Raw genomic sequence first — 72,089 nt, 5'->3', positions numbered from 1 at the left:
TTTCAATCACTTTCCTTCTTTTTCTATGCCTTGTTTCCATTCATCAATCACTTTCCTTCTCATTCTATGCTTCAATTCTATTTATGGATCACTGACTTTCTTTTTCTATGCCTCTCTTACTCTGCTAGGGATCACAAGTATCTATCAATACTCAATCTCATATCATTCTAATCGACACATAGATATCATAAGCTTCTATCTACCATTCGTTTCACCCAAATCCAATTTACGAATTGAAAGTTATGACTAAAACAGTCAAACAATAACCACATAGGCATATAACACATCAATCAGATAGCACGTAGCACATAGCACACAACATATTCGATCAAAATAATTTTTCAAAGAAGATTCGGGGTTAAAATGATTTTCCAGGTATTAAATACGAATTTTTGAACATTTTTCAGAATTAAAACGGGTCTTTGAATCATTTTATAATTAAATAATAGAGTCTCAACACTCGAATCTGTCTTTAAAATAATTTAATATTAATTATCGAGTCTTGAACATAATTTAGAAATATATTTTAAAGCTCAAACCTATTTTTCAGAATTTTTAAATACAAATAAATAATTAAATCTAAATAAATAATCAATTAAAATAAATTAATAACTAATTAAATCAATCAATCAATTAATATTTAAATTTAATTGATCAATTAAAAAATTAATTATTAACTAAAATTAATTAATTAATTAAGATTTATTTTTAAAATAAAAAATAATTTTCCGAATAAAATAATGATTTTTGGAATTTTCAATAATTAAAAACAATTTTCCGAAATTATTATAAAAAGAAAATACCATTTTTGTAAATAACTAATACAACACTCCTGTTTTTATAAAATTTTAAAACATAAATACGATATTTGTATATTTTTAAAACTGGAATACTATCCCTGTAAATTAAGAGAACCACCGGGGGCCAAACTGCAATTTGTCCACCCCCGATCACCTTCCCCGGCAATCCGCCGACCGGACTCCATGGCTTCCGCCATGGAGCTTTTCTGGCAGGCCCAAAACAACCCAGAATTCAACCAAAACACGGGTGTATGATCTATGCAATCCCAGAAACACATCTGCAGTAATGAATCAGCCAAACAATCGATGAATCGAACGAAAAATCCGTTTAAAATTTCCGCCGCTACCCCGATTGTTTTTCCTATCATCACCTTTCCGGTATCGTTTGTTAATCTTGTATATACCAATCAGTTCTTTGTTCGACGATCTACATAATGGTAACATCAATTTTAAACAATAACCCTTAACCCAGAAAAACCCAATTTTCAATTTAGAACATTCATATCAAGAACCCTAATTTTAAAATCTGAGAATCAAACATCAATTTATACATGTTTTTTAACTCCAAATTAGTCATATAATATATCAAAATGACCAGGAAGAATAGATCTACACGATGGAATCATCAAATCATATCAACAACATCAAGAACAAATTTCCATAATTTAATCTTTAAATAATTCAAAATAAAATAATTAAATAAGAAATATACCTTGATTTCTGCACATAAATGGATGGTTGATTCAAAAAGGGCTTTTCGAGAGTTTCGATATGATATATTGCACGCTTGAATCGGAGTTGATAACGCCTTCGTTTGTGCGTTTGATTACGAAGAACACATCGTTTTTATTGTTTTTCTGTGTAATTTCTATATTTCTACTGATCGATTATGATTATACGAATAAAATCAAATAATAAAAGGGCTATATATATTTATGGAATATTGGTTCATTTTGGATCGTATTGGATCGATAAATTAGTTACATAGCCGCTAAGTAACTGCGAAAACGATCCGATTTGATACCTGTATTGGATAATTATCCAAACCTGGCTTCTTATAAAACATTTTATACGAAAATAACGTAATATTATCCCGTCTTTCAAGAATACGGGTTTTGTTGATATATGGAAATAATTATCATTTCAAAAATTGTACACCGGGACACGTATGGGTCACACCGTAATCCAGATTGAAAAAGTCAAAACATGGAAAATGTCCGGAATTACCAGATTAGGTTAGGAAGGAGTTTTCGGAAGAGTTTCGGGTTGTAAAAATGTAAAAATTATTGAGGTTGGACGATTCCCGGCTTTATAAAATAATTTTGTAATTATTCAAAAAATAATTCATAAATTCATAAATTAGTATAAAATCATTTAACATTCCAAAAATTACCAAAAAAATACCACACTTATCTATATTTTATTCTGGACATATTAAAATTAACATACTTATATTTTACCACATATAAGCATCCACATATCTAGACAAATCATCAAATAATTCACCAAAAATCATATAATAATCATTTATCGATAAAAATAATTACATGCTATGTCCCGGATATTACATCTTTCCCCCTTAAAAGGATTCCGTCCTCAGAATCGCACTAAGGATCAGATAATGATATATTCAAGTATCTCACTTCCATTTTCTCAGGTTGATCCCTCAACCTTATAACTTTTTATAAATTTTAACTCGCAACATCAATCATTATTCAACCGCCTCATGCCGACATCTTATTATATTAGTTGCTCATATAACTCAACTCAAGTCTCCATTTTATATATGTACTAGAGCTAGATTACTCTTCCTACATATACATGTATAAACACCCTATGAACCTGCTATACATATGGCGGTGAAGCCAACTCACTTATACTTATTCTTCCTATTTTATTGTTCCAAAAGAACCAGTATAATGCATATTAATTCTCCTTTCTTTCTAATTCTTGTCATCCGTGCTCACGATTGTTTACAATAGTTACTGGTTATTGAACCCCATTTCCACATGTTTATCTATTCAATTAATCTAGTTTGTAATCGCTTCCAATCGCATTCGAGGCTCTTTAATCGTTCTCTTAATCTTCTCGTCCATCTGCGAATGATATACTGAAACCATGGCGTATTCAATTTCCAATGTTCTCGAAATTACTCCAAAATTAAAAATTAGTGAGAAAATTTCGAGTGAATATGATTGATGCACAAACTTATCACCATATATTATTTTCCTTTAATCATAATCAAGTATATTTGCTAAGCAAAAATTTCTTACTGCTTTGAAGAAAATACACTAACCTGGAGGCATACTATGTCTTTGTGCCATACTATCTGAAAGTATTCTTTGACACATATGTCTGTATCATATTCTCGGAGTAGCTTGAATCCCTTGAGTTATCGTAGCCAAATTCCTATATTTTAATTCTGCCTTACTTAATGCCCGTTCATCGAGGAGTGGTATATACTATTATGGTTCGACATAATTCATCGTATGCTGAAACCTTCTGTCAAATCTCAAATCAAACAAGATTGATCGTTTTCAATCAATTTCTGGATCTGATGACGTACCACCACTTCTTCAAACAGCAACTAACCCATTCATAAGACAAACTGTTTATTAATAAAAGAGAATGATTTGGTTTGGATAACCTATCAATAATGATGCAATTAACGGTTTTCTCACCTTTAATTCTCAGGTGATTTCACTACGACGTCTCCTGGAGAAATGTATCCATCTAGCCTTTGATGTCCCGCCCTAATTCTTGGGTAGGTATTATAACGACTCGTGTATTTTTCATTTATTTCTAATATTTGGAAGTGTAATAAAGGTTTAAACAAATAAATAAAATGTGTGTATTGATTTTGGCAGCAGTTATGGATTGTTATTTATTAAGTATAATTGTTGTTATGTGAGATTGAATTGTGTGATTTATTAGTGAGATATATGATTTTATTGTGCTTATAAAAAGTGATTTAATGGTGGTTTTAATTCCAAAAATATTCGGATTATCTTTAAAATTGGTTTTATAATTTTATAATTTCAATAATTATTTTTAGGACTTTATAAAATTGAGAAATCAATATTGTATTAATTAATTATTTTTAAATGATTTTCTGAGTGTGTTTGGTTGTAAAATCCATATTTAACTTTTGAAATCTTCAAAAATTACGAAGCTCATATTTTATTAAGTTGATAATATTCTGAGAATTTTAAAATTATTTTGGGAATTTTCAGGATTCGTTTCATGCGCGCGTCGTTTCGTTATTTATCAAAAAGCGGGTATAAAGCGCACCTCAGAAGTGTTTTAAAATTTCGAAACTTATATTTTTTATAAACTTCGGGATATTTACGAAATTTTGGCATTACTTTCGGAATTTTCTGAAATCATCTTTCGTACACCTTAGTTCGCTTATTTCAGATTTCGGGGTTAATATTTTTGTTTCCCAGTATTAAAGGATACGTGTTAACTTCTTATAAATAGAAATTAACATGTATCCTTGTTAATTGATACGTGGCTGCCTTACACAATTTACAGCATAACTGCTTTTCTTTTTTTTTTTTATTATTACACCTCTTCCTCCTCCTCTCTGTGTTCTCAATCTTTCTATCTCGGCTCTCTCTCCCTTGGTCTCTATTCCTCTCTTTCTTGTACTTTTTCCTCCCTGTTACTCCGGGTTGCCGCCGTTCTTATTTTTCCGGCCGTTTTCGGTGAGCCGCCGCTTGAATTCCTTGCTTGGCTGGTTCGATTTGTGCTGTTAATTTGTGTATATGCATATGATTATATATGTGTGTGCCTGTGTGAGTAAGTGTGTGTGTAGGTGTGTGTGCGTGTGTGTATGGCGTGGAGGCGCGTGTGTGGTGCGGCTGTGCAGTGTTTGTGCGGCTGTGCAGCGTGTTTGTGCAGTGTTGTTTCGTGTTTCTTTGATGGGTTCTCTTCTGTTGGGCTTATTGTTGGGCCTTGCAGTTAGGCCTGGTTGTTTGGGCCTCTTTCTGTTTGAGCTGAAATTGTGCAGTTGGGCTGATTATTACAAATTTGATTAATATTTCTTTTTCTGCAGGAATGAATTGATTACTATTTGTGAAATAACAATTTTTCGTTGCGGGAACAATAATATTAATCATTATGATTTATTTGGAAACCCGTATTATATCGGGCGCCAATAAATTGTGTCGCCGTTGACGATGAAATTCGGTGAGTCAATGGTGGACGGTGATGACGATGTTCTGAGTCCTAAATTTTATAAATAAATAAAATAAAATAATTATGTAAAATACGTTTGGATTTAAATAATAAATTTTGATTGGTGTTGGGATGTACGTTGTATAAAATGGTGGAATAATATTGTGGATTGTTGTGATTTTTGACGTCGGTCGTAATCGACGGGTAGTCTTATAAACAAATAAGATGCTGCCAAAATTTTCGAAAAATATGTTGTAAATGTACATAACTATATTCTACGTGTTACCCTATTTATGTTCGGAATATGTGATTACGTGATTATGTGTATAATAATAATACGAGTCGTGTTATTGGATTGAGTTGTTAGAATTTGAGGATATCAAGCATGTCGGTGTAACTGGTTAGGGTATTCTGTATTTGTAGATTCCGATCGAGTTTTCCCAGGATTAAAGTAGGCGTGAAAGCTACTTAGGGTTTTGTAAAGCGTTGCAAGGCAAGTACCCCTGACCATTCTTTTATGGTTCAGTATATGTGAATAACTAAATGTTTCACTTTCGTAATGGAACAAAAACGTTTTAAGTTACGTATCCCCTGTATTTGAAAATGTGTTTAAAATTATGTTTTGGGGAAAAGTAACTTCTGAAAACACCTATCTCTAAATGTGATTTAAATGAAAAGAGGATTTGAATAGTATGCTGTGATAGAATTGGTTTTGAAAAAGAGATAGGTAAAAGTGATTATTTTTGAAAACTGGATTAAAATGATCAGATATGGGATACGTTGGGGCCAGAGTGGGCCTATTGAGGAGGCGTAAGAGGCTAATTCGGTTGCGCGCACTGTATAACCGATTAGTCTAGCAGGTCAGAGACCTAGCTAGTCTTTGAGTTCCGGAACAGATGAAAGGGGATGGCAGTTGGAGTCGTCTGGTGTTGATAGCCTGATCAGCTGTCTTCACATATCCGCTACGTATCTGATTTAGTTTTGTGATCCCCGTAAGGGCACGAGTAGTTGATACAGCAATTTTATAAATGTGACTAGCATGCTAAAATTGGACTCTGGTATTTTTACAGCACACTGCTATATTGTTTTGATGAAGCATGCTAGTTAGTGATATCCAGTTTTCTCTGATTTTTATTGCATAATGTTGATATCATGATTACAGTTCTGTTCCTATCATTGTTATATTACTTTTTTATTCTGTTATTCATATTCTGGTACTGCTGAGCAATTATGTTCACCCTTGCAAACTATTATGTATATCTCGCAGATGCCTAGAAGATCGGTCAGACCGACTTATGTTCCCGCCCCTACTGGACCCGGCTCCTCTGAGGTAGTTTGTATCAGGCCATGAGGTCTGAGGAGTTGCTGAATAAAGTTAGAGTGTGTTAGATATTGAATAAAAAGTTTGTAGTATTGAGAACCTGAATTATACTTGAACCTGGATCGGAACTTGGTTTGGGGTCAAGTTAGTATATTTTAATAATAATTCCGTTGTTTATATTTTTGGTAATTGTGTTTAGTGACATCAACTCCTGACCTCGGGGTTGAGGCCGTCACAGTTGGTATGAGAGCTACAGGTTCAAGTCCCTGATTCAGGTTAGGGATTGTGTCGAGTAGGTGATAATGTAAGTCTTTAGGTGTGAGTCAGCAACTCGTATAGAGGAGCAAACCATTAGAGTCAGTCGAGGGTTCCAACGACGTTACCCTGGCATCTATTAAATGTTTTGATAGAATTGCCTTGACCTGGTTGTGTCTTGCCTGTATATTTATTATGTTGACAGTGGCCTATTGCGATTTCGAGTTCTCCATCTCGGGAGAATCCTTCTGATTCGGATAGCTCAGATTCTGAGAGACCCCATAATGTTGTTACCGAGGAGACTCATATGCCTCCTCCACCAGTTCCATCATTTGTGCCTAGAGATATCCCTGGATCTGGTCCTCGACCCCGTTGGGTGCGCAGGTCTGTGTCTGCTGTCAGGGATTTCCCTCACGGCTGCGGTCCCAGTTCTTCTATAATGAGACCTCCGGTACCTCCTATGGCCCCTAGTGGTACTTCTTCACCGATCCCTTACCATGTCCATAGGGCGGTGAATACTTCCTTTATTAGAGATCAGAGTCTGAAGTTTGCTGCTCAGTTGGATCAGGTACCTATTGCACCATTTCAGGGTATTCTGCCCCTTCCCCTGAGGTGCGAGCCCGTGTGAGAGAATTGACCCAGATGGCTGTAGAGAGGGCTAGATCTGTTGACCGTTTTATTAGTTCAAAGTTCAGAGCTGTGCAGTATCAGGACCTAGTGAACTGGCTAGTGTTTGAGCTAGGTTCCATTAGTGGCAGTGGTAGTGGCTAGACAGAGTTGCAGCAGAGAGATGGAGAGCTCAGAGTCGACTTCTAGGAGTTCTGTAGTTGTTTACTTTGTATATGTACATTATGTTGTGATAGTTTGTAGTAGGTGAGGCTGCTACGACAACCAATTTTGGTGTGTACTCGGATAGGTTCTTTCCAGTTGGGTTTTCAGTTGTACTAGTTGGATTCTGTTGGTTATTGTATTTCAGCTGCTTTATCTTATTGTTCAGTTTTTATTTATTATGCTTTGCTATTATTGTTCTTATTATTATTGTTGTTCTGTTGCTGGCATTTTTAGATTATAATCATTCACTCAGGACGGATCAAATTAAAATGGGGATGAGAATATTGTCTTAGTGGCAACGCTCTCCTGATGCATAAATATCAACTGTTGGAGCAACCCATTTTCTTATATATGACTGTTATGTTTCAGGAGATGCCACCAAAGAGAAATTCTCAGCCCAATAACGAACCTGCTGGGGATCCTTCCGTGAGTGACATGATGAACTAGTTGCGTCAACAGTCTGTACAGCTGGCCCAACAGCAACAACAATTCCAGCAGCAATAGCAACAATTGCAACAACAACAACAACAACAACAACAGCTCATACAACAACAACAACAACAACAACAACAGCAAATCCAACAGCAGCAACTACAAATCCAGCAGCAGCATGAGGTAAGAGGGGAAAACAAGGGTGTTAGTTTTAAGTCTTTTCAAGCAGTGAAGCCCCCAGAGTTTAAAGGAGAAGTAGATCCTGTTACTGCCAGGATACGGTTAAAGGAGATGGAAAAGGCGTTTGCGCTCATCAAGGTGAGTGAGAACTTAAAGACTGATTATGCTAGTTATTTTCTAAAGAATGATTCGAATTATTAGTGGGAATCTATGCGAGCCCAAGAAGGAGAAGGTCCAGTTCTATGGGCCAGATTTACAGAGTTGTTTTTGGAGAAATACTTTCCAGACTGTCTCCATAGTCAAATGGAGGTGGAATTTTTAGAACTGAAACAAGGAGATAAGAGTGTCACGGAATATGAAGCAAAATTTACGGAGTTGGCCCGTATAGCACCAGAATATGTGAGTTCAGAAGCTCAACGAGCGAAGCGGTATCAGCAAGGTTTAAAGCCAGAAATAAGGAGTGGAGTTGTAGCCTTACAACTTAAGACATATACTTCGGTAGTTCAGGCTGCCCTAGTGATAGAGACTGATCAGAAATTAGCTGCAAAGGAGCAGGGTGAGAAGAAAAGGAATTTAAAAGTGGATCCACTAGATCAGAATCAGGAATAGCAAGTCGAAAGTTCCAGCGTTGGTTTGGAAAGAATAAGAATAAGAAGTTCAAAAGGCAGAATTTTCCCCAGGCTAAACCCGGTACTACTTCAGTTAACTCTGCCCCGACGAGGATGAGTAAGCCAATGGTTGATTGTAAGGCGTGTGGGAAAAAGCACAGTGGACAGTGTCGAGAGAATGTTAATTGTTTTAAATGTGGACAGAAAGGTCACTATTCCATGTAATGTAAGTCTGAGATTCAAGGAGTTACTTGTTTTAGTTGCGGCAAAGTGGGATACATAGCTAGGAATTGCAAGTCAGTGACCCAAGGTAATGCGGGAAGGAGTGTGGCCCAAGGACCAGCAACCAGTACTGTGAGAGCTAGGAATTTTAAGATGACCCAGAAGTCTCCAGTTCATGATTCCGATGTGGTTGCAGGTACGCTTTCTCTTAATTCCGTACCTGTTAATGTTTTGTTTGATTCGGGAGCGTCCAAATCTTTTATATCTGTGAATTGTGTGGATAAAATGCAATTGATGTTAGAAGACCTAAGCGAACCTCTGACCATAGAAGTGGCTAATAAAGATAAAGTACCTGTAAAACAATTTTGTCCTAGTTGTTCCCTAGAGATTATAGGGTATATGTTCCCTGTTGACTTAATACCTTTCGAGTTGGGCGACTTTGATGTTATTTTAGGCATGGATTGGTTATCTTTACATAAGGCGAATATAGACTGTAAGAAAAAGAGAGTTGTTATGTACACCCCAGATAATAAAAGGATCAGTTACCAAGGGTAGAGGCAAGATAGGAAGTTCCTTTCAGTGATGAAAGCAAAAAGATTGTTGCGGAAAGGATGTGAGGCGTACTTGGCTCATGTGGTGGATACGAAGAAAGAGACCCCTATTTTGGATGAGATTCCTATAGTAAGAGAATTCCCCGACATTTTCCCAGAAGAGTTACCAGGATTGCCACCTGGTCGAGAGATAGAGTTTTCCATTGATTTGATACCAGGAGCTGAACTAGTTTCTAAGGCTCCATACAGGATGGCCCCGATGGAAATGAAAGAATTGGCTAAGCAACTTCAGGAATTATTGGACTAGGGAGTTATTCGACCCAGTGTTTCTCTGTGGGGTGCTCCAGTGCTATTTGTGAAGAAAAAGGATGGAAGTATGAGATTGTGCATTGACTACAGAGAGCTGAACAAGTTGCCGATAAAGAATAAGTATCCTTTGCCGCGAATCGATGATTTGTTTGATCATCTTAAGGGAGCATGTTACTTCTCAAAGATTGACTTAAGATCTGGCTACCACCAACTGAGGATAAAGCCTGAAGATATTCCCAAGACTGCATTCAGAACAAGGTATGGCCATTATGAGTTTCTAGTAATGTCATTTGGATTGACGAATGCGCCAACGGATTTCATGGATTTGATGAATAGAGTATACGAGGAGTATCTGGATAAGTTTGTTATTGTATTTATTGATGACATCCTTATATATTTGAAGAACCCAGAAGATCACGCAGTGCATCTATAGATTGCTCTATAGAAGTTAAGAGAAAAACAATTGTATGCGAAGTTTTCTAAGTGTGAGTTTTCGCTGACAAAAGTACAGTTTCTTGGTCATATAATAAGTAAGGAAGGTATCAAAGTAGACCCAGTAAAGATCGAAGCCATATCAAAGTGGGAGCAACCGAAGACACCAACGAAAATAAGGAGTTTTCTTGGATTAGCAGGATATTATCGAAGATTTGTAAAAGATTTTTCGAAGATTGCGTCCCCATTAACCAAACTGACCAGGAAAAATGAGAAGTTCATTTGGACGGATAAGTGTGAAGAAAGTTTCCAGGAATTAAAACAAAGATTAGTGACGGCTCCGGTGTTAGCATTGCCAGATGAGATGGGAAACTTTGTAATCTACAGTGATGCTTATTTGAAAGGATTGGGTTGTGTGTTAATGCAACCTGGCAAAGTGATTGCTTATGCCTCCAGACAATTAAAGCCTCACGAGCAGAAATATCCAGTTCATGACCTTGAATTGGCGGCTATAGTATTTGCTTTAAAGTTATGGCGTCACTACTTGTATGGAGAGAAATGCGATATTTACACAGACCATAAGAGTCTGAAGTACATATTCACGCAGAAGGATTTGAACATGAGGCAGAGAAGGTGGTTGGAGCTGATTAAGGATTACGATTGTTCGATTAACTATCACCCCGGAAAGGCCAATGTGGTGGATGATGCCTTGAGTAGAAAAGAAAGGTTGAATCTGGTCAAGATTGCAGAAGAATTAGCACAAGACTTGGAAAGAATGGAAATTGAAGTTCGAGTACCTAACGAAAGTCAGGAGCAATTATATGAAGTTACTTTCCACCCGGCATTGATGGAAAAGATCAAAAGGTGTCAAGAAGGAGTTATGGAACAAGAGTTGGATACTTTGACAGGAGAAGAGTTATGTACTCAAAAAGATAGTCAAGGTTTGTATAGATTTTCATCCAGAATTTAGATTCCTAATGTAACGGAGTTGAAGAACAAAGTATTGCAGGAAGCGCATAACTCTAGGTTTTCTATCCACCCTAGTAGTACCAAGATGTACCAGGACTTGAAGAGGAATTTTTGGTGGCCAGGAATGAAGAAGGATATTGCCAATTGGGTAAGTAAGTGTCATGTATGTCAAACGGTGAAAGCAGGGCATCAACGACCCAGTGGATTGTTACAACCTTTGGAGATTCCCCAATGGAAATGGGAAGAGATTGCCATGGATTTTGTAGTGCCAAGGACGAGAGCGAATCATGATGTTATTTGAGTAATCATTGATAGGTTGACTAAGTCGGCGCATTTCCTTCTGATTAATGAAAGGTATTCGTTGGAAAGGCTAGTTAAGTTACACTTAGATGAGATAGTTACCAAACATGGAGTTCCTGTTTCTATAGTGTCGGATCGAGACCCGAGATTTAATTTCAGGTTCTGGACTAAATTCTAAGAGTGCATAGGAACGAAATTGAATATGAGCACCGCTTATCATCCTCAGATGGATGGCCAAAGTGAAAGGACGATTTAGACCATAGAGGATATGTTAAGAGTCTGTGTTCTGGATTTTAAGGGTAATTGGGATGAACACCTACCTTTGATTGAGTTCTCGTATAATAACAACTACCATGCCAGTATTAGGATGCCACCTTACCAAGCTTTGTATGGATGAAAGTGTAGGTCACTGTTGTATTGGGATAAGGTAGGAGAAAATAAAGTGTTAGGTCATGAGTTGGTTCAGCAAACCAGAGATGCCATAGTGTTAATTCGGAAAAGGTTGTAAGCAGCCCAAGATAGACAGAGAAAGTATGCAGATTTGTATAGGAAAGATATGGACTTTGAGATAGGAGCTCTGGTATTACTAAAAGTATCACCTTGGAAAGGGTTAGTACGATTTAGTCAGAAGGGTAAACTTAGCCCTAGATTTATAGGACCCTTTGAGGTTTTGAAGAAAGTGGGAAAGGTCGCTTATGAGATAGCGTTACCACCGCAGTGGCAGCACATGCATAATGTTAGTGTATACTAAAAATATTTATTTGAAGTATCTACATTTATTTCTGGCCAGTTTATTTGAGAATCATTTGAATGTTTACATGTTGTCTAATATTATATATTGTGAACAATCTGGTATCAAATGGGATACAGAATATTAGATTGTTAAATACGGTTATATAATATAATAAGGATCACAGCACAAGTGGTGTTGGACAATCCACTAGTATGGCTGTAGTATTATTTAGATTAGTTTATATTGACTAATAAATAATACTAGTATACTTTGTGTATATTGAACAGGATCAAATTTAGAATTGTTCCCTTAATACTGATTAAGAAGGAGAACTAAGATTCTATGTTATTATTAATGCTTAGGTTCTTAATCCGGAAATAGTAATTGACACGTGTATATTATTTACATGCTTTGCTTTATATATGAAATAATTCTTTTGAATTATATCATTATATTTTGGGTGATGGAATTATATACATGGTGGATATTATTTATTGAAGGAATCCATGTCCTGATAATATTCGGGTTAATGATGTCCCCTTGAAAGCTCAAAAAGATTTAATTATGTGAAATCCTGCAGGTGGAATTTATTCTGGCATAATTAAATAAAGGTTGAGTGGATGATCAAGGATAAAAGATATTAATTAAATAAATTATCAGTAATTTATTTAATTAATGGACATATGATATTTTAAACATGGGGAATTTAATAAGCAAATAATATTGGAACCGAATTAATTAAATTACGGTATTAGGAAAGGTAGTGCAAATATTAATTCTTTAGTGGATTGAATTAATATTTAATTACATTGAGCTAGGCTCAAGATGTAATTAGAAGGCCCAACCTAATTATCCATGGTCCCTATTGTAGCCTATATATATTCTTATTCTCTTCTTGCTTGGGATTGTGTGAAAACATATTGTAGCCACCAAGGAGCAAGAAGAGAGGATAACTTGAGAAGACGGAGGCCACACTTCGCTCAAGGGAATTTGGGAATACGATAGAAGAGCGTGGAATCAACCATTAACAAGGTAATCCTCTTTTCGTAATCTTTATCGTAAAACGTAGTAACACCCTAAGTCCGTGGTTCCCAACAATTGGTATCAAGAGCCTGGTAATGGGTTCTATGTTTTATGATATAATGTCCATGTCGTAATTATATATGCGTGTATATAGTGTTTTGCTTGTATTGGTTTTGATGCAGGTTGTTAATCCACTATTATGGCCATGTATATTTTAATTATGTGTTTGGATCCCACATGGTTTAATCGTGGTTAATTTCTGTTTTGGTTTCCACGTGGTTTAATCGTGGTTGTAATTTACACGAGGGTTGATCGTGTTAGAATAGATTTTACAAAATTAGTTTTGTATTAGATCTATTGTTTTGTAATTGTTCCGGGTATTTTGTAATAGTTATGTGCGATCGGAAATCAATGCCGGTAGTTTTTTGTTTTGCTGTGCGATTATAAGGGGCTGCTGTTGGTGTTTGGATCGAACAAAATCAAAACAAAACTCACAGAAAAGCAACAGGCGCGCGCGCGCTGCGGCCGCTGCGGCAGCTGGGGCTGCTGGGGCCGCTGCGGCAGCTGGGGCTGCTGGGGGCGTTGGGGCGCGCTTGGGGCAGATTTTTTTTGAGAGCTGGATTTTTTTTCAAGGGCCATAATAGTGGAAAATTTATTTTAATTTTTTCCATTAAATTTTTAATTATTTCTTTAATTTATTGATTATGTGTGTCGTTAATTATGTGTGTAATTCCTTTAAAATTGCATGTTTAACTTAATTAGGACGACATGGACATAAATTTTATTTATTGCTTTGATTAAATGTTATATGTTGCTAAAATTATGTGTGTATTTTGAATGCATGATTAGACATAATTATAATGACATAGGACCCCATTTAATTTTAAAATTCCTCAATTTTAATAAAAAATTCTAAGTGGGAGAGGAAATTAATATGAAATCCCATGTTCTCCATTATTGGTTGTAGGTAATTTAACATAAAGACGAATATAAATTATATATACGTCACCCATCGTGGCATGTAATTTATGGTGTCTAGAATGTTATAGAAATTACTAGAACAAACTTCTTAAATTAATTTTAAAAGGAATAAAATACAAATTTTCTTTATTTATGATTTGGGGCGATTTTGTCAAAAACGAGTTCATCGAACTTGTAAGGCTGTGGGTTTTAAGCGAGACCGATGTGACTCCTCCACTACCTGGAAATCAAACCATTGATGAATATTGAATTGAAGTATTCTATTCAAGGCAAAATTATGAATATTGGAAGGTATACAAGCCACCCATCGTGGCGTACCAAGTTCCATAGATTTCAAATAATTTAAGATTTGATGATGGTATACACTTAGCTATGAAAAATAATATAGTCCACCCCAACGTGGCATATTGTTTAGTAATAGGACCGAAGTAACATTTAAACAAAATTAGGTGGTATACATGTCACACATCGTGGCGTACCAGAAACTTATGGTGTTTATATGTTAGTGCATTAAATTTTAATAATTGTTAGAGGAATCAATAGATCTTAATAATTAATGCACCCTTATTTATGTGATGTTTTTATGCATGATTCTCAGGATAAAATGGGTTTTAATCCACTATTCACCATACTTAAGGATAACAAACTTACCGGACCTAACTATATTGAATGGAAACGAAATTTGGACATTGTGTTGACTGCTGAGGAGTACAAGTTTTGCACTTATGAACCCAAGCCTGAACAGCCTGCTGTTGATGCTCCTGAAGATGAGAAAGAGTATTATAAACGGTGGATTAAGGCTGATGAAATGTCGCGATGTTACATTCTGGCAGCAATGTCGGGTGTTTTGCAGCATCAACATCAGTCTATGGCCACTGGTTCGGATATGCTCTTTAATCTCAAGGAACTTTTTGGAGATCAGAATAGGGCTGCTAGGCAAGTAGCCATGAAGGCTTTAATGAACACTCAGATGGCTGAAGGCACACCTGTAAGGGATCATGTTGTCAAGATGATGTCTCATCTGAATGAGATAGAGATCCTTGGTGCTGAACTTGACGGGGAAACCCAGATTGACATTATCCTTATGAGCTTGTCCAAGAGTTTTGAGCAGTTCCGCTTGAATTACAACATGAACAAGAGGCAGTATAGTCTCGCGGAACTGCTGACAGAACTTCAGGCAGCTGAAGGATTATTTCGGCAGAGTGTTCAAGTGAATGTGGCTGAGAAAGGTTCTTCCTCTAATCCGAAAGGTATTAAGAAAAAGAAAAAGGCTCAGACACAGAAAGCTGTGAAGGCAGTGGGAGTTCAGGGTGGTGTGAAAAAGCCTAAGGGAAAGTGCTTCAGATGCAAACAGTCAGGTCACTGGAAATAGGATTGTCCTCTTCCTAAGAAGACAAACAATACTGGTATGTCTCTTTCTCTAGTTACAGAAACATGTATAGCGGCTATATCTACGAGCACTTGGTGTGTAGATACAAGAGCCACTGATCATGTTTGTAATTCTATGCAGGGGTTCTAGCTATCCAGAATGCTTAGAGATGGTGAGATATACATGTTCATGGGAGATGCTACGAAAGTAGCATTAGTTGCAGTAGGAGTTATTCATTTATCTTTTGGTTCTGATAGGATTTTGGTTTTGAACAATTGTCTTTATGTACCTTCTTTTAGAAGGAATTTAATTTCGGTTTCTAAACTTGCTTTGGATGGTTATAATGTTTGTTTGGATCGTAATGTTTCTATTATGATGAATAAACGAATTATATGTTCTGGTACATTGCAAGACAATTTGTATATAATTAATCCTAGTCAACCTGCACTGCAACTGCAATTTAGGGAATTGAACAACACATCTTCTAACTCTACTAAAAGAAAGGAACCTTCTAGTTTGAACCAAACATATCTTTGGCACTTGAGATTAGGTCATATTAACTTGAGGAGGATTCAAAGACTTGTAGTAGACGGGCCTTTAAGCTCATTGGCAGTGGAGCCATTTCCAGTTTGTGAATCCTGCTTGGAAGGTAAAATGACTAATAGGCCTTTCAAGGCAAAGGGGAATAGAGCCAAACAAGTATTAGAATTGGTTCACTCTAATTTATGTGGACCCATGAATATCCAAGCAAGAGGTGGTTATGAATATTTCATCACTTTCATTGATGATTATTCTAGATATGGGTACGTTTATTTGTAGCGCCTTAAGTCTGAGTGCTTTGATAAGTTCAAAGAGTACAAAGCTAAAACGGAGAAGCGACTTAATATAAGTATCAAGTCACTACGATCAGATCGTGGTGGTGAATACTTGCTTGGAGAATTTAGGGAATATTTATCAGAAAATGGGATAAAATCCCAGTTAACTGCACCAGGCACACCCCAGCAGAACGGTGTAGCAGAGAGAAGGAATCAGACTCTTTTAGAGAGTGTTAGATCGATGATGAGTTATTCGGATTTACCCAAGTCGTTTTGGGGACATGCCTTAGAGACAGCAGCTTATCTTCTGAACTTAGTACCTTCTAAGTCGGTTCCTAAAACCCCCTTAGAATTATGGACCGGGGATAAACCGAGTCTAAGACATATTCGAATATGGGGTTGTCCAGCACATGTGCTGAACAAGAACGCGACTAAGTTAGAATCTCGTACAGAAGTAAAGTTGTTTGTAGGTTACCCCATGGGAATGAAAGGATATTTATTTTATAGTCCGAAGAATCGGGATGTCATTGTTAGCACCAATGCAAGATTCTTGGAGGAAGACTATATAATAAATCACAAACCCATGAGTAGTGTCATTTTAGAGGAACTAGTGGGAGGGACAAATAATACCCATGAAGCTGTAGTACAAGTAGAACAACCATAACATAATGTATAACCTGTCATTAATACCGCACCAGTGCCTCGTCGTAGTGGGAGGGTTGTTCAACAGCCTGATAGATTCATGTTTTTGGGAGAGTCTTCAGACTTGGTCCCTGGTGAACATGATGATGATCCCCGTACATACGAAGAGGCAGTACAAGACAAAGATGCAGATCTTTGGCAAAAGGCGATGGAATCTGAGATAGAATCAATGTATTCTAATCAGGTCTGGGAGCTCATGGAACCACCCAAAGGTATAAAACCTATTGGATGTAAGTGGATCTACAAGAAAAAGAGGGGATTAGATAAAAAGGTGAAAGCCTGGAAAGCAAGACTTGTTGCGAAAGGGTATACTCAGAAAGAAGGTATCGATTATGAGGAAACCTTTTCACTGGTAGTCATGCTTAAGTCAATCCGTATTTTTTTATCTATAGCAGCTCATCTCGATTATGAGATTTTGCAAATGGATGTCAAGACAGCTTTTCTTAATGGAAGTCTTGAAGAAACCATCTATATGCAGCAACCAAAAGGATTCATTAAGGAAGGCCAAGAGCATCTGGTATGTAAGCTTAAGAGGTCTATTTATGGACTTAAACAAGCTTCTAGAGACTGGAATATTCATTTTGATCAGGCAGTCCAGTCATATGGATTTGATCAAACTCCAAGCGAATCGTGCGTGTATAAGAGAAGTGAAGGTAATGCAGTGGTTTTTCTGGTACTATATGTAGATGATATTTTATTCATTGGAAACAATGTTGAGATGTTGTCATCAGTAAAGGCATGGTTGTTCAAACAATTTGACATGAAGGACTTAAGTGAAGCGGCATACATCCTTGGGATCAAAGTTATAAGGGATCGCAAGAAAAGGATGTTGGCTTTATCTCAAGAGCCCTACATTGATGAAGTATTAGCTCGTTTTAACATGCAGAACTCCAAGAAAGGTTTTTTACCTTTTAAGCATGGAGTTGCTCTATCTAAGAAGCAGTGTCCTTCGACACCTAAGGATATAGAGAGCATGAAAGCAGTTCCTTATGCTTCAGCATGTGGAAGCTTAATGTATGCTATGTTATGTACGAGGCCTGACATCTGCTTTGCTGTAGGCATGGTTAGTAGATATCAGTCGAACCCAGGTCAGGAACATTGGAGTGCAGTAAAAACTATACTCAAGTACCTGAGAAGGACTAAGGAGTATATATTAATTTACAAGGCCTCAGATCTATTTCCTTTGGAATATACTGATTCAGATTTCCAATCAGATAGGGATAAGAGGAAATCAACCTCGGGATATGTTTTTACTTTGGGAGGTGGAGCCGTTATATGGAGGAGTGTAAAGCAGAAATGCATTGCAGACTCCACCATGGAGGCCGAGAACGTGGCGGCCTCTGAGGCTGCCAAGGAGGCTGTATGGTTCAGGAACTTCCTTTTGGACTTAGATGTGGTACCTAATTTGCCTAGGAGCTTGACGGTGTATTGTGATAACACTGGTGTTGTGGCAAATTCAAAGGAACCGCGAGACCACAAAGCAGCTAAACATATTGAACATAAATATCATCTCATACGAGGAATTGTAAAGCGAGGGGATACAGTTGTGGCTCACATATCATCAGAAGACAACTGAGCAGATCCTTTCATAAAGAGCTTGCCAACCAAGGTTTTTGACAAGCATGTGGAAGCAATAGGAGTCAGATGGATGGACACATAGATATTTATGTAATAGTGGATTAAATAAACACTGATGTACACATAGAATATTTTGAGTATAAGTGGGAGATTGTTAGTGTATACTGAAAATATTTATTTGAAGTATGTACATTTATTTCTGGCTAGTTTATTTGAGAATCATTTGAATGTTTACATGTTGTCTAATATTATATATTGTGAACAATCTAGTATCAAATGGGATACAGAATATTAGATTGTTAAATACGGTTATATAATATAATAAGGTTCACAGCACAGGTGGTGTTGGACAATCCACTAGTATGGCTGTAGTATTATTTAGATTAGTTTATATTGACTAATAAATAATACTAGTATACTTTGTGTATATTGAACAGGATCAAATTTAGAATTGTTCCCTTAATACTGATTAAGAAGGAGAACTAAGATTCTATGTTATTATTAATGCTTAGGTTCTTAATCCGGAAATAGTAATTGACACGTGTATATTATTTACATGCTTTGATTTATATATGAAATAATTCTTTTGAATTATATCATTATATTTTGGGTGATGGAATTATATACATGGTGGATATTATTTATTGAAGGAATCCATGTCCTGATAATATTCGGGTTAATGATGTCCCCTTGAAAGCTCAAAAAGATTTAATTATGTGAAACCCTGCAGGTGGAATTTATTCTGGCATAATTAAATAAAGGTTGAGTGGATGATCAAGGATAAAAGATATTAATTAAATAAATTATCAATAATTTATTTAATTAATGGACATATGATATTTTAAACATGGGGAATTTAATAAGCAAATAATATTGGAACCGAATTAATTAAATTACGGTATTAGGAAAGGTAGTGCAAATATTAATTCTTTAGTGGATTGAATTAATATTTAATTACATTGGGCTAGGCTCAAGATGTAATTAGAAGGCCCAACCTAATTATCCATGGTCCTTATTGTAGCCTATATATATTCTTATTCTCTTCTTGCTTGGGATTGTGTGAAAACATATTGTAGCCACCAAGGAGCAAGAAGAGAGGATTACTTGAGAAGACGGAGGCCACACTTCGCTCAAGGGAATTTGGGAATACAATAGAAGAGCGTGGAATCAACCATTAACAAGGTAATCCTCTTTTCATAATCTTTATCGTAAAACGTAGTAACACCCTAAGTCCGTGGTTCCCAACACATAATGTGTTCCACGTGTCTATGTTAAAGCCCTATGTCCCTAATTCAAATCAAGTCATAGAATATGAACCGATTGAGCTTCAACCAGAATTGTCCTATATGGAACAACCGGTCCAAATCATAGACCGTAAAGAACGAGTCCTTAGGAATAAGTCGATTCCTATAGTAAAAGTTTTATGGAGAAATCCTCGAGTAGAAGAGTCTACTTGGGAATTAGAGTCAGACATGCTTGATAAATATCCTCAATTGTTTAGCTAAGTCAGATTCTGGGGACAAAATCTTTTTAAAGGGGAAAGAATATAACGACACGTGTATTTTTCATTTATTTCTAATATTTGGAAGTGTAATAAAGGTTTAAACAAATAAATAAAATGTGTGTATTAATTTTGGCGGCAGTTATGGATTGTCATTTAATTAAGTATAATTGTTGTTATGTGAGATTGAATTGTGTGATTTATTAGTGAGATATATGTTTTATTGTGCTTATAAAAAGTGATTTAATGGTAGTTTTAATTCCAAAAATATTCGGATTATCTTTAAAATTGGTTTTATAATTTTATAATTTCAATAATTATTTTTAGGACTTTATAAAATTGAGAAATCAATATTGTATTGATTAATTATTTTTAAATGATTTTCTGAGTGTGTTTGGTTGTAAAATCCATATTTAATTTTTGAAATCTTCAAAAATTACGAAACTCATATTTTATTCAGTTTATAATATTCTGAGAATTTTAAAATTATTATGGGAATTTTCAGGATTCGTTTCATGCGCGCGTCGTTTCGTTATTTATCAAAAAGCAGGTATAAAGCGCACCTCGGAAGTGTTTTAAAATTTCGAAACTTATATTTTTTATAAACTTCGGGATATTTACAAAATTTTGGCATTACTTTCAGAATTTTCTGAAATTTCGGGATATTTACAGCATAACTGCTTTTTTTTATTATTATTACACCTCCTCCTCCTCCTCTCTGTGTTCTCAATCCCTCTATCTCGGCTCTCTCTCCCTTGGTGTCTATTCCTCTCTTTCTTGCACTCTTTCCTCCCTGTTACTCCGGGTTGCCGCCGTTCTTGTTTTTTCGGACATTTTCGGTGAGCCGCCGCATGAATTCCTTACTTGGCTAGTTCGATTTGTGCTGTTAATTTGTGTATATGCATATGATTATATATGTGTGTGCCTGTGTGAGTAAGTGTGTGTGTAGGTGTGTATGCGTGTGTGTATAGCGTGGAGGCGCGTGTGTTGTGCGGCTATGCAGTGTTTGTGCGGCTGTGCAGCGTGTTTGTGCGGTGTTGTTTCATGTTTCTTTGATGGGTTATCTTCTGTTGGGCCTTGCAGTTGGGCCTGGTTGTTTGGGCCTCTTTATGTTTGAGCCGAAGTTGTGCAGTTGGGCTGATTATTACAAATTTGATTAATATTTCTTTTTCTGCAGGAATGAATTGATTACTATTTATGAAATAACAACTTTTCGTTGCGGAAAAAATAATATTAATCGGTATGATTTATTTGGAAACCCATATTATATCGGGCGCCAATAAATTGTGCTGCCGTTGACGATGAACTTCGGTGAGTCAACGGTGGACGGTGATGACGATGTTCTGAGTCCTAAATTTTATAAATAAATAAAATAAAATAATTATGTAAAATATGTTCGGATTTAAATAATTAATTTTGATTGGTGTTGGGATGTACGTTGTATAAATGGTGGAATAATGTTGTGGATTGTTGTGATTTTTGACGTCGATCGTAATCGACGGTAGTCTTATAAACAAATAAGATGCTGCCAAAATTTTCTAAAAATATGTTGTAACTGTACATAACTATATTCTACGTGTTACCCCTATTTATGTTCAGAATATGTGATTACGTGATTATGTGTATAATAATAATAATACGAGTCGGGTTATCAGATTGAGTTGTTAGAATTTGAGGATATCAAGCATGTCGGTGTAACTGATTAGGGTATTCTGTATTTGTAGATTCCGATCGAGTTTTCCCAGGATTAAAGTCAGCGTGAAAGCTACTTAGGGTTTTGTAAAGCGTTGCAAGGAAAGTACCCCTGACCATTCTTTTATGGTTCAGTATATGTGAATTACTAAATGTTTTACTTTCGTAATGGAACAGAAACATTTTAAGTTACGTATCCCCTGTATTTGAAAATGTGTTTAAAATTATGTTTTGGGGAAAAGTAACTTCTGAAAACACCTATCTCTAAATGTGATTTAAATGAAAAGAGGATTTGAATAGTGTGCTGTGACGGAATTGGTTTTGAAAAAGAGATAGGTAAAAGTGATTTTTTTTGAAAACTGGATTAAAACGATCAGATATGGGATACGTTGGGGCCATAGTGGGCCTATTGAGGAGGCGTAAGAGGCTAATTCGGTTGCGCGCACTGTATAACCGATTAGTCCAGCAGGTCAGAGACCTAGCTAGTCTCTGAGTTCCGGAACAGATGAAAGGGGATGGCAGTTGGAGTCGTCTGGTATTGATAGCCTGGTCAGCTGTCTTCACATATCCGCTACGTATCTGATTTGGTTTTGTGATCACCGTAAGGGCACGAGTAGTTGATACATCGATTTTATAAATGTGACTAGCGTGCTAAAATTGGACTCTGGTATTTTTACAGCACACTGCTATGTTGTTTTGATGAAGCATGCTAGTTAGTGATATCCAGTTTTCTCTGATTTTTGTTGCATAATGTTGATATCATGATTACAGTTCTGTTCCTATCATTGTTACATTACTGTTTTATTCTGTTATTCATATTCTGGTACTGCTGAGCGATTATGCTCAGCCTTGCAAACTGTTATGTATATCTCGCAGATGCCTAGAAGATCGGTCAGACCCACCTATGTTCCCGCCCCTACTGGACCCGGCTCCTCTGAGGTAGTTTGTATCAGGCCATGAGGTCTGAGGAGTTGCTAAATAAAGTTAGAGTGTGTTAGATGTTGAATAAAAAGTTTGTAGTATTGAGAACCTGAATTATACTTGAACCTGGATCGGATCTTGGTTTGGGGTCAAGCTAGTATATTTTAATAATAATTATGTTATTTATATTTTTGGTAATTGTGTTTAGTGACATCAACTCCTAACCCCGGGGTTGAGGCCGTCACAAGTATAACATTTATTTACATGTTTTCCCCCATTTTTTCTTCATGTCTGGTCACTAGATATTTCCCTTTAGCCCTCGGTACTTAATCGTATTCCTGGGATGCATTCCTTATCTCAATTTACAAATTTTTCCTCAAACTCTTCACTTTACTCATTTCCCACATAATACCCATATCTTACCTATATCCTGGAATCTTATAAAGTTTCTTTATCATCCTTTTGATTCCACATCCTTTCCTATTTCCGTTCTTCATTCTCATAGCTCATTCAAAATCGAACTCTTGACATTAATACTCATTTTGATGTCATGTCAAATTAGATATCAATACGAACTTTGATGCTCACATCACATTCTGAAGTAAACATCAATCATCTATATTAATACCACTTTCAATATTTAACAACAACCTAAGTATCAATATCAATCAGAAACTAAATTAAAATTGTATCTCACATTTTATCCAAAACAGAAATACTTGGTAAATCATTTATTGTATGATTATCAGAACAATTAAGAAACACGACGTCCTTTAATAAACTTTATTACAGATGATAAAATTTCTTTGATTGTCTAATAAAATCCGTATTGGTGTAGTTATTAATCTCTTCTTTATTCCATCTCCCTTCCTTCTTTCCTTCCTTCCTTCTCTTTGCTCTATTTTAAATCTTTATTTCTTGAAAACAATTATCTCACTTGTCCATTCAAATAACTTTTATTTTTCTTTTCCATTATAAAGGGCATATTCATTTAAGTAAAGCCTCACACACTTACAGCAATTCCTGAATTCTACTGGTGTCCTTACTTCCTCCAAATTTCTCATTGCATTGATTTCAGATTTGAAAGTCATATCAAAATTTGATTTAATCTAATTGGAATCAATTTCCATCTAACTGACCATTAATTGGTAAAATTAACCAATTAACTCACTTAATTGATCAATTACACCAAGTGATGACTAGCTAAATGAAATCAAAGACCAATTATATATAGTCGGATTGGCTGTAACAACCTTTTTCAAGAGTCGAGATCATAATTATTTGGAGTATCAACATGAATATTAATCACACATGGAAGTATACTTTTTATTTTTAAGAGTAGGGTATTTTCTGAAAATTTGGGCAGCATCCTCTTTATATTATTGACTACCATCCGAACTCAAGCCGACACCAACAACCAATCAAACATCCAACAATAAACTCACAAGTTTACCAATCAACTGTCACCTTCTAAACTCACCATTTTACCACCACATATAATGTTAGCCCGTATAACCCATATCTTTAGTTCAACTTAAGATTATAGCAAACAATTCTTATTATACCATACCTTTTCTCATATCTTCTGATTATAACAGAATATCACTACTGAGTACAATTATAAATTATTCTAGAATTCTTCTAGTTCGTGATTCAAATCAAGCTCTCTACTTAACAATTCATCCATCCTTGATAATATGCACTTGTTCTTATTAATTAACTTGTTCAACTTCTGATAACCAACACTTGGTCTTAACCCACACTCTTATAATCTTGTGAAAGAATTCCTTTGGTTTTAAAGCATCATTTCTTAAAAATTGTTGCAGTTAAACCACCATACCTTCATCTCCACTTATGTCTTTCCATACTAAATCTTCTTTGTTGGCCCCGTTATGAGCATCAAATTTACTATAACTCACTTACTTGAATGGGAAAGCCCAACCATTCCTTATAGAACATACTCAAAGTTTATTCATATCTAGCATTTCTTCGATCTTGAACCTTCATGACAAGTATCTCCTACATGATTGAGGTATACTTTATCTTTACAATGTATTAATCGATTATCTGGTTATTATTAAGAATTTCTTCATTTGTTTCTGTTGTCCAATCAATCATTTGCCTTATCCGATATACGCAACTTTACTTTCTTATTCATCTAGTTAATTTACCTCATACGGTTTTCTAACTACTTCAATTCGCGTCAAAGTCTCAGACTTGAAACGTATCATGTATACAAATTTCCGCTTCTGATTTGATATCATCATGACAACCACGTTATTGTCATAATGATTCTTCTTTGCACGTATATGTCCATCATCTATTGGTTTGCGATTATCCACACTCATCACATAACTCCATCTACTACACGGGCTCATTTCACTTCTATTTTAAAACATTCAAAGAATAGACCTTACACAAGAAGATAATTTATGAATAGGATTCTGATTGGAAACCTTTTGTAAAGAATAACAGTACAAGGAAACAATCGGAAAGATCCACGAAAATCAAGAAATCATAATTGAAGAGGAAAGAATGAATGAAGATTTGGATATGAGTGAGATAACCATATTTATACTCAAGATGGCAAGTCTTTCATACTATATGGCATACAGCCCATGATTCGTCCCACCAGACTCTTTTTCATTTTGACAAAGCGTCACACCATAACACCGTTTGTCTCAATCAGAAAATAAGACCCGAGGGAAAAATGATTTTGAAGGAATACAATAATTTTCTTATCACCTCATAAAGCTGATTTTAAATGAAGTTCATACTTTATTCAAGATTCATAAGAACGAATGGTATTATAGAAAAGAATGATAACATTGGCATCCATCCATATTTCATCTATTTACCGCTTCAACACTGATTTGATCAATAGACCCCATTCTGATTCATATATTAACTTTTGAAAGTTCTCTGAAATGCTTTCTTAAATCAATCACTAGAATGAATTCCTATTTATTAGGTCTTGTATCTTCAGCGTCACGCTTTCATGTTCAATATATCTATAATTCGACCCTATTTGCACTCTTACGAGATTTACAATCATAACTTCAAATTCCGCTTACGCTAATGATCATTCTACATATCAACTCCTTTGCTAATAACAGTCTTCCTTTAGAAAAGTCTGGAATTTTTTTTCCCAATCTTCTTTGCTCATACTCGGCTTATTGTGAATCGACATATTCTTCAAACTCTCATCATCTCAGAAATTGGATAAACAGTTTCTCCGTACATTGGTCCTGTCGTTAAACTTATCAAACAAGATTTGCACTCTTTTGTTAAGAACAATCAAATCTTCTCCATAATAGCGAGTCCACTTGGCCTTCTACATGTACCATACTAACTTCTAGAACAAGTATTATCCTGGATTATCTGAATCTTATAACAAACAAGAAACTCCAGTAATAGTTGGACAACCAAGTTTTTTTTAAAACTTGTGTTGTTCCAAGGACTTTTAGAAAAAAGTTTATTAAGAAAATCTCTTTTGAAAACTGTTTAAAATTCCGAAAATCGTACACCTAGTCGTCATTACTATATGAGTTGGTTATCGTCGTTCTTAACCACTACAAAGCATTAAATTAGGGAAACATTCAGATAAGAGCTCATTCATTTTCATATATCCTCTACCCCTTATTGGGTCCATTTTACCTTTATTGGTCGACAAAACTCCAGTTACCATTGCATATTATCTTATTTGTAACTTCACTTTTAGTCTTCCATACCAGTAACACTATCATTATCATCCCTTACGATTACTAAGTATAATAGGTCTATCCAATAATCATCACATCTATTTTATTAAACAAGTTCGACTAATATCACATCACATTACTACTATATGTATCACGTTTGGTCATAACATCATCATCTACTTCCAAGAAAACTCTCGATTTCCAATCTTTTCAAACTCCTTTAAAATCCATCTAGCACACTCCACAAGATAATCATAGGTGGCATACTTACTAGTAGCTTCATATGACCTGGTGGCGGCTATCCTTCGGAATACATGAATCCTCCCTCTAGGTTCCTTCTCACTTTTATTAATATCTCGTGTACTCACCATATATTGTAGCTCTCAAATCCATCCTCATAGGTGTTATTACTTCCTGTCACGAGTTTTAAACTGATGGTATAGAACAAGGTGGAGGGTAGACAGAAAAGATGTACTTACAGCCGAACATTTGGTAGAACCAGAATCAGCATGTGGGGGATTCTCGAATAGGTAGCTTCGTATCAGGGGATGAATAATAGCTTGAAAAGGTGCCACCGTCACAACATGAGGTGATATAGCTAACAATAGTGAAAGAGCAGGGCGTGAATCGGATGACGGTCCTCGACTGAAGGCTCCGAATGGTAAGACGATCTTGGGATAAAAGAATCTGCCATCTCCGCTATCTGACAATCGCGTCGCTAGATAAGAATCTCGAATCTCATCACGAATCATACCAAAACCTACTATACAGTAGCACTCAACCTCTCGACGTCCTATCTTTCTATTTCTTAATCCTAATCCTAATCCTCTATCCATTCCCGACAATCTAGGCTTGTTTCAGTGACTTATAACATGTGGCTCTGATACCAAACCTGTAACGACCTCCAAACCCGGGTCAGAGGTTTGGGGCTCACAACACACACACAATATATAAACCTGTACATAAAATATTATATGCATTGACCCTTCTTTTCACAACTATGGATCACAACAGGTTCAAGTATGAAAATAAGCCATCACCATAACTTTTATTACATCGTACTAAACCCAACTAGTTCAACTTACAACTGATAATGATATCGATCTTACAGTCTTGCATAATTCGTCTACAGTATAAAGCTCTTGCTAGCTCGTTACCAACAATTTCCTTTTACAACTGTTAAAAAACATAAAAAGGTTTACAAGAGTGAGCTAACTAGCTCAGCAAGTCATAATTGCAACAATTGAGGTTAAACAATGATCAATTTGAACAATTCAGAAGGATCAAGTATTCTGAATAAGAAATGATTAGAATTGGATATTCACTTTTCATTTTAAAAACCTAGGATATGTTGTTGATCAGTCACGCACTAACCTCGAGCAAGGCTCCCGGCTTTTCTCTATATACTGGATCCAAGGCACACATTGGCCTATTATGACCACGAATCTGGTCCGACCATGATTCTGGGCCACATTTATAAAACCATCCAATTCTAAAATAATTCAATACGATAACCAATGTAATTCAATAAGCTGAATCATAAATAACATTTATCTTGAAGCATAGGGTGATTCACATTACCATGAAGGTATAACAAGGAATTCAAAAAGATTGGCTTTCAATCAAGGAAAGAATCAGAAGGTAGAAGACCAAGAGTTCAAGGGTTACAAGGATTGGTCTTCTGTTAAACAAGGCATACAGGTTGGTATATCAAGCAATTCAATATCAGAAATCAGTATGTGGTAAATGTGTATTTGTGGAGTAGTATCGTATATGTCTGGCTCATATTTGAGAATTCAACAATCAATGGGTTATGAAGAATAAGGCTTATGGCTCAAGATCAATAAGAATCAGGGTTCAAGGTTGAATAATTTGAAGCGCTTGCAATATAAAACAGGATTTATTTTGAATACTAACAACATGTTATGATAAATTTCAAAAATATTTGCAATATATCTTATAGAAGGTTCAGAAGTTCTTTCCTTGTCACATATGATTTCCAACTTCACTTGTACTCATCTAACAGTTTTACTTTTCAATCACTTTCCTTCTTTTTCAATGCCTTGTTTCCATTCATCAATCACTTTCCTTCTCATTCTACGCTTCAATTCTATTTATGGATCACTGACTTTCTTTTTCTATGCCTCTCTTACTCTGCTAGGGATCACAAGTATCTATCAATACTCAATCTCATATCATTCTAATCGACACATAGATATCATAAGCTTTTATCTATCCTTCGTTTCACCCAAATCCAATTTACGGATTGAAAGTTATGACTAAAACAGTCAAACAGTAACCCCATAGGCATATAATACATCAATCAGATAGCACGTAGCACATAGCACACAAGATCTTCGATCAAAATAATTTTTTAAAGAAGATTCGGGGTTAAAATGATTTTCGAGGTATTTAATACGAATTTTTGAACATTTTTCAGAATTAAAACGGGTCTCCAAATTATTTTATAATTAAATAATACAGTCTGAGCACCCGAATCTGACTTTAAAATAATTTAATAATAACTATCGAGCCTTGAACATAATTTAGAAAAATATTTTAAAACTCAAAACTAGTTTTCAGAATTTTTAAATCCAAATAAATAATTAATCTAATTAAATAATCAAATAAAATTAATTAATAAATAATTAAATCAATCAATCAATTAATATTTAAATTAATTGATCAACTAAATAATTAATTATTAACTAAAATTAATTAATTAATTAATTAAGATTTATTTTTGAAATAAAAAATAATTTCAGAATTAAAATAATGATTTTTGGAATTTTAAATAATTAAAAACAATTTTTTGAAAATATTATAAAAAGAAAATACCATTTTTGGAAATAACTAAAACAACAATCCTGTTTTTATAAAATTTTAAAACATAAATATGATATTTGTATATTTTTAAAACTCGAATATTATCCTTGTAAATTAGGAGAACCACCGGGGACCAAACTGTAATTTGTCCATCCCCGGTCACCTTCTCTGACAATCCGCCGGTCGGACTCCATTGTTGCCGCCATGGAGCTTTTCCGGCAGTCCCAAAACAACCCAGAATTCAACCAAAACACGGGTGTATGATCTATGCAATCCCAGAAACACATTGCAGTAATGAATCAGCCAAACAATCGATGAATCGAACGGAAAATCTGTTTAAAATTTCCGCCGCCACCCCGATTGTTTTTCCGATCATCACTTTTCCGATATCGTTTGTTAATCTGGTATATACCAATAAGTTCTTTGTTCGACGATCTACAGAATGGTAACATCAATTTTAAACAATAACCCTTAACCAAGAAAAACCCAATTTTCAATTTAGAACATTCATATCAAGAACCCTAATTTTAAAATCCGAAAATCAAACATCAATTTCTACATGTTATTGATTTATAAATTAGTCATATAATATACCAAAATGACCAGGAAGAAAAGATCTACACGATGGAATTATTAAATCATATCAACAACATCAAGAACAAATTTCCATAATTTAATCTTTAAATAATTTGAAATAAAACAATTAATAAAGAAAAATACCTTGATTCCTGCACATAAATGGATGATTGATTCAGAAAGGGTTTTTTGAGAGCTTCGATTTGATATATTGCACGCTTGAATCGGAGTTCGATAACGCCTTCGTTTGTGTGTTTGATTACGAAGAAAGTAGTGTTTTTAAGGTTTTTCTCTGTAATATCTATATTTCTACTGATCGATTATGATTATACGAATAAAATGAAATAATAAAAGGGCTATATACATTTATGGAATATTTGTTCGTGTGGGATCGTATTGGATCGATAAATTAGTTACTTAGCCGCTAGATAACTGCGAAAACGATCCGGTTTGATATCCGTATGGGATAATTATCCAAACCGGGATTCTTATAAAACGCTTTACACGAAAATAACGTAATATTATCCCGTCTTTCGAGAATACGGGTTTTGTTGATATATCGAAATAATTATCGTATCGAAAATTGTACACCGGGACGCGTACGGGTCACACCGTAATCCGGATTGAAAAAGTCAAAACACAGAAAATGTCCGGAATTACCAAATTAGGTTATGAAGGAGTTTTCGGAAGAGTTTCAGGTTGTAAAAATGTAAAAACGGTTGAGGTTGGACGATTCCCGGCTTTATAAAATAATTTTGTAATTATTCAGAAAAAAATTAATAAGTTCATAAATTAATATAAAATTATTTAACATTCCAAAAATTACCAGAAAAATATCACACTTATCTATATTTTATTCTGGACATATTAAAATTAACATACTTATATTTTACCACATATAAGCATCCACATTTCCACACCAATCATCAAATAATTCACCAAAAATTACATAATAATCGTTTATCGATAAAAATAATTACACGCTATGTCCCGGATATTACAACCATGATAAGTTAAAATTTGAAATTGAAGTACCAAATGCTGAACAGTTAAACCTTGATTCACTGACAAATCCTGATACTGAAAATCCTGAAATCACTCCAAGCTTTGATGATCCACATGACAGTGGAAATTCTTCAAATACTGAGGCATATGTTGAGGGAGAGCAACATGATTCAAATCCAGAGTCTTCCACAAGTTATTCAACTCAAGGAACATTAGTAAATAAGCCATCAGACTCTCAGTCCTCAAATTTTGATGAGTCAAATACTGATAGCAATGGGAATACTTATTCAGGGGGAGCATCAGGACATGATTGTGGTACAAGTCATAGAAGTAAAAGAGAGTTCATGGATCAATGAGGAGGTTCTTCTTCTAGGAGTCAACTTTCATCTGCAAGAAAATGGTCTAAGTCACACACACCTGACTTAATCATTGGAAATCCTGATAGTGGTGTAAGAACCAGGAAAGCCACTTAAAATAAATGTCTCTACCATTCTTTTCTATCTCAAACGACCCAAGAAAGTGGAAGAAGCTCTTCAAGATGCTGACTGGATAATAGCAATGCAAGAGGAGCTTAATGAATTTGAAAGGAACAATGTCTGGACTCTTGTGCCAAGACCAAAGAACAGATCAGTTGTTGGTACAAAGTGGGTGTTCAGAAACAAAACTGATAATGAGGGCATTGTTATAAGAAATAAAGTAAGACTGGTTGCAAAGTGCTATTCACAACAAGAAGGCATTGATTATGATGAGACTTTTGCTCCAGTTGCAAGGCTTGAGGCAATCAGAGTTTTTCTAGCTTATGTTGCTTACAAGAAGTTTAAAGTGTTCCAAATGGATGTAAATAGTGCATTTCTAAATAGAGAACTCGAAAAGGAATTTTATGTGGAACAGCCTCCAGGGTTCATTGATCCAAAATATTCTGATCATGTCTACTTACTGGATAAAGCACTCTATGGACTAAAACAAGCTCCAAGGGGCTGGTAAGAAACACTTGCTCCATTTCTGATAGAAAGTGGTTTCATAAGAGGTACAATTGAAAAAACTCTCTTTTATAAATACCATGATAATGACTTGTTATTAATAAAGATATATGCTGATGATATCATTTTTGGTTCTACTAATGATAAAGTTTGTGAGAGATTTGTAAAGCTAATGCAGTCTAGATATGAAATGAGTATGATGGGAGAATTGATTTATTTTATGGGGTTACAAGTAAAACAGACTGATGAAGGAATCTTCATAAATTAATCCAAATACCCCAGGAATTTGATCAAGAGATTTGGAATGCAAGACAGTTCAACTACATCAACTTCCATGGCCACTGCAACCAAGTTAGATTTAAATACTGGTTCATCAGTAGATATAAGTAACTACAGAGGTATGATTAGCTCACTCTTATATTTGACTTCTAGTAGACCCGGTATCATGTATGCTAGCTGTCTCTGTGCAAGGTTCCAAGCTGATCCAAATGAACCTCATCAATTAGCTGTGAATTTTTTTTTAAATATCTCAAAGGCACCATGAATCTTGGATTATGGTATCCTAGAGATTCAGATTTCAAGATAATTGGATATTCAGATGCTGATTTTGCAGGATGCAAAATAGACAGGAAATGCACTTCTGGAAGCTGCCAATTTCTTGGTGGCAGATTGGTTTCTTGGTTTGGAAACAAACAAAAGTCCATTTCCACATCAACTATAGAAGATGAATATATTATTGCAGGAAGCTGTTGTGCTCAAATTCTACGGATGAAGAATTAGTTACTGGATTATGGGTTAGACTATTATGCTATCCTTATATATTGTGATAATTAAAGTGCTATTGCAATGATAGGAAATCCAGTACAACATTCGATGACTAAACACATCAGCATTAGGTACCATTTCATAAGGGAACGTGTGGAAGAAGGTACAGTGAAATTGGTCTTTGTTCCAACAGATCAACAATTTAAAGATATATTTACCAAACCTCTTTGTGAAGCCACCTTTACAATATTGGTAAATGAATTGGGAATGGTAAGGACATTTCTCAAACTCTGATAATTAAGGAATAACTACTAATAGTTAGAGTATGGTATCTTATTATTATGTATCATTACTTGCCAAATATTGATTATGTGTTAAATTCTGATGCCACGAAAGCATGCAATTAACTTCTATTAATCCCAGCCGGTAGCTTCATGTTAAACTTTGATTATGTGTATAAGCTCTAATATTGGTAAAACTTGTTTTGACTCATAATTCCTGACAGTAGTTGTTAAATTCTGATATTGGTCAAAATAGTGTTGAATGATAAATCCTGATAGTTGTTGATTAAATACTGACAATGGTCAAACTCTGATTGACTGTTATATTCTCATGATAATTTTTGAATTTATTCAAATATTATTTTAATCAGTATTTTAATTACAGGTTTGAAGTTGTTTGCAAGTGGGTAAGTAATTATTATTTTCTTACATACAGTAACTAATGACGTACATATTAGTAAAAATGATTGAGTATCTGTTCTTATATTGGGAATAGGAGATTAGAAAAGAGACTTTACTTTTGTATGTCTAGATACGCGTAAGATCGTGCATGCGGTAGTAATAATTTCCCGATTATCAAAGCATCTCTTCTTTTTCTTCTTTTCTCCTATATAAACATGCAAGTCATCTCACAAATCATCCACTCTATTCTAAACACAACTTCTCATCTTCTTCCAACCTAAAAACATGAATCCAGATCAGTTTTTCACTCGCTCTCTTGGAGGGGTTTACTACCTTGCTCACATCATGGTTGAGGGTCGTGTATACTATGACCCGTTTGGACTTCGAGTCTAAATCAACCAATAAATCTATCATCCCCAATACGTTCTGATGTCTGTATATGCTGATCTTTCCTTCAAGGAACAGACGAATCTCCATTTTTCCAACTGGAGACCACATTGGAAGAAGAACGCAGGGCAAGAGAAGCTAAGCAGCATCGTCTTCCAGCTCTGGAATTGCAAGAGAATATAATTTCTCTTGCATTCTCCATTTCACGAATTAATCATCGCCGAGCTATAAGGCAACATGAGGCTGCCAAGAAGTTAAAGACAAAATAGTTTCTAGGAATAGATTCTAGCTCTTAGAAGTTAGGATTATTTTATAGTTCTTCTTTGTATTCATCCTCTTTTATGAATAATGAAAATTTATTTCTGTCTCTTCAAATATGATGCCTGATTAACTGCTATTTTACTCTTAAGCATGTTATAAATTGTGACTGTTCATCTTCTGCTTTTCAAAATATGTAAATTTGAAATTTGTTGATAATTAGCGAAGTCGAAGATCAGGATTTATATCACAATCATGATATGATCAACTGCTTTAATATGATTATCCGTTGAAAGCTTCGATATCATCCGTTGACAATTGGTTAGTCGTCCGTTGATATATATGAACGATTATCCATTGAAGCTAAAACACTTATCTGTTGATCAAAACTATCCATTGAAGAATGACTTGAATGATAAGTCATGACTCCGAGATAAATCAGAAGGTGCTGATTTATAGGATCATAATTAATTTAGATATGTAAAGTATTAGAGTTATATTGTAACATATCTTGTAATTGATAGATAACTGATTTATAGTTGTATAGTATATAAACACAGAATAGGTTATCACAATATACGTGATAGAGCACAACTCGAGTATTCGTGAAACCTAGCAGCTCCTAAGAATATTCTTCTTAAGAGAGTTTTGTAACAGTTTATCAAAGATCAATATAAACTGTTATTTTATTCATCTTTTCTTACTTTACTTTCATAAACATTTATTTGTTAAGTAATTATATCCAACCCCCTTAAACAATTACTTTACTGGGCAACAAGTGGTATCAGAGCGGTCAAATTAATTGTTAATTTTCAAAGGTCAAGATGTCTGGAAGTAAGTATGAACGCATGAAAATTCCCATCCTGAAGAAAGCCGATTAATCTACATGGAGGGTAAAGATGTTGATGTTCCTTGAAGCTATTGATGATGCATATGTTGATATCATCAAAACAAGACCTCCATATCCTATGGAAACTATGGCCATGTCTGCAGATAATCCTGAACACTCTGCCATAAAAGAAAAATCAAAATGGTCAGATGTTGAAAAAGTGGTTATGCTTAAGGATTCTAAAGTTCAGAATATACTGCACAACAATTTGGACAATGTGATGTCAAACGAAGTTATAGCATGCAAGACTGTAAAGGATATGTGGGATGTTTTGGAAACACAATTTCAAGGTACAATGGCAATAAAGAAAAATAGAAGAGTTGTTCTTGTGCAAGAATATGAGCAATTTGATGCCAAAGCTGATGAGTCAATTAATGATATATATGATAGATTTCTGATACTGCTGAATGATCTATCATTGGTTGGAAAAGAATATGAAAGAAAAGACTCAAACACTAAATTTCTAAGAGCTCTTCCAGAAGATTGGGATACACATGCCTCAATAATTAGGCATCAATATGATCTTGATTCTCTGACACTAAATGAAGTATATGGGATGCTGAAGACTCATGACTTGGAGATCCAACAAAGGAAGAATAGAAAAGGTCAGAAGATGTATGTTGTGGCTCTTACTGCTGAGACTCACAAAGGCAATGAAAAGATAAATGAGAGGTCTAGGAGAAGGAACATTGTGGAAGAATCGGATACTGATGATACATCAAATCCTGACACAGATATTGAAATCAGATCTGTGTCAGGATACTGAAATCGATATTTATGATCCTCAAGTGGTTGAGATGGCTGCAATGCTTGTGAAAGGATTAAGAAGGATGAGGTTTGGAAAACCACAGAAGAAAGGTGGTGTTAGTCTCTAAACACGCGCTAATAATACACGCAAGTATACGAGTTCGCAAGTAGTATAGAATCTTTTCTAGTTCGTTCCCATAGAGACTGTATTGGTTAACTAATTAATTCACGCACTTAAGAAACAATGTATGGTTATTATTCAATGCTAAGATGATAAAAAATTGAGGTTGTTTATAACTATGAGTTAAACTAATAATTATAACTACGAGATTAATATTTCCTGAATTAATATATATGATAAACATGGGATTCTAAATTCATTAAATACTTCATTCAATAGCCTTATTGCCGTTAACCTTAGCATGCAATGGGGATGACACTAATCAGACAATACGAAACTGATAAACGCCAACTTTCGTTGCACGAGTACCATACTACCAGATATCCACAAAAGAGATGGAAGCTGAATAGAAACCAATTATATTGAGACCCTATATGTCTATAGAATTTGACAACGTAACAGTTTAAGCACAAGTTATCTATCTTGATTACACAGGGCAAGTAAGATGGTTAAAATTACCTACGAATCATGCATAACAAATACATGAACCTATGCTAGTATGGCAAGTTCTAAATCCTTAAATTCACTTTCGCTTCATTAAGAATTACACACTATCTTATAAGTTCGCAATGCTCATAAGACAAATACGTGCAACCAATACTAGGATATCATACAATCACCACATACTAAGGCATCAAACAATTTAACTAAAGAAATCCATAAATAAATCCGCTAGAACCCCACGACAACGATTAGCCCATAATCGGACTCATCATCAATGTGGGTTCCGATGAAATTATGATCTAACAAATGTAGTCTTTATAATGAATAAATAACAAAGTATAACACAAGAGTATAGGTTCAATAAAACAAGAAAAGAGCATCCAAAATTACAACTCAAAACAAAGATTCACAAGAATAAACTAGATCATCTTCGCCTTTGTTGATTCGTGCTATAGGTCTCTCGCCGTCTTCTTCTTAGCTCTAAAGTGCCTCTCTCTTTTATTAAAAATGACCTAGAGTTGTTTATATAGTAGCCCTGATCAGCATAGAACCCCAGAAAATCAGTCTTCTATTCAAAACAGGAATTCTGCATCCCGACCTGGCGCGGCCGCGCGCTTGATCAGCGCGAGCGCGCTGGGCTTCTGCCAAAAATTATTTCTTTTCTTTTTCCTTTTCTTGCAGCCTCGAGCCGGACTTTGCAAGCTTTTATTTCAACACCACCTAGACACTATATTAGCACTAAAACAATGCTAATTCACCTGATTCACAGATTAATGCCTGAAATGCAAAAACACTATAAAATACGTTAAAACACTTAACAACCTGAGTACAAACGCATCAATTCAAAGCTTTTTAGAGCATTATAAAGTATCATAAATGCCACTCAACAGGTGGTTTCAACAGAAGGTTCTCTAGTCAAGTCAAAGTCAGGTTCAGAAGAAGTGATGGTAAAGACAAGAAGGAAAGGAAATTTGACAAGACCAAGGTGACATGTTACAACTGTAATGAAAGGGGACATCTGGAAAGTGAGTGCCCCAAGACAACTGGAAAAGCTTTGATCACAGCAGACTCCAACAGAGAGTGGATGGATTCATCAGAAACTAACAATGATGATGAATGATATGCACTCATGGCAGCTCATGAAGAGAATGCCTCAGGACTAATAAGGTACCTTCAGTTGTATTTCCTGTTGATATTGATAATGTGTCTGAACTGAAAACTTTATTGTACTCTTTGCATATTACTTTTAAATGAAAGACTATTGAATGTAATAATTTAATTGCTGATAAGAGGCTTCAAGAAAGAAATGAGTTCTTAGAAGCTGAGTTAGTATGCATGAATGAACATGAAAAGGCATGTAAGAAAGCACAGCATAATGAAACTCAGATAAACATCAGGTATGCTAGACTAGAGAAAGTTTTAGAATAGGAAAGGGAAGTGTTTAAGACTTGGATGACCTCAGGAAAGAAAGTTCATGATTTCATCAGTCATAAGAACTGGAAAGAATGTCTAGGTTATAATAAATTTGATGATAGGAATATCAATAAATCCATTAATAACACTACTCCGGTTAAGTTTGTTGGAACTGATGAAAGAGGAGTTGAGTTAGTCTATGAATTTTAACCATATTTGCTGAAGAAAATGCTGAACCTAGAGTCCATGCTAAAATAAAATAAGATCCTAAAAAGAAATAAAAGAAAGGTAAAAACATAGGACGTCTCTCAAAGAGTCAGTTAAACAAGAAGATATGTGAGATAACGTCTAAGGCTCGTAAACCTAGGTCTAAGAGAGGTAGAAATGGAAAAAAGTAATAAACAAGGCAAACAACTATAAATACATTCCTAATGTACCTAGGAAAGCTTGTTTTAACTGTGGTAATACTAATCATATTGCAATTGATTGCAGGAAGCCTAAAAAGAAAATCTCTAAAATTCCTGAATCTTACATTAGTGGTAGATCAATATTATACAAACCACAAAATCCTTGTTTTCATTGTGGTAGCAATTGGCATTCTATTTACACTTGTAAGGATTATCATAGTGTGTATCACAATAATTATGATCATTTGCCTAAATTCAATAAATTTATTGTCCGGAACTGCTAAACTGAATGTGCATACATCTTATAGAGTTAAAAATATCAAGACAAATCCTGATGGAGTACATCCTGATGGACCAAATCCTGACAAAAGGTGTGCAAATGTAAAAATTCATAAAATGTCAAAAAGAACCCAACAAGTGTGGGTTCTCAAAAATTCTGACTGATTTCCATATTTCTGATTACAGGGAAACAAGAAGAATGTGCTTGTCTTGGACAGTGGATGTTCAGCACATATGACTGGAAATAAATCCCTATTGTCAGAATATGAGGAGAAGGCTGGCCCAATGGTTTTCTATGGAGATGGCAATGTAGGGAAAAAAACTAGGATATGGAGATATTATCATTGGAAATGTCATCATCTCAAACGTAACTCTGGTAGATGGACCGAAGCACAATTTATTGAGCATTAGTCAAATCACTAATAGAGGTTTCTATATCGCGTTCTATGATACGCACTGTGAATTATTTCATAAGATCAAAATAAAAATGGGTTTTAAAAGCTTACAGACATGGAAACATTTATGAAGCCAAACTTTATGCAAATACTGATGGTCCATAAACTTGTCTGGTAACCAAGGCATCAGTAGATTGAAGTTGGAATTGGCACAAGAAGCTTTCTCATCTCAATTTCAATAATCTCAATGAACTGGTGAAGAAAGATTTCGAAAAAGGTCTATTTATGGACAAAAGTTTCAAATTAGGAAAGAAGGCAAATCCTGATGATAATGCACATGTTGAGGGGGAGAAACGCAAAACTATCAAGAACTGATAACATGATTACTGGGGAAGTTTTTGCATAAACCTAATTCTGTAATTTTTATTGCTAATGACTTGTCAAATTTTGACAGATTGGTCAGTGAAGATTTGTTGATTTTGCTAATAAATTCAACAATACAAATCTTGAGGGAGAGAAATCATGATTAAATCTCTGATTTTAGATTACAAATTTTATCTCAGCAAGTGATGGACAAGACATGACTTTTCTTCAAAAGGATGATAATATTATTTCTTTCGTGATTTTAAAAGTGTTACAAACTTGTTTTATTCTTTTTTGAATAATCATGTTGAACTTGTCATCATTAGTAAGTTTGTATTGGGAATAGATGCATGTAAAGAGACTATGTGTTATTTACCTAGATACACATAATATTAATCATGCAGTAATTATTATTACACGGTTAATCAAAGTGTCTCTTTAGATTCCCAGTAATTTTTGGTTATAAAATCACGTCTCCTACTTCATATAAACCTCATTCACTTTTCAATCGTCTATTTCTCTCTCACAACATCAAAGCTTCAACTTTAAATTTTCAAAATTTCTCTATCAATGGCTCACTTCTTCACACGAAAATATGGGTATACTTTCTTGCTCTTAATCCAGTAGAAGGAAGACTTTATTTTGACCCTTACGGACTGAGAGTTCTAATTAATGGTCAAACATTTTATCCTGCTGAACTTCCACAAATGATCTTTATTCAATTGTGCTGGGGTGACCAGCTTGAGTTGCATCTATTTAAACTAGTGGTTCGCTTCGAAGAGGTTCGACGAGCTGAAGTGGAAGAGAAATCTTTTGTGGTTTGTCTTGTAATGAATTTTAAATATTACCAATGAAAGTTCTCTTCTTCTTTATTATTTCGCTTATAATTTATGATTGTACATTATCTTAATATTTGCATGTGTCAATGTGTGTAATTTTGAATTATTTTTATATTGTACATTTGCATAACTAACAGTTTTCAAGATATCTTCATATTAATGATATTGGAACAGATCAAGAAAGCAGTTCCTTGAGCAAGAATCATATAATTTTATAAAGTGCATTCTGATAAAGAGAAATGGTATTGCATATATATTGTTTAATTTTCACTTTATCACAAATTATGTTACCTCGAGAATTATGGGTATTTCTGTCTAACAAAATGTCTGACAAATATAGTTTTTCAAATCCTGACACTATGGGACATGACACATCCAATCATGTTCCTGACCCAAGTGTTCATTTTTCTTCACTTAAATCGAAACACAAAATCACCTCTGATTTTTCTCAAAATGAATTAGTTGTAAAATCAAAGACTGCTAAGTCTAATTTGTTTCCAAGAAAATCATGTCTAAAGGTTGTTTTACTCTCACCTATATCTTTGAAGCAACAAGGTGGAGTGAGGAAGAACAGTATTTCATCAGTAACACACAAGAAAAAGCTTACAGAAAACAAAAAAAGTAATGTTAGAACTAGTACTACACTAGTTAATGAATCATCACACTCTGAAAGTGATAGTGATGGTCCAATTATTTTTAAGAAGCCTGCTAGACCAGTGGAGGTTACTGGTGTTAGTACATGAGAAGATAAAAATTTGGTTGTAGTTGCTAAACCTTAGAAAAGAATATTACTGAAGTTAGCAGAAAAGATTCACAAGAAACCAGATGGTCTTCAAGTATTGGCTGATATTGCTCTGGATCAGGAATCTACAAATCCTGACAAATCTTTGACAAATCCTGACAGGTGTCAAGCAATTCCTGACAAGTTTATGACAATTCCTGATCATGCAATTCTACAAAAAAAACAGCCAAGGAAGTTGAAATTTCTAAGGAAGTTGGTCTACAGAAGTCTATCAAGAGGAAAGCAAAAACTTCATCTATTTCTCAATTCAAGAAGATCATACTTCAATCACCGCAGAAGGGGTATAATACATAAGAACCATCTTCTCAAAGTGAAGATTGTAACGACCGAGGAATTACGCTTGTATTATATTATAATAATGATAAATTATGTGTATTATTATGTGATTAAATGTGTTAAGTCGTTGAACCTAACTGCTATGTGTTATGTGTTGATTGTTTCGATCCAAACGTGTTTTGGATATTTATTGAGCGTTTTATCGTCAGTTACATATATATATATATATTATATCAAATCCTGTACAGCTCAAAATTATGTTTTAAAAGCCCGTATTTCAAACAAAAATCATTGGCCCTATTTTGCCAAAAATGTCCTATCCCATATCGCTATTCTGAACCCCTAGACGTTTTACAAATTGACCTTTTTCGCGAAAAACGACTTTTCCGGACCCCTTCGGGTACCAAAAACCCCACAAAAATTACATTTTTATTTTTATATGATCATGAAATTATCATATATCATTTTTCTTTGTATTTTTGTATTTTTCACAATTTTTGGGAATTTTTAGTATTTATTTTGTATTTATTGGATATTTAAAAATTCAATATTAATACCCAAAAATTATAAAAATTGGGGCCAAATATTTTTAATAGGAGTATAATTAGACCCTTAATTTTACTTAGGAGTATTATTTTCATAAATATAAAAACCTGATTTGCTATTAATTTTTCAGTTAATTACAATTAAAAATCAGAAAATAAAAAGAAAAAGAAAAAGGAATTAGGGTTAGGGTTTCTGCGAAGAACAGAGCAGGAGAATCAAGGTCGAATTTCATCGTGATTCCGGAGTCCAAATCGAGCGTGTAAGTAGTCAAATTGAAGCTGGTGATTTGTAGTTTATGATTATGTCAACGTTTTTGTTGATTGATTTCTTGATTTTTGATTTGTTATTTCGGGTTTAATCTTTAAATTCGGGTTTTGATTTTTGTTGATTGTTTGATGATTCTGTTAGCATAGTCGTGTAGATCGTCGTTTTTCCTGTCGTTTGGTACCGGGTTTGTGATTGTTGAAGTCCGTTTTAGCATCGCCGGAAAACGACGCCGCCGCCGCTGTTCTTTGCGGTTCCGGCGTCGTGTTCGACGTAGACGAGGGAGAAAGGTTAGGGGAGACGTCGTGGTGTTGTTATGCTTCGAAAACGCAGGAGAATCGACTGGAATCAAGTGTTTTGGTCGCCGGATTATCGTCGGGAATCGTCGCCGGCGTCGGAGTTGCTGGGCAATTCGGGTTGTTCTTCGTGACCCGATAACCCGAGGTCGACCCGGTTTGCAACCCGGAAACGACCCGGGTTTGATCCTAAAAACCCAACCCCTGTTTCTGTTTTTGTGTTTTTGATTAAATTAATTAATTATTTATATTTTAGTAATTAAAATCAGTTTTTAATAATTCTAAAAATTAATTAAAAATTAGTTTTATATTCTGAAAAATAGTATTTACAATTTCTGAATTATTTTATTTAATTATAAATTCGAATTTATTTATTTAATTAAATATTTAATTATTTATCTAATTATTTATTAATTATCTAATTAATTAATAATTGGGTAATTAATTAATAATTAGGTAATTAATTAGTAAATAAAGATTAGAAATAATTAAGTGAGGTAATTAATAATCTAATAATTAGTTAATAGTGCGAATAATGATTCGATAATTAGAATTATTATTCGAGCGTTAGTTAATCGAATAATATTGTAATAATTATTCGTATCGTATAAATAGTTATCGGTAATTATCTGTTTAGCGAATCGTACGAGTTTCAATAATAATCTAATAGATCGATAATTATGCGGGAGTTGCGAGTGGCTCGTGAATATACGAGTGATTAATCGTTAAGTGATCTATAATTCGAATAATTCGTAGCTATTCGATAAATAGCGTATCAGTTAATTAAGTTGATTGATTATTTGTAAATAATCGATCTAATCGAATAAATATCGATAAGTTATAAATATTATAATAAATTGTGATTAATCCTAATAATTAGGGATTTATTATTTTAAATTATTAAATAAGTAATTATTAATTATTTATTAATTATTTATTTATTAAATATTTAAAAATTGATTAATTATTTCGATGATTAATCACATAATTTTCAATAAATCGTAACTTCTTCGTTTTAACTCCAAAAATTATAAAAAAATTATTTTTGACTTTGATTTTTCTTAAATAATTATTTAAAAATTATTTTAGGATTTAAGAGGTTGCAATAATTATTTATATTGACCAATAAATTGAATTATCAGTGTTTAATTGATAATAATTCAACCGTTAATCCGATTTGAGCGAAACGAAGACCCCTAGACTCAGAAAAATGAGACGAATCTAATAAAAATAGTTGTAAGTTATAATTCTTCCAAAAGAGAGTAGTTTGGTGATAATTGATAGTTCGTAGGTCCTAGTAGGGGTATAATTGAACCGAATAAATCCCGAAAAATTATAATAAAATCAGATAAGACTAATTAACGCAGTTATAAGCCTAGAATTGATTCTAAAAATAATTATAAATCTAGAAATTAATTATGTGCTTTATGTGCTACGTGCTTTATGTGATTCTGTGAATAGACGTGCTGTATAAATGTATATGTATATATACGAGTTAGATAGAAACGCATGGGTAGACTGATAAGGTTACGTGATATCAATTCAAGATACACGTATATAGTAAATTATCTAAACACCTATCTTTCAATGATTTGTTCAGTGTTAGCAAGGCAGAGCAAGCTAGGGTCAGAAGGCAGTGAGTTAAACCAGGTTAAGTACGCGCAAGGCAAGTTTTTCCCCTATTCTAAATTCAGAATAGTGATTTATATTTCTTTTCTATCGTATCAATTCTCTTTGATAATCATTGTTCATATACACTGTTATCCATTTATTATTACTTGTTCCAGTTTCATTTCAATTCTTGATTTACCCAATTTATTGAATTCCCTGTTCATATTTCAATTCTTTTACCCTACATATACTCTGGTATATCCTGGTGTTGGGATATATCAATAGCATACCGATTGTTCCGGATGCTCAGCCTTGGACTGGATGGTTACTATAAAGGCTGGGTTTTTCCCAGACCATTAATTAATAGGCCATAGTTGCCTGAGTACTCCTTATGTTAGTTGGGTCTATGCAGTTGGGTATAGATCCGCACTATATTCTGACTGATCAGCAGATTATAGTGCATATGTTGGTTCTTGTTTCCAGTCTTGTTCATTTGGCACTCGCCATCATTGGCAAATTACTATTCGATACAGATACAGATGGTTGTTACAACCAGCAGCTTATTGTTTCTCTTATTTCTCTTTCTCTATACCATATATATATACTTTTGCAGGCTTGTTGAGCAATTTTGGCTCATCCCTTTTTATTGTTACTCCTATTGTTTTACAGTTAAGGTAGAGAATGAAACCCATCAGGACCCGCATAGTCAAGAAGCGAGTCAAGCAGCGGGACCCTCTTATACCAAGAGTGTTCCTTCCTATTCCCGAAGAGAGCTTTGAATTGCCAGATCAGGTGTAGCAGGATATGTAGTAATATTGGGTTGAATAAAAGTCTTGTGTAGTTTGAATAAAAGTTGTGTAGTGAAACTGTAGATAGAATAAATTTTTATATCAAGATAGTTCTTGAGACAGGTTTTATTTAGTTGGATTTGTAATAAAGTGTAGTGTGTGATTCTTGTTTTCAAACTCAGACCTTAAAAGATCATGAGTAGTGATAGTTCGGGGTAATTATTATATTTATATTCCGCTTGTGCAGATTTAGTGGTAATTGTTGTTAATAACGCCCCAAATATATACCCCGGATTTGGAGGGTGTTACAGTTGGCATCAGAGCTTAGGTTTGACCTTTGAAAACAAGAACGTTAGGGCTAAGATAAGATAAGAAAATGAGATAGGATGAGATTAAGAGTGTTAGGATTGTTTGTCTATGTGATTAGAAGTTATGAGTTTAGGATTGTGATTTGATTGTTTTTATGTTATTATTTTTATGTATATTAGATGGCTTCTTTATCATCGTCTACGGAGAGGACCGAGACAGATCCCGTGGATGCACCGGTAGTAGCCCCAGTGTCAGAGCAGATCTTACCTCCATTGCCACCTGAGCCAGCACCAGAGATACCACTTCCCCCAGAGGTACCAGGTTTTGCAGATTATTTTCCATATTTTGAGCCAGAGATACCAGATTTTCCACCATTAGAGTTCCCGAGGTTCGATATTCCTGATATGGTTGATCTTCCGCAGTGGGAGGATTTAGAGCCTCAGATTCCTATGCCACCAGTCGAGATTCCAGAGCTGCCACATATGGAGCCAGAGGCAGAGCCGCCAGTGTATGCGCCTATGGAGCAGCCTGTCTTATTTCCTGCCCCATTAGCCATTTATGCACCTGTTCCAGGAGTTTATCAGTTTCCTCAGCCAGAGTTTATGGATGAGATCGTGGTGGATGGACCATTACCTTCTCGAGGTTCCAGCACTGATCTTCGGGAGCATCATACCGTGAGTTACCAGCACTTTCAGGCAGAGAGGGAGGAGAGGATTATATGGCAGAACCAGTGTAGGGAGATCCTTGGGTTGTATGAGACACAGACGGATGGTCCTGTCAGAGCATTACGACCGGATTACATACTGAGAGAGAGGCTACATCATATTCACCGGGTTAGTTCGCAGCAGCTTACTGATTTGAGATAGCAGGATCTTAGTGCGGAGACAGCATATCGCAGAGCATTGGGACTTACCGAGGCAGTGCTAGAGGCATTGCAGGAGGAGTTGAGCCATGTACCACCAGGATTTTGAGACTAGCAGATCGATGAGTGTTGTATTATATATATTTTGTAGACAGAGGCAGCATAGTATTGTATAACTAGTTTGTATGAGTGTAGTTACTGACTTTGACCGATAGTAGTAGTAGCAGTATGACTGGTATATCATAGGTTTTTGTATCAAGCACTGACACCTGTAGCTGGTGTTCTACCTATATATATATACGAGATGATCTTTTGCACGTTTTCTTTATTTTATTTTCAGTTATTTAAGCATTTATATTTATTTCAGTACCATTGCATATTTACAAATGTAGTTTTATTTACGATCATGTTGTACCCTTATGTTTTTAAAAAAAAAATAATACTATTTTATCTATTCAGTTATTTAATAAGCTGTTTTATTTCCTCAAATCGACTGTTTTAAATATATGTTTAATATACTGTTATTAAAGAAGATCATTGTTTATTTACCAGAAAGATGGCACCTAAAAGAAAAGCACAACCCGATTCATCGAATGGGAACACCGAGGGCCAAAACAATAATAAACAGATGGATCAGATGTTTAATCTCATGCAACAGCAAATGTTGATGATGCAACAACAAATGCAGCAACAACAGCAGCAGTTCCAGCAACAGATGTTACAGCAAGCCGCTCATCCAGGACATCAAGTACCACCAGCAGCGCCTACGACCACTTTCAAGCAATTTCAGTCGGTGAAGCCACCAGAATTTATGGGTTCCACGGATCCTACAAAAGCGAGAGCTTGGCTGAAAGAGATGGAAAAGGCTTTTTCGTTGGTAAAGGTTGAGGAAGAGCAGAAGACGGATTTTGCTAGCTATTTCCTGAAAGGCGAAGCTAATTACTGGTGGGAATCGAAGAAAGCTTTGGAAGAAGAAGGTGTGGTGACCTGGGATAGATTTACTGATCTTTTCTTGGAGAAATATTTCCCTCGTTTTATGAAGAACCAGATGGAGATCAAGTTCCTGGAGCTGAAACAAGACAACTTATCGGTTGCGGATTATGAGACCAAGTTTACTGAATTGGCAAGGTTTGTTCCAGAACAGGTGGATACGGACGAGAAGCGGGCCAAGAGATTTCAGCAAGGACTAAAACCATGGATTCGTAGCAGGGTAGCTGTGTTTGAATTGACAACTTATACGGCTGTTGTTCAGAAGGCTATGATTATTGAAGGAGAAAGCGAAGCAGCTCAGAAAGAGAAAGGACCAGGGAATTTTCAAAATCGTTTCAACAAAAGGCCGGGATTTCAAGCTCGAGGAAAAGTAAACTTTAGGAGGCCAGAACAAAACAACCAGAGGATGGGTAATCGACTACCTGCCCCAACTCAGCAAAGGCTTATTCGACCGCCTGTACCTGATTGCAGAACGTGTGGTAGAAAGCATACGGGAATTTGCAACAAGCCAAATGTCACGTATTTCAAGTGCAAGCAAAGGGGACACTATTCTGGAGAATGTCCAATGGGAAAAGTAGAAGTTACTTGTTTTCAATGTGGGAGAAAAGGACATATCACCAGAGACTGTAGGGGAATTGCAATGGCTGCTAGTATTCCAAGAGTTTTAGCATTACCTCCACCTCCATTACCACAGCAACATCAGCCCAAAGCAAGGACTTTCAACATGTCAATGAAGGAAGCGGTACAGAGTCCGAATGTGGTTGCAGGTACACTTCCTATAAATTCCATAAATGCTTTGGTATTGATTGATTCAGGAGCTACTAGATCTTTTATTTCTGAAGCTTTTATCTCTAAGATAGATTGTGAGGTTCAGTGGTTGGATGAAGTGTTAGTCATAAAATTAGCGAATAATGATCAGGTTGCAGTAGATCGAGTATGCCCGAGTTGTGATATTGAGATATGAAGATGTCATTTTTCAGTTGATTTGATACCTTTTAGGTTAGGGGAGTTTGATGTTATTCTAGGAATGGATTGGCTATCTAGTAATAATGCTCAAATTGACTGTGCAAATAAGAGAGTGAAATTGCAAACTGAAGAAAATGAAACGGTAATATTTAAAGGTGAGAAGCAAAAGCAGAAATTCCTATCAATAATGCAGACGAGAAGATTGCTACGTCAAGGATGCCAAGCTTATTTAGCCTATGTACGGGATGCAGATAAGGGAAATTTGAAGATTGAAGATATTCCTGTAGTTTGTGAATTTCTTGATGTTTTTCCAGACGAATTACCAGGACTTCCACCAGATCGAGAAATCGAGTTTACTATTGACTTGACGCCAGGGACCGAACCAATTTCGAAAGCTCCATATCGAATGGCACCTGTTGAAATGAGGGAATTAGCAAAGCAGTTGCAAGAACTTCTTGACAAAGGAATTATAAGGCCAAGTGTATCCCCATGGGGCGCGCCAGTATTGTTCGTGAAAAAGAAGGACGGTAGTATGCGACTGTGTATTGATTATCGTGAGTTGAACAAGTTAACTGTCAAGAATAAATATCCTTTACCTCGTATCGATGATTTATTTGATCAATTAAAAGGAGCAGCATGGTTTTCGAAAATCGACTTACGATCAGGCTATCATCAGTTAAAGATCAAGGCCGAAGATATTCCAAAGACAGCATTTAGAACGAGGTATGGACACTATGAATTTCTTGTGATGGCTTTTGGATTGACGAATGCACCTGCAGCGTTTATGGATTTGATGAATCGAATATTCAAGAAGTATTTGGATAAGTTTATCATTGTATTTATTGATGACATTTTGATCTACTCAAAGACGGGAGAAGAGCATGCAGCGCATTTAAGAACGACATTGGAGATATTACGAAAGGAGCAGCTTTATGCAAAATTTTCAAAATGTGAATTTTGGTTGAAAGAAGTGCAGTTTCTAGGGCATATCATCAGCAGAGAAGGCATTCAAGTTGATCCAGCAAAGATTGAAGCTGTGTTGAATTGGGAAAGACCAAAGACGCCGACAGAGGTTCGAAGTTTCTTAGGTTTTGCAGGATATTATCGAAGATTTGTCAAAGATTTTGCGAAGATAGCAACACCGTTGACCAAATTAACTCGACAAAGTGAAAAGTTCGAATGGAATAGTAAATGTGAGGAAAGTTTTCAAGAGTTGAAGAATCGGTTGGTGACTGCACCAGTATTAGTACTGCCAGACGAGTAAGGAAATTTTGTTATTTACAGTGACGCTTCATATCGTGGTTTAGGATGTGTGTTGATGCAACATGGTAACGTCATTGCATATGCGTCGAGACAACTTAAACCTCATGAGCAGAAATATCCTACGCATGATCTGGAATTGGCAGCAATTGTATTTGCATTGAAGCTTTGGAGACATTATCTGTATGGTGAAAAATGCGAAATCTACACGGATCATAAAAGTCTGAAGTATATCTTCACGCAAAAGGAACTGAACATGCGACAACGTCGATGGCTGGAATTAATTAAAGATTATGATGTTACAATCAGTTATCATCCAGGAAAAGCAAATGTTGTAGCAGATGCACTAAGCAGAAAAGAAAGATTGAATCGATTAACTTCATGTGAAGAATTGGTTAAAGAATTTGACAAATTGGAAATAGAAATTCGTATTCCTCATGAATCTGCAGGAACTATTTACACTATGACTTTTCAACCAGGGTTGCTAGAAAAGATTCGCCATTGTCAAGATAAAGTGATGAGTCAAGACGACAACTTAACAGGAGAAGAGATTACAACTCAGAAAGATAATGAAGGAATTTTACATTTTATGTCAAGAATCTGGATCCCTAATGTGGTAGAATTAAAAGAAGAAATTATGCGAGATGCGCACAATTCGAAGTATTCCATTCATCCAGGAAGCACGAAAATGTATCGCGATTTGAAGAAAATTTTTTGGTGGCCGAATATGAAGAAGGAGATAGCAGAATGGGTGAGTAAATGCTACACATGCCAGCGAGTTAAAGCAGAGCATCAACGTCCGAGTGGGTTATTGTAACCATTAGACATTCCAGAATGGAAATGGGAACATCTAGCGATGGATTTCGTAGTGGGACTTCCAAAGACGAAAGCCAATCACGATGCAATTTGGGTTATTATTGATCGATTGACAAAATCAGCACATTTTCTTCCAATTAATGAGAGACTTTCATTGGACAAGCTAGTACATTTATATCTTAAAGAAATTGTGATGCGTCATGGAGTACCAGTATCAATTGTATCGGATCGAGATCCTCGTTTCAATTCAAGATTTTGGAGACAATTCCAAGAATGTCTAGGAACGAAGTTGAATATGAGTACAGCCTATCATCCGCAAACTGAAGGTCAAAGTGAAAGGACAATTCAAACGATTGAAGACATGTTACGAGTTTGTGCGATCGATTTTGAAGGTAGTTGGGATGAACATTTACCCCTAGTGGAATTTTCTTATAATAACAGCTATCACGCCAGTATTGGAATGCCACCGTATGAAGCATTATATGGAAGGAAATGCAGATCACCAGTGCATTGGGATGAAGTTGGAGAACGCAAGATTTTGGGTCCAGAATTAATTCAGCAGACAAAAGAAAAGATTAAACTCATTCGAAAATGAATCGAGATAGCACAAAACAGGCAAAGCAGATATGCAGACCAAGCAAGGAAGGATGTGGACTATCAGGAGGGAGAACGCGTATTGCTCAAAATATCGCCATGGAAAGGATTGACCAGATTTGGCAATAAAGGAAAATTGAAGCCACGATACATTGGACCATTTGAGATTTTAAAGAAAATTGGGAAGGTTGCGTACGAGTTAGCTCTACCACCCCATATGCAGCACATTCACAATGTATTTCATGTATCTATGCTTAAGAAGTATAATCCTGATACAAGGCATGTAATAGAATATGAACCAGTAGAACTTCAGGCAGATTTGTCATATGTAGAGCAGCCAATAAGAATTCTAGATAGGCAAGAGAGGATATTAAGAAATAAGTCTGTATCATTAGTGAGAGTTTTATGGAAAAACCCAGTGGTTGAAGAATCAACCTGGGAGCTTGAGAGTGAAATGTTAGAAAGGTATCCTCAATTATTTGCATAATGTGATTCTGAGGACAGAATCTTGTTAAGGGGAGGAGAATGTAACGACCGAGGAATTACGCTTGTATTATATTATAATAATGATAAATTATGTGTATTATTATGTGATTAAATGTGTTAAGTCGTTGAACCTAACTGCTATGTGTTATGTGTTGATTGTTTTGATCCAAACGTGTTTTGGATATTTATTGAGCGTTTTATCGTCAGTTACATATATATATATTATATCAAAACCTGTACAGCTCAAAACTATGTTTTAAAAGCCCGTATTTCAAACAAAAATCATTGGCCCTATTTTGCCAAAAATGTCCTATCCCATATCGCTATTCTGAACCCCTAGACGTTTTACAAATTGACCTTTTTCGCGAAAAACGACTTTTCCGGACCCCTTCGGGTACCAAAAACCCCACAAAAATTACATTTTTATTTTTATATGATCATGAAATTATCATATATCATTTTTCTTTGTATTTTTGTATTTTTCACAATTTTTGGGAATTTTTAGTATTTATTTTGTATTTATTGGATATTTAAAAATTCAATATTAATACCCAAAAATTATAAAAATTGGGGCCAAATATTTTTAATAGGAGTATAATTAGACCCTTAATTTTACTTAGGAGTATTATTTTCATAAATATAAAAACCTGATTTGCTATTAATTTTTCAGTTAATTACAATTAAAAATCAGAAAATAAAAAGAAAAAGAAAAAGGAATTAGGGTTAGGGTTTCTGTGAAGAACAGAGCAGGAGAATCAAGGTCGAATTTCATCGTGATTCCGGAGTCCAAATCGAGCGTGTAAGTAGTCAAATTGAAGCTGGTGATTTGTAGTTTATGATTATGTCAATGTTTTTGTTGATTGATTTCTTGATTTTTGATTTGTTATTTCGGGTTTAATCTTTAAATTCGGGTTTTGATTTCTGTTGATTGTTTGATGATTCTGTTAGCATAGTCGTGTAGATCGTCGTTTTTCCTGTCGTTTGGTACCGGGTTTGTGATTGTTGAAGTCCGTTTTAGCATCGCCGGAAAACGACGACGCCGCCGCTGTTCTTTGCGGTTCCGGCGTCGTGTTCGACGTAGACGAGGGAGAAAGGTTGGGGGAGACGTCGTGGTATTGTTATGCTTCGAAAACGCAGGAGAATCGACTGGAATCAAATGTTTTGGTCGCCGGATTATCGTCGGGAATCGTCGCCGGCGTCGGAGTTGCTGGGCAATTCGGGTTGTTCTTCGTGACCCGATAACCCGAGGTCGACCCGGTTTGTAACCCGGAAACGACCCGGGTTTGATCCTAAAAACCCAACCCCTGTTTCTGTTTTTGTGTTTTTGATTAAATTAATTAATTATTTATATTTTAGTAATTAAAATCAGTTTTTAATAATTCTAAAAATTAATTAAAAATTAGTTTTATATTCTGAAAAATAGTATTTATAATTTCTGAATTATTTTATTTAATTATAAATTCGAATTTATTTATTTAATTAAATATTTAATTATTTATCTAATTATTTATTAATTATCTAATTAATTAATAATTGGGTAATTAATTAATAATTAGGTAATTAATTAGTAAATAAAGATTATAAATAATTAAGTGAGGTAATTAATAATCTAATAATTAGTTAATAGTGCGAATAATGATTCGATAATTAGAATTATTATTCGAGCGTTAGTTAATCGAATAATATTGTAATAATTATTCGTATCGTATAAATAGTTATCGGTAATTATCTGTTTAGCGAATCGTACGAGTTTCAATAATAATCTAATAGATCGATAATTATGCGGGAGTTGCGAGTGGCTCGTGAATATACGAGTGATTAATCGTTAAGTGATCTATAATTCGAATAATTCGTAGCTATTCGATAAATAGCGTATCAGTTAATTAAGTTGATTGATTATTTGTAAATAATCGATCTAATCGAATAAATATCGATAAGTTATAAATATTATAATAAATTGTGATTAATCCTAATAATTAGGGATTTATTATTTTAAATTATTAAATAAGTAATTATTAATTATTTATTAATTATTTATTTATTAAATATTTAAAAATTGATTAATTATTTCGATAATTAATCACATAATTTTCAATAAATCGTAACTTCTTCGTTTTAACTCCAAAAAATATAAAAAAATTATTTTTGACTTTGATTTTTCTTAAATAATTATTTAAAAATTATTTTAGGATTTAAGAGGTTGCAATAATTATTTATATTGACCAATAAATTGAATTATCAGTGTTTAATTGATAATAATTCAACCGTTAATCCGATTTGAGCGAAACGAAGACCCCTAGACTCAGAAAAATGAGACGAATCTAATAAAAATAGTTGTAAGTTATAATTCTTCCAAAAGAGAGTAGTTTGGTGATAATTGATGGTTCGTAGGTCCTAGTAGGGGTATAATTGAACCGAATAAATCCCGAAAAATTATAATAAAATCAGATAAGACTAGTTAACGCAGGTATAAGCCTAGAATTGATTCTAAAAATAATTATAAATCTAGAAATTAATTATGTGCTTTATGTGCTACGTGCTTTATGTGATTATGTGAATAGACGTGATGTATATGTATATATACGAGTTAGATAGAAACGCATGGGTAGACTGATAAGGTTACGTGATATCAATTCAAGATACACGTATATAGTAAATTATCTAAACACCTATCTTTCAATGATTTGTTCAGTGTTAGCAAGGCAGAGCAAGCTAGGGTCAGAAGGCAGTGAGTTAAACCAGGTTAAGTACGCGCAAGGCAAGATTTTCCCCTATTCTAAATTCAGAATAGTGATTTATATTTCTTTTCTATCGTATCAATTCTCTTTGATAATCATTGTTCATATACACTGTTATCCATTTATTATTACTTGTTCCAGTTTCATTTCAATTCTTGATTTACCCAATTTATTGAATTCCCTGTTCATATTTCAATTCTTTTACCCTACATATACTCTGGTATATCCTGGTGTTGGGATATATCAATAGCATACCGATTGTTCCGGATGCTCAGCCTTGGACTGGATGGTTACTATAAAGGCTGGGTTTTTCCCAGACCATTAATTAATAGGCCATAGTTGCCTGAGTACTCCTTATGTTGGTTGGGTCTATGCAGTTGGGTATAGATCCGCACTATATTCTGACTGATCAGCAGATTATAGTGCATATGTTGGTTCTTGTTTCCAGTCTTGTTCCTTTGGTACTCGCCATCATTGGCAAATTACTATTCGATACAGATACAGATGGTTGTTACAACCAGCAGCTTATTGTTTCTCTTATTTCTCTTTCTCTATACCATATATATATACTTTTGCAGGCTTGTTGAGCAATTTTGGCTCATCCCTTTTTATTGTTACTCCTATTGTTTTACAGTTAAGGTAGAGAATGAAACCCATCAGGACCCGCATAGTCAAGAAGCGAGTCAAGCAGCGGGACCCTCTTATACCAAGAGTGTTCCTTCCTATTCCCGAAGAGAGCTTTGAATTGCCAGATCAGGTGTAGCAGGATATGTAGTAATATTGGGTTGAATAAAAGTCTTGTGTAGTTTGAATAAAAGTTGTGTAGTGAAACTGTAGATAGAATAAATTTTTGTATCAAGATAGTTCTTGAGACAGGTTTTATTTAGTTGGATTTGTAATAAAGTGTAGTGTGTGATTCTTGTTTTCAAACTCAGACCTTAAAAGATCCTGAGTAGTGATAGTTCGGGGTAATTATTATATTTATATTCCGCTTGTGCAGATTTAGTGGTAATTGTTGTTAATAACGCCCCAAATCTATACCCCGGATTCGGAGGGTGTTACAAAGATGCACCCATTAAAGCCCCATCTACACAAGAACAACATGCTCAAAGTGTAGGTGCAAGCATTTTCTCACATCTGACTATTCCTGACATTACTCAAGGGAGTCAAATTTTTGTGGTTGATGACATTATGAAGACATTACAAGACAGGGAAGCACATCAAAAGCATATTGTTGAATAGGTGTTGTTATCCATGATCCTATCTTTGAGGGACACACATAAGAACCTTCAGTTCAAAGGGTTGAAGAAGCTTCTAAACCTCAAGTTACACAAGAACCAACAGTTCAAAGTACTGTTGCAGACTTAGTATCAAATTATACTAAGGGGTCAATTTCTGATAAGCAACACATTTCTGACACAAGAATAATTCCTGATGAAGTTGTTCCTGATTCAATAAATGTACTGACTACTTCTCAAGACAAGATTGAAACAATCTTGGTACAACTACTCAAGGCTATACCCATGGTTGATACTCCACAAGGTACAAATTCTCTAACTACTACTTTATCTACCGATATAACTATGATTAGCCCTTTACAAAGGAATACCTCTAGTCATATGATCACAGACAAATCTTCTCAGCCACCTCTTATTTTTGTGAGACAAACTTTTCTGAGCTTTTCATATGAGACTGAGAGAAAAGATTTAGTGAAAAACAGAATTAAAGAGAGGCAGCAATCCTTACCTGGAAAAAGGAGAGGTAGATGAGAGACATGATTTAGTTAATCCTTGTGAGGAAGCTCTGACTCTTAAAGTTCATGTGTGAGTGGAGTGAGAGGTAATGAGATCACTTTAAAAGAAAAGAGAGATTTAGGTACTCATGGTTCTTTTCTTACAGGATCTACACAGGTAACTAAGCCTTCTAAGTCAAATCTTGATTTAAAACTCAAAGGCATAGTTCCTAATTCTGATGATTCTGATATTCCATCAAGATATTCAGGTGATCAAAATGATTCTAATGACTCTGATGATGATAATCCTACTGATGCTATTTTGAAAGCTAGTATTGAAGCATCTAAATTTTTTACTTTTTGTTCATCATTTAGTCATGCTGCAATTCTACAACCTCATAGGGCTTATGAATGGAATCATTCCTAGAGATTACCAAGTGAAAAGATATCTATGGTATCTGCTCAATCTTTAGTTAATCATGATGTTCAATTAGTTTTAAATACTGATATGAAAGCATCTATCAAATCCACTACAGTTTTAGTCAAAGGACTGCATTCTTCTTTCTCTGCATTCAAGGAAGATACTATTAAAATCAGAGAAGAGCTTGCTAATCTTTCTGTGGCTATCAAAGGTAAAAATAAACAAAGTGGTTTGTTAAAGAGAATGTTTAGCTTAGAAGCAAAACAATATCAAATGTCTGACAAACTGGTAGCTTTGGAAGCTAGTCAGATTACTACAAATTCCAAGTTGGATGCTATTTTCTCTCTACTACAGAGTCTAGATGCCAAAAAAGGGGAGATAGTATCACATACAAAATGTCAACCTGAATCAGTTTTGAGGAGAAATACCGATTCTGATGATGAAGGTGATAAAGAAGGAAAAGAGACATCTGATGCTATGAAAGTTGATACTGTGAAAGTTTAATCTGGAACTAGAATTTAAAGTAAAAAGAAGACACAGTCAACTCAAGACTCTAAGAATAGATCAGACAGATCTAACAAGCAAGCTGCTTTTGTTACTCCTAGTTCAATTCCTAATTTCAAAGATACAAATTCTAATGATTTTCCTGACACTGAAAGAACGATAGTGATTCCTGATTCTGTGAAGTCTAAAGAAGAAGAAATTTTATTTCAAATGGAATTACAGATTCTCTCTGCTTATGTTGAACGTGTTAATGCTGAAAACTTCAAGGAAGAAGAAATTATTTCTGATATAGAAGAAAGAGCCCATGATGGAAAAATTAGAATAGCTGTTGATAATGCAGATCAAGAATACAAGGATATGCTTAAAAGATCTGAAAGGAATAGATGGTGGGGTACAATAAGAAGATGTTGCAAGAAAAAGCAGAAAAGAGAGCTCAAGTATTTACAAAGATAAAAAACAAATGCAAATGGAGAAAGGTTGTTGATCTTAACTGTAATGATAAATTGTGTTTTACACCTAGAGGATTAAGGCTGGATGGTTTACTTAGTTCTAATACCATGGGAGATAGGAAATCTTGGTTAGAACAAACTAAGAAGCTGAAGTTGTTTGAACCATTCACAAGAGCTAGAATAGGACATCCTGAAGCTGAAATTGTCAACTTAAAGTTGTTGAACTTCACACTTGCTGATAGTCCAGATCAGGAAATAACTGCTGATCATCTGGATAGACTTGAAGCTGTGAAGATTATTCTTGATAAACATGATGGTTCTGAATCTAAATAGAAGATCTGTAAGAACCCTGATTTTTGTAATATTTTAAAACTTCTGTGAATAGTAACTTGAGCTGATTATGTAATACGTATGGGGATCATCATAAAATGAATAGTGGAATTTTGAGAATCCGAGATCATATTCTTGTTTATCGAGGAAAATAAGTGAATGTAAAAGCCGACGGAATTCGAAGATTCACGATTATACTACGTGTTTTCGTATCCGTAAAGAATGGCGTAGAACCGGAAATACTACGTGAAATAAATAATATATCAAGGTGTTTCTACGATCAAGAGAAGGAATGGAATTGGTTATAGGATTATAAGCGATAAAAGAAATCGCTACGAAACAAGTCGTTATACGTGGAAACTATCGGAATGGAACGACGATTGCGTTTACGATAAATAAACGAATGAGAAATTAAATCCCATGCAAGTTGTCCATGCATAACCAAGTCCTAACTAGTAGTTAGGAGTGTAACTAGATGATTAGAAGTTAACTAGAATAGTTAGTGGAATAGTGTTGAATAGTGATGAGAGACAAACAAGTACACAAGCCATACTTCTCCCTTTTCTCACTTAACCACACAATCAAACCAACCCATACCTTTGCCAAATTATTGTCAAATCTGCTGCATACATCCCATATATTCATTATACACTCACACACTTTAGCCACAAAAGAAAACAACCCCTTTTCCCTCACTTAAAGGTCTCCCATTTTCCATTCCAGCAGTTCGGGTTTTCTGAGCAAGGGAGAAAGAAAAATTCATAGCTCAAAATATACTCATTAAAATATCATGAAATTTTTACCATATCTTCTCTATATCATGGGTAAGATTTGTACCAAATTTCAGCCTCAAATTATGTTTTTTCAATTTTATAAAAATGTTTGAATGAGGTGCTAAAAGGTAACTCCGAAATTCTAACTTGTTTCTTGGTTTTGTTTCTTAAGGATCTAGCCCTTCTAACTATTTTCTAAGCAAAACAAGCCTCAATAATCCTAGCAATAACCTTCCAACCCTTTAAGGATTGGTTGTCGAGCAATGGTGCTCAGATTGATTATAAAGGAAAGAAAGTTAAAATCCAAATGCCTAACGGCAAGGAAATTGTGATTAAGGGTCAGCGTCAGACCCAAAATTTTTTGAATATTGCTCAAGCGAAGCAATTATTGAGGAAAGATAGCAAAGCGTATTTAGCATACATGGCGGGTACAAGAGAGAAGCCCCGATGTACATGACATACCAGTTGTTAACGAATTTGAGGATGTGTTTTCCAAAGACCTTTCAGGATTATCACCTGACCGAGAGATAGAGTTCGCTATCGAATTAGCATCAGGAACGACATCAGTTTCAAAAGGCCCCATATAGGCTAGCCCCGGTTGAAATGAAAGAATTGACTTCACAGTTGCAAGAACTGTTGAACAAAGGAATGATAAGACCTAATGTGTTACCATGAGGCACACCATTATTGTTTGTCAAAAAGAAGGATGACAGTATGCGATTGTGCACAGAGTATAGGGAACTGAATAAGCTGACTATTAAGAACAGATACCCTCTCTCTAGAATTGACTATTCATTTGACCAACTTGAAGGAGTGGTACACTTTTCGAAAATCGATCTAAGAACGGGATATCACCAACTGAAGATTAAAATAGGGGACAAATACCGTATTTCGCACGAGGTATGGACATTATGAGTTCTTGGTGACGTCGTTCGGGCTAAAGAATGCCCCAGTAGTTTTCATGGACTTTTTGAATCGAGTGTTTAAAAAGTATTTGGACGTGTGCGTCATTATTTTTATTGATAATATTTTAGTCTATTCTAAAACGGAAGAAGAACATGCAGAATATCTGAGGATAGTGGTAGAAGCATTGAGAAGAGAAAAGTTGTTTGCCAAATTCTCAAGGTGTAAATTCTGGAAAAATGAAGTTTAGATCTTAGGAGAATTGATGAGCAGTGAAGGAGTGTTAGTTGACCCTACCAATGTTGAGGCAGTATTCCAATGAGAAAGAATAACCACACCTACGGAAGTAGGAACTTTTTGGGAATTAAACGGTTTTATGAGAGGTTCGTACAGGATTTCGCTAAGATATCAGGACCTTTGACTAGGCCTACTTGCAAAACAGAAAAGGTTGTGTGGAACGAAAAATATGAGGAAAGTTTTCAGGAATTAAAAAGGAGTTTGGTAACAGCCCTCATGCTGGCATTGCCCGATGGAAAGGGTGATTTTTTGATCTATAGTGATGCGTCACATAAAGGATTAGGATGCATGCTCATGCAGCATGGGAAAGTGGTTGCTTATGCCTCACGGCAGCTGAAGGAATATGAAGTAAGATACCCTACTCATGAATTAGAATTAGCAGCAATAGTTTTGCTTTGAAAAATTGGAGACAATATCCATACAGAGAAAATTGTGAGATCTACACTGACCATAAGAGCCTTAAGTATAGATTTACTCAGAAAGAACTCAACAGGAGACAGAGGAGATGGTTAGAGTTAATGAAAGACTATGTCGATGAGATTTTATATCACCCAGGGAAGGCCAATATGGTGGTCGATGCCCTTAGTAGTAAAGAGAGACTCAAGATGTTGACAACGCCGGAGGAACTAGTGAGAGAACTCGAGGAGATGGAGATAGAGGTGAAGTCACCGGTAAAGGGACTGATGGACTATTTGAGATCAAATTAGAACCGGAATTGTTAGAAAAGATGGGACATTGTCAGGAAGAGAAGACGAAGGAAGAGCGAGAATCTTTGACTGAGAAGAAGTCAAATGTGAGAAACATGAGAAGGGAATTATGAGGTATGCAAACCGGATTTGGATTCCAAATGTTTGAGAATTAAAAGATGAAATTTTACGCGAAGGACATAATTCTAGATATTCAATTCATCCTGGAGGTACCAAGATGTACCGAGATCCAAAGGAATATTATTGATGACCCAACATGAAAAGAGACGTGGCCAATTGGGTCAGTAAGTGTTTGACCTGTTAAAGAGTGAAGGTGGAACATCAGCGACCGGGGGGACTCCTACAACCCTTAGGAATTCTGATGTGAAAGTGGGAACAAATAGCCATGGATTATGTGGTAGGATTTCCCCGAGCTAAGGCTAACCGTGATACAATATGAGAAATTATATATCGACTGACCAAGTCAGCATACTTTCTTCCAATCAAGAAAACCTACATGGTGGATAGATTAGCAGAGCTATACATCAAGGAAATTGTGATAAGACATGGAGTCTCTGTAGCTATCGTATCTGACAGAGATCCCCGATTCAATTCCAGATTTTTTTGAGGAGCTTTCAGTAATGCTTATGAACCAAACTGAATGTGAGTACTGCATACCATCCCCAAACCGATGGACAAAGTGAGTGAATCATTCAGACATTGGAGTACATGTTGAGAAATTATGTAATTGATTTTTAAGGTTATGGAGATGAACACCTATCTTTGATAGAGTTTGCCTACAGTCATAGTTATCATGCGAGTATATAAATTCCCCCACATGAGGCGCTGTATGGTCGGAGGTGCCATTCACCCTTGTACTGGGATGAAGTTGGTGAAAGAAAGTTACTAGGTCCCGACTTGGTGTAAAGAACGAGGGACATAGTTGAGTTGATTAGAGGATGCTTAGCGGCAGCCCAAGACCGATAGCGTAAATATGCCGACTTAGCATAAAAAGACAGAGAGTATGAAGTGGGTGACCAGGTATTTTTTTGAAAGTGTCACCATGGGAAGGACTGATGAGGTTTGGAAAGAAAGGGAAGCTGAGTTCCCGATATATGGGTCCTTTGAGATTTTGTGACGAATAGAACCGTGGCATATGAATTGGCTTTACCTCCAAACCTTCAACAGGTTCATAGTGTTTTTTCATGTGCCAATGTTGAGAAAGTATAATGCGGATACCAAGAATATAGTGAAACATGAGTAAGTACTAGATCTGTCCTACATTGAGCAACCAGTTGAAATCATTGGTTGAAAAGAGAAAGTACTCAGGGACAAGAGTGTCAATCTATTCAGAGTCTTGTTGAGACATCCCAAGGTCGAGGAGTCGACTTGGGAATTAGAGAGCCACCTGTGAGAAAGGTACCCCCATCTATTTGTGAGTTGATTCTGGGACGGAATCCTTTTAAGGGGGGAGACTGTAAGAACCCTGATTTTTGTAATATTTTAAAACTTCTGTGAATAGTAACTTGAGCTGATTAAGTAATACGTATGGGGATCATCATAAAATGAATAGTGGAATTTTGAGAATCCGAGATCAGATTCTTGTTTATCGAGGAAAATAAGTGAATGTAAAAGCCGACGGAATTCGAAGATTCACGATTATACTACGTGTTTTCGTATCCGTAAAGAATGGCATAGAACCGGGAATACTACGTGAAATAAATAATATATCAAGATGTTTCTATGATCAAGAGAAGGAATGGAATTGGTTATAGGATTATAAGCGATAAAAGAAATCGCTACGAAACAAGTCGTTATACGTGGAAACTATCGGAATGGAACGACGATTGCGTTTATGATAAATACACGAATGAGAAATTAAATCCCATGCAAGTTGGCCATGCATAACCAAGTCCTAAATAGTAGTTAGGAGTGTAACTAGATGATTAGAAGTTAACTAGAATAGTTAGTGGAATAGTTTGACTGTTGAATAGTGATGGGAGACAAACAAGTACACAAGCCATCCTTCTCCCTTTTCTCACTTCACCACACAATCAAACCAACTCATACCTTTGCCAAATTATTTTCAAATCTGCTGCATACATCCCATATATTCATTATACACTCCCACACTTTAGCCACAAAAGAAAACAACCCCTTTTCTCTCACTTAAAGGTCTCCCATTTTCCATTCCAGCAGTTCGGGTTTTCTGAGCAAGGGAGAAAGAAAAATTCATAACTCAAAATATATCACTCAAATATCATGAAATTTTTACCATATCTTCTCTATATCATGGGTAAGCTTTGTACCAAATTTCAGCCTCCAATTATGTTTTTTCAAATTTATAAAAATGTTTGAATGAGGTGCTAAAAGGTAACTCTGAAATTCTAACTTGTTTCTTGGTTTTGTTTCTTAAGGATCTAGCCCTTCTAACTATTTTCTAAGCAAAAAAAGCCTCAATAATCCTATAACTAACCTTCCTAGTGTCCAAGAAGGTATAACTTTCAACCCTTTAAGATTTTATGGTTGGATTTAAGAGTTATGTTTGTTGTAGTGTTAAGATCCAAAGGATTGTGTTTGTTTGAGTTTGTATTGATTATGTTCTTGCTAAAGGCTTGAGATATTGAGTTGTAATCCATGTATGTGGTACTAGATAGAGCATATAAGGTGTATGTGGGTGGATCTTGAGAAGTACTTGTGTTTATGATGGTTATAGGTATTGATTGTGTTAAGATCAAGTATTAGAAATTTAGTTTGGGCATTCTTGCACTTGATCTGTTTTCTGCAGGACATTCGGCCATGAAAATGGTTAAAATTTGAAAACCACTGGCAATGACTAGATAGATCTTGTTTTTTAGTTTCTATACATGTGTAGATCATCATGAGGAGATTTACGGTTTAGGAGTTATGATCGTTTTAGTGTAAAACATTTCTGCGATTAGCCAACTGCACTTAAGTCCACTTGCATGGTAATTTTTAAGGACTTAAAATAATTTCGAGATTCTGGAAAAATTTTGAAAAGTGGATATAATAATATATAAGACTGTCCAGAAAGAATTTTGAGAAAATATTAATTTTTCGATTTTATAAAAATGTTTTGGTAAAGCGAGCGCAAGCGAGAAACGCATAAAAACCTAGTTTTGACGCGCGTTTTCTCACGTTCAAGCTTAAAACTCGAAATGGACTTTCTAAAGCGAACGATCGATTTTAAAACTTGACCATGTTATAAAGTGAGAATATAAGTGTTGAGAATATGACGATCGGAGATTCTTTATACTTGAGTAGTTGCGAAAGTTGCTTAATAAAACGAGACGTTAATCGCGTACTAACTTAGACCGTTGGTTCTTGTTTATAGATCGCCAACCAAACACCAGAGACCATACCACTTCGATTACTCGAGGCAAGTTTTCGAAACCCTATCTCATACTATCCATGCTATATATACTGTTGTGATATTGATGCCATAATTTACAGTTCAAATATATATGCTTGTCTATGATATCAATGCATACGAATTATGCGATTGTTTACGAAAACAAATTTCTTTTTACACGAGTATGAGAAATTGAAACATATTTCAAATATAATATATGATAATGGGAGTCGGAGATATTTTAATAATGATTTAATTCCGGAGAGAGCCGAACGCGAAAGATTTCTATTTCGATAAACAAAGTACGTTCGCGTAATATATATATATATATATATATATATATATATATATATATATATATATATATATATATCAAGCGAACGATTGAGATTTTGACTTAAACTTCGAGAAATATTGGTTTATTCATTTAAGGGACACCCTTACTTGATTGATTATTTTATAAAGCGATACTTAAGGTATTATTAAATATCCAGAAAGTATTTAAAAATATATTGAATAGTTTATAAATCATTTCACGTTATTTAATAAAGATTTAACTATTCAAAGAGCAATTATAAGATACCAAATCCTGTTTTGATTATTTGATTAAGGTGTCTCCATTCGTTGGATCTTATTCAGAAATATTTTGTATTTAAGGTTTTTTTATTAATTCATTGAACCTTAATTAGAAATACTTTGTACTTAAGATTTTATCAATTCATTGAACCATATTCAGAGATATTTTATATATAAGGTTTTTATCAATTCATTGAACCTTATACAGAGATGTTTTATTTATAAGATTTTATCAATTCATTGAATCACTCTTAAATTATTATGAGACCTTAGATATTTAATATCTTCGGACTTCTAAAAACTTATTTAAAAATAGACATAGTTCCCAAATGTACTTTCTAAATTATTTAAAACTCTTGAAAGAGATTAATCATTTGAAACGTATCAAAACCTTAGGGAACTTAGCCTAGAAGCATGAGAGTTTTGCTTCCTCGTTCAATAAAGAACAAGTGAGTAATATATGTGTCACCCTACTACAGATAGGGATTTGAAAATGATTTTAAATTCAAAACTCCGACAACTCCCAAAGATCAATTGAGTTAAAAGTGATGAATAAATCATCTTATTTAAAGGTCAACTTTTAACGACCTATTCCTTCGAAAAAGGATTTTGAGCAAAAGATATAATTATCTTGGGACTGGAATGTGGCCTTCCCGGCACGGAGTGGTATCGGGCAGTGACCAGGCGCGGAGTGGCGCATTATGCAAGAACGGAGTGGCGCATTGTACGGTTATATGGTCTATGTGACCATTGACTTTCGGACTTGCACGGCAATGGGCAACCACCGTGTAGTGTCTTGATGAGCCCAAAGGCGGCTAGGTTTGTATTCCTTCTACTAGTAGAGAAAATTTCTTATTCGGCTGATCACCGATACGTGGTTTATTCCAGTATAGTCCCTTTCTTCCATTTTGGAAAAACTGTTGTGAAATATACAACAGAGAGCCGATAAGGCTGAGTTTTAAACAAGGATATTGATGAATATATATCAAATCCATTTGAGAAATCTGCCAATAAGGCTCAGTTTTAAATTGGGATGTTGATGACTATATACCACACCCATTTGAGAATCTTGGTTCGAGTAACCTCTTGAGATTTTGAAATAAAATGAGTACGAGTATAAAATCATTTTGAGAAAGAGATGAATACAAATATCCAGTGGATATACTATTGTAGTTGATTTTGAGAATATTATAAATTTGACAAGCATATAAACTTTCAGAACGCTTTGGAGATACAAAGTATAATTATTGGTTTTATTTATCCTTACATACTTAATTATGGGGATATATACCTTGTTGAGCTATAATGTTCACCCTTGCTTTTATATGTCATATCACAACAGACTACCAGCATAGATCAGACCAGGACTGCTGTCCGTAGACGGGTAAGGAACGCTCGTAAGTTCTGTAGGCTTTTTGTGCGCCAGCCCCGTTAGGTAGATAAGTGGAGATGATTTATTTGATACTGTTTCCAAGCATATAGCCTGTGTGTGTGTGAGTTTGAATAAAAGGTCGAGTAATATTGCGAAAAGAGAATTATTTAATTAATAAGTGATCGTAACGACCCGAATTCACGACCTTGGATTTGGGGGTGTTACAAGATCTTACTCTTATTGTAAAATGATCAAGTTCAAGTTCTTTCACTTGAAGAACTGATGATCATGTCTACAAAAGAATTGAAGTACATCACCATTTGCTAAGAGTTGAGGATGAAACTTCTACGTTATGGTCAAACATAATTCTTGCCAATATCAAAAAAAGGATACTAGATGATGGTCGATATTATTTCGGATCATATGTTCCTAAATACATCAATTTCAAAGGGCAAGAAGTCAACATGAAGAAAGGTGAAGCTGTCATTCAATATTTTCTTACTCAAAGACATTTAACTATGAAACCTGATGGAAGAAAAACTTGTTATGTTTCACTGGAAGACATGATGACAGAAAGAGCATAAATCAGAAGTCTGAGGGCTGCTATCTATCAATTATCTAACATAACATAATTTGAAAAGAATTTGAAGATCAAGTTAGAAGATATTTTGTGGAAAAAGATTGATGACAGAGTTAAAGCTTTCGTTCAGAGATAATGCGGAGTCTATCAAGAAATATGAAGATCTACATCTGAAACAATGTAAGCTTTACACTACTTATTTTGTCTATCTGGTTTTTGGAACTAGAAAATTCTATTGGAATTTATGCTTATTTTGTAACGCATAAATTGGGGGAGATTGTTGAAAATTGGCGAAGTCGAAGAACAGGATTTATGTCACAATCAGGATATGATCAACTGTTGTAATATGATTATCCATTGAAAACTTCGATATCATCCGTTGACAATTGCTTAGTCATCCGTTGATATATATGAATGATTATCCGTTGAAGCTAAAGCACTTATCCATTGATCAAAGCTATCCGTTGAAGAATGGCTTGGATGATAAGTCATGACTGCGAGATAAATCAGAAGGTGCTGATTTATAGGATCGTAGTTGATTTAGATATGTAAAGTATTAGAGTTATATTGTATCATATCTTGTAATTGATAGAGGACTGATTTGTAGCTGTGTAGTATATAAACACAGAATATGTTATTACAATATAAGTGATAGAGAACAACTCGAGTATTCATGTAACCTAGCTGCTCTTAAGAACATTGTTCTTAAGAGAATTTTGTAACAGTTTATTAAAGATCGTGTTCTTAAGAGAATTTTGTAACAGTTTATTAAAGATCAATATAAACTGTTATTTGATTCATCTGTTCTTACTTTACTTCCATAAACATCGATTTATTAAGTAATTGTATCAAGCCCCCCTTTTACAATTACTTTACTGGGAAATAATATTCTACTTGAGTTATTATGATAAACAGAAGAACATATACAAATATTAAGGAGCAACTGATATCACTGAAGAATTTGATGATAGTATGAAAATATGGAACAAGGCACATTATTTGAAACTCTCTTTTTCTCTCAAGAGAAGTTGTCAACACTCAATCAAAATATCACAAATATTATATCTCAAATTTCTTCTTAAAAATGAAACACTTGAATCCATTTCTCAAATGTTGATAAAATCAAGTGACATGGTTCATGAAACTATGCTCACCACTCAGAAATAACATTCAGTTGGTAAGAGACTACATGATGAGGTAGATCTTGATGAATCCAACAAAAACATAGGGGTTTCATCAGTTTTTACTGAAGACCCTGTGATAGCATCAAATAACACATTCAAGTGTCAGTTCTTTGCAACAAGAACAAGGTTTGAGACCATGATACATGACAATAACCTGATCAAGTCCTCTCCAATTCACATGGAGGTTCCCATAATTGGTGAACAACACACTGTCATAACCACAGTTTCAACTGTACATTCAGCTGAATCTTCAGATTCACAAGGTATAAATATTGATTTTAAATACTGATTTTGCCTTATCTGCATTTATTATGCATGTTATAAATCTTGCTGGTATGATTATTTTTAGACCTTATTTAAGGACTACCTCTAGTTGTATGACCACAGTTCACCTTTCTTTAGCCACCTCTTATTTCTGTAGGACAAATTATCTGAGCTTTTCCGTGAGTTGTGTGAAAATATTTAGAGAAAAACAGAACTAAAGAGAGGAAGGATCCTTCTTGACAAAAGGAGAGGTAGATGAGAGTCAGAATTTAGTAATCCTTGTGAGGAAACTTTAAATATTGAAAGTTATGAGCTATGTGGTGTGATCAGCAGTGAGACTATTTTAAAAGAATATAGAGATTAAGTGTTACTTATTATAATTTTCAGGTGCATAGAGTACACAAGAAACAGCTGCTGAACAACAGTCTGTTGACCCTCTGATAAACTCTGATGTACCAAGTGCTGATAATCTCTCTGCAGGTCTAAGTACTGATACTTTCCTGCAATCCATTCAATATACTATTCCACCACCAGTAGCAATCCTTGTTAATGTTGAAAAAAATCCATTCACTCTACTATTTTATCACCTGAAGTTCTCCCTGTTGTTGCTGAAGATGTAGTAGCACAACAGTCCATTCATAAAGATCTATCCAATACAGAGGCACCACAACATTCCACAGGTACTGAGGTTCTGGAAGTAAATCCTGAAGCTCCAGTTCATCTATCTATAATTCTTGAAGATGTGGAGTTAAATGCTGATGGTATGGAAGCTTCTGAGGCAGCTGGATCACATACAACACCAATTTATGAGTCTATCTTATATGTTGAAGCTGGAGATGAAGTTCAGCAGGTGGTTCAAGATCCAGTTGTAAATGAAGAATCTAATGATAGTGAAGAAGCTATGCTCTTATAGATCCTGAAAATGATCTATTCTTCCCTAAAGATATGCCTACACATGTGAGGAAACAAAAGCTTAAGGAGTTTGATGCTAAGAAGAAGCAGGATTATTTTGATGATATATGGAATGCTAAATAGAAGGATGTTGCATATCCTATTTCCAGAACCACTGCTGTTGAACATCTGGAAACAGTTGAACAGAGAATTCAAAATCCTGACATGCTGAATCATCTGAAAGCAACTACTCTGGTCGTAAGATCCTTGCATACAGCTCAAGAAGCAACTACTTCTCAAATCAATCAGATCAAAGAATCTTTGATTGCTTCAAGGTTGACTACTCATCAGGAAATTTAGAAGCAGATTGCACCAAATGTTTCTAGACAGACTATGATTGAAGCCAATCAAGCTAGATTGGAATCTAAACAAGTTCCCATGTCTGAAGAACTTACAGAGGTACATAATTCAATGGAGCTGATTCTTTCTCTGTTGCTTGGTGATGATGCCTAAAAAGGGGAGAAAATTGTTAAGTCTAAATGAAAGCAACTGACATTGACAAATACTGATGATGAAAATAATGATGGAGGTAATAAGCGGGGACATAAGGATAGTTTTAGGAGAAGAGGTAAAGAGCTAGTTAGGATTAGTGGCTCATCAAAAACTGTCACTAGGTATCGATCTAGACAAGATGGAGAGAGAGTAAGAGAAGTGAAAGAAGAGTTAAATCTAAAGAACTGACTGTGACTATAACAACTCAACAAACCTTGAAAGTCACAACTGCTGATGAAGACCAAGGTATTCTGGAGATAGAAGCTGGTGCAGAAGCAAGTCAGTATCTTCAAACTCTGAAAGTAAAAGGTAGAAAGACAACTATGTTCAACAAGGAACCAAAGATTCAAGCATTTGATTCTGAGGTGTGTATAAGAATCTTTGAGAAAGAAAATCCTGGAGTTGATCTAGGACAGCTAAGGCAAATGGAGGAAGATGTCAAGAATTCAATAAAGACAGCAAATACTGATGCTGCTGTTATCTCTCAAGATCCATATGAAATGATCCTTCTAACAGACCAACCAAAGGGGTAGTCATAAGGGAAGTGAGTTAGACGGATGCTGAAAGATCTCTTACGTCTCAATCTATCTTAATTGCTGACAGGAGTTAGAAAGGGAAAGAGAAGATAGGAGAGAAGTCCAAGCCTTCAAGGCCTAAAGCGAAAGGTGTTGCTAAGAAGAAATCAGTATCTATGGAAACTAAATCTCAAAAACTGATAGATCCAGTGTATACAGTAGTTCAAGCATTTGATACTGAAGAAAGAGTTGAAGAAGAAGAAGAATTCAGTCAAGCTCATCAAAGAAGGAAGATTTATGGAGCTGACTGGGCTGAAAAACTAAAGTTAACCTCTGACATTGCTCAAGTTAATGAAGAAGCAAATATTTTTATTCAACCAATCACAACCTCTAATACTACTCATGTTGATGATTCTTCAAACCCAATTCAAGCTGAGTTATCAAATCCTGATTCTAAAAACATAGTCTGTGATAAGCCAGATGTTACTTTTGAAGAAAAGAGAAAGTTACTATAGGGAAACAAGAAACCTGCACCTAGGAGATATTCTTCTGAAACATTAAAGAAGATTTACAAGGAAGTTCTCATGCTAGAAAACCTGGAATCACAAGTGGTGTGGGAAGGTTAAATGTTGATCCATCTATAGGTGATGCTTTGATTCTAAGGAAGCATGCTAATCTGACAGAAATTGGAGACAATGTGATGCTTGAAGACTTACAGAAAATCATATCAGTACAAATTGTTATTGATATGTTGGAGAGAAAATGATTTATTTTCTGGAGTCTGGGAGAAGATTAAGGTTGACTCAAGAACAGTTGAGAGACAAACCATGGCAGGAATTAGAACGTGTTGCTATAATTCTCAAGGTAACCAATTCTGAACTACCAGATGGTCTACATTAATAAATAACCTGATACAATTAAAAGATAGAAGAATTTGTTAGATATATTTGATAATTTCATGGCTAATATGTTTTATGTTTAGCTTTCAGATCTTATTTGAACAGGATAAATCAGTACTTAACTGTTGATCAGTACTTATACTGGAAGTCAGGACTTAAGGATATCAGTACTTATGTTATCAGGAGATAATCATCAGAAGATAGATATCAGAACTTAAGTGCTGAAGGACGATCAGATAAGGATAGTAGCTGATTAAAGGAAAGAAGATCAAGATAAACATAAGAAGAGATATACATGAAGAAGGAATTCCGTGAAGAATGGAATACTTGGAAGAAAAGATATCTGATTGATATATTTTAGGAAGCAGAATTATATTCCATATCAATTAGCGATTATCTTGTAACTGTGTAGTATATAAACACAGACATAGGGTTTACACTATAAGTGTTATCATAATTCGAGAAGATTATTCATTGTAACCCTAGCAGCTCTCGTGATATTGTTCATCACTGAGAGGTAACAGTTTCATACTGTAACAGAGTTTATTGTTTCAATAAAGTTTGTTTTCTGTTACTTAAGTTCTTAAAGTTCGATTTGAGTGTACTATACACTGTATTCACCCCCTCTACAGTGTGTGTGTGACCTAACAAGTGGTATCAGAGCCTATCTGTTAACACACATACAGTTAAAGATCCAAACACAATCATGTCGGACACAGAAACTCCAACTAAGCCTACCAAAACTGAGGAACCACCAAAGACACAAATTCAGAGTCAGTATGAGACCATCAGAGTTCCCATACTGAGACCATCTGAATATCCCATATGGAAGGTAAGGATGACCATGTTCCTGGAAGCAACAGATCCAGAATACCTTGATAGAATCAAGGAAGGCCCTCACAAACCAACCAAGCTCACTGTTGCAGTTGTAGGTGAAGCAGCAAAGACCGTACCAAAGGAGAAGAGTGATTATACTGCTGAAGATATAGCATCAATTGCTAAGGATGCCAAGGTATGACACTTACTGCATAGTGCCATTGATAATGTAATGTCAAACAGGGTAATCAACTGCAAGACTGCTAAGGAGATATGGGATGCTCTGGAAACAAGGTGTCAGGGAACGGAGACAATTAAGAAGAACAGGAAGACAATACTCACTCAAGAGTATGAACACTTTGACTCAGAGATTAATGAGTCATTGAATGATTTATATGATAGATTTGTCAAACTTTTGAATGATTTGTCATTGGTTGATAAAGAGTTTGATCTTGAAGATTCAAACCTTAAGTTCCTGTTAGCTCTTCCTGAATGCTGGGATTTGAAGGCAACGACAATAAGAGACAACTACATTCTTGATGAAACAACTCTTGACGAAATCTATGGAATGCTCAAGACTCATGAGCTTGAGATGGAACAAAGAAGCAAGAGGAAAGGAGGAAAGTCAAGGACAGTTGCTCTTAAGGCTGAAGAAGAATCCCCCAAAGCAGCTTCCTCAAAGAAAGACAAGGGTAAAGCTCTTTTCATAAAGTCTGATACTGAGTCATCAAGTTCTGAGAGTGATGATGACTCAGATTCTGAAAGCTTGCCTGAGACTGATGCTGATGAAGAGATGATGAAGTTGTGTGCTCTTATGGTGAAAGAAATCACAAAGATTGCATACAGAAAGTTCAGGAAGGGAAAGAAGTTTTCCAGGAAAGGCATAAGTTCTGATAAGAAGAATTTCAGAAGATCTAAAGGCAGAGGAGGAAAGTCTGACAGAGGAGATTACGCCAATGTTAAATGCTATAACTGTGGTGAGAAAGGCCACATATCTCCTGATTGCAAGAAGGTAAAGGGTGACAAAGGCAAGGCTCTTGTCATAAAGCAGAAAAGCTGGACAGACACCTCAGACTCTGAAAGTGAGGAAAACTATGCATTGATGGCAAATGCTGATAAAGAAAGTGCTGAGAGCAGTTCTGAAGCTGCTGAAACAAAGGTACCTCAGACTACTTATGCTTTTCATACTGATGATATTAATGAGTTAAGAAGATATCTTAAAACCATGTTTGTTAGTTATAGAGATCAAACTTTAACATGTGAAAGATTAACTTCTGAAAATCTTGCATTTAAGAAAAGAAATGATTTCTTAGAAAAAGAGTTAGTCATGTTCCATCAAACTCAGAAGGATAGAGATGATGCTTTTTATGTTAGGGATGAAGTGCTAAAAATGAATGAATCTCTAAAAACTGAGTTAGAAAAGGAAAGAGAGATTATCAGGACTTTGACTAACTCTGGCAAAACAACTCAAAATTTGCTAAGTAGTGGAAATTGGAAAGAGGGCTTAGGTTATGGAGAAGATAAGA

Source organism: Apium graveolens, chromosome 5 (genome assembly GCF_009905375.1).
Source record: "Apium graveolens cultivar Ventura chromosome 5, ASM990537v1, whole genome shotgun sequence".
NCBI lineage: Eukaryota > Viridiplantae > Streptophyta > Magnoliopsida > Apiales > Apiaceae > Apium > Apium graveolens.
The sequence above is the reverse complement of the archived record's forward strand: the minus strand, read 5'-3'. Positions refer to the sequence as shown.